Consider the following 69392-nt stretch of genomic DNA (forward strand, 5'->3'; position numbering starts at 1 on the left):
AGGAGAGACTGGAAGGGCTGACTCATTAGGGGGAGAGCAAGTGGGTGTACGGAGTAAGGTGTACATAAACTTATATGTGACAGTCTGACTTGATTTGTAAACGTTCACTTGAAGCTCAATAAAAGTTAATAAAAAAAAAAAAAAAAAATGGCCTCTGAGCACCGTTTTTGCTGTGTCCCAAAGGTTCTGATAGGAAGTGTTTTCATTTTCATTGTATTCTATGAATTTCTTTATTTCATCCTTAACGTCTTCTATAATCCAGTTTTTTTTTGAGCAGGGTATTGTTCAGTTTCCAAGTGTTTGATTTCTTTTCCCTGCTTCTTCTGTTATTGATTTCCACTTTTATGGCCTTATGGTAAGAGAAGATGCTTTGTAATATTTCAATGTTTTAGATTCTGCTAAGGCTTGCTTTATGACCTAATATGTGGTCTATTCTAGAGAATGTTCCATATGCACTAGAAAAGAAAGTACACTTGGCTGCTGTTGGGTGAAGTGTTCTGTATATGTCTATGAGGTTAAGTTGGTTCATTGTGGCATTTAGATCTTCCGTGTCTTTACAGAGCTTCTTTCTGGATGTCCTGTCCTTCACTGAAAGTGGTGTATTGAAGTCTCCTACTATTATTGTGGAGCTGTCTCACTTTTCAATGCTGATAGTTTGTTTTATGTATCTTGCAGCCCTGTCATTGGGTGCATAAATATTTAATGTGGTTATATCTTCTTGGTGTATTGTCCCTTTAATCATTATATAGTGCCCTTCCTTATCCTTTCTGATGGATTTAACCTTAAAGTCTATTTTGTCAGAAATTAATATTGCCACTCCTGCTCTTTTTGGATTGTTGTTTGCTTGATATATTTTTTCCATCCTTTGAGTTTTAGTTTGTTTGTTTCTCTAAGTCTAAGGTGTGTCTCTTGTAGGCAGCATATAGACGGATCTTGTTTTTTAATCCATTCTGCCACTCTCTATCTCTTTATTTGTGCATTTAGTCCATTTACGTTCAGGGTAATTATGGATAGGCATGAATTTAGTGCTATCATTTGGATGTCTTTTTTGTGTGTTGTTGACAGTTTCTTTTTCCCACTTAATTTTATGTGCTGAGTAGATTATATATTGTCCTTTCCTCATATTTGTTTTTGTTGATTTTGTTATTGCTGAGTCTCTATTTTTTCTTGTATTTTATTTTGATGAGTAGGATTGTTTGTCTCCTTTGTGGTAACCTTATTATCTACCCCTGTTTTTCTAAATTTAAACCTAACTTTTATTTCTTTGTATCGCCGTATGTTCCTCTCCATATGGAAGGTGTATGATTACATTTCTTAGTCCCTCTTTTTCTAATGTTGTTTTCTTTTATACAATAACATTGCTCTTACCCTGTTTTGAGCTTTTTTTAAAAAATAATCTTGCTTTGTTTTTTGGATTTCCCTGTCTGGGTTGAATTCTGGTTGCTCTGGCCAGTGTTCTAGTCTTGGGTTGATACCTGATATTATTGATTTTCTAACCAAAGAACTCCCTTTAGTATTCCTTGTAGTTTTGGTTTGGTTTTTACGAATTCCCTAAACTTGTGTTTATCTGGAAATGTCTTAATTTCACCTTCATATTTAAGAGACAGTTTTGCTGGATATATGATTCTTGGCAGGCAATTTTTTTCCTTCAGTTTTTAAAATATGTCATCCCATTGCCTTCTTGCCTACATGGTTTCTGCTGAGTAGTCCGAGCTTATTCTTACTGACTCTCCTTTGTAGGTGACTTTTCTTTTATCCCTCGCTGCTCTTATAATTCTCTCTTTATCTTTGATTTTGGCAAGTTTGATTATAATCTGTTTTGGTGACTTTCTTTTAAGATCTACCTTATGTGGAGTTCGATGAGCATCTTGGATAGGTATCTTCTCACCTTTCACGATATCAGGGAAGTTTTCTGCCAACAAATCTTCAATAATTCTTCCTGTATTTTCTGTTATCATCCCCTGTTTTGGTACTCCAATCACTCGTAGGTTATTTCTCTTGATAGAGTCCCACATGATTCTTAAGGTTTCTTCATTTTTTTAAATTCTTTTATCTGATTTTTCTTCAAATATATTAGTGGCGAGTGATTCATCTTTGAGTTCAGAAATTCTAGCTTCTATTTGCTCATTTCTGCTCCTCTTTTTATTGAGTTGTCTATTTCTGTAATTTTATTGATAATCTTCTGAATTTCTGATTGCTGCCTGTCTATGGATTTTTCCAGCTCATTAAACTTTTCATTATGTTCCTGAATAATCTTTCTAACTTCTTCAATTGCTTTATCTGTGTTTTCCTGGGCTTGTTCTGCGTGTTGTCACATTTCCTTCCTCATGTCTTGAAGGGTCCTGTATATTAAACTTTTGTATTCTGTCTCTGGTAATTCCAGGAATGCACTTTCATCTAGAAGATCCCCGGATTCTTTGTTTTGAGAGCCTGTTGAGGTGATCATCATCTGTTTCTTTATGTGACTTGATATTGACTGTGGCCTCTGAGCCATCTATAAGTTATTGTATTATTTTATGCCTGTTTAATGTGTTGTAGCTTCTTGCTTTGTTTCGTTTTGGTATAACCCTATGGGTTGCTTGAGTGAGCTAGCTTGATTATTTTCACCTTTTGAGCTCTGACATCTGGTCCCCAGATGGCTAGAGCTGTTATCAGGTATATCAGTCTAGGAGTCCATTCAGTTTTGTTGTATGAATTCAGCTCAGGTTTCCGGGTAGCTGATCATCAAGTATGTGTTACAGGCTCTGTACTACAGACTTAGAGGGGCAGGGGTGATTGGCATATATATCGGTATCTGATTGCAGCAGGGGGTCACGCTCTGAACAAGGTAGGTGGCTGAGAACCGACTCCCGAGTGTCTCTGAGGAAAGCATGTCCCTGTTCCCTAGAGTGTGCAGGTGGGTGGGTTCTGCAGACGGACCATGGGCACCCAAAGTTTTTGATTGTAAGGTCTGGGAGGTACCAGTTATCTTTGGACCCCTGTCGCGGGTGGCTGGGTGACCTGAGTGACCTGAGTGGAGCTACCAGTCCTTAGGTCCCTGATATGGGTAGGTGGGGACCTTGTTTAATAGGCAAAGCAATGTCAAACATCAAACACCCACCTCTTAAACGCACAGCTGAAATGGTCAGAGTCTGCCAACAAGGGCCTATTCTCCCGAAATAGTCCCACACACGTCCATGCAGAAGGGAAAGGTGCTCAAAGTCCACGGACGGTTTATGCCTGGAGAGGAGCTGCTTCTGTCCTGAGGTCCCCGGGTTAGTGGAACTAGCAAATTATCTTTTCTCCCAAATGCAAATTTTTTCCTTCCCCAAGGCTGGGAGGATGGCTCTAGGTGCTGAACAGTGCCTATCTCAGGCCCAGGGAGTTCAGCCTCTGAAGCTGGCTTGGGGGTGGGGGGGCATGGTAAAATATACCCAAGTACTTAGCTTTTGCCAAGAGCACTGTTCTCCTCAGGTTCCGGAGGTGTGAGTGGGCTGTAAGGCTGGCTGCTTCTTCCTGAGGAAACGGTGGCCAAATGCTAGTACCAGCCCGCCGCTGCTGCCGCTCCAGGAATGGTGCCTGAGGGCTCCCGGCGATTCAGGTTCGATAACCGCTCTCCACTTCTGAATGGTCTCTTCCTCCCCCTGCCCCTCAGTTCGTTTTCTAAGCTTGCCTTTAAAGCTCAGGGCTCCCAGCTTGTCACAAACATACTGGTTTCACTTGTTTTTTCAGGTCTTTGTTGTAAAGAGGGCTCCCCAGAAGTGTCTGTCTATTCCGCCATTTTGGCTCTGCCTCTCGAGTTTTTTTTTGACTCATAGAGACCCCACCGGGCAGAGGAGAACTGACCCACAGAGTTTCCAAGAGGCAGCTGGTGAATTCAAACTGCTGACCTTTTGGTCAACAGCTGAGCTCTTAACCACTGCGCCCCCAGAGCTCTGAAACTATTGACAGATACTGCCAAATTGCCCTTAAAAAGGCCTGCCTATGTCAACCTTTGACAAAAGTGTGTAAGTGAAAAAAATTTGTATGAGTATGCTCGTATATCCTTGTGAACACTGAGTTTGTCAAACCTTGTTTTGTTTTGTTTTTTATTGTTGAGCTAATCTTGTACTTTATGGTTTACTTTGATATTTGGTTTCAATTTACTTTTCCATAATTACTACTGAAATTTAGTTTTTTCATCTGTTTACAAGGCACTTGTATTTTTTCTGTTTATTGTCTGTTCATCTCTTGTGCTTTTCTTTTGTTTTTATTGCTTTGTAAGAGCTTTTTGTATTTTGTCTATTTTATCAAACATTTCTTCCCAGACCGTAATCTGTCTTTTAATTCTAACTTTTGCCATAAAAGAGTTTTGTCAGCTTTGTATCATGTTTTGAGGATTTTAAATGCTGACTGCTAAAGAAACAGACAGGGAATACAAAGCCTAAGAAAGTCTTACCATTTTGGGTCCAGTATCCTTTGCTGCCTCACAAATGTGCTTCAAATTCCAGCTTTTGCACTGTCTAGCTGTCTGATTGTGGGCAAATCTCTCAACCTTGCTGGGCTTCAGTTTTCGTTTGTAAAGATGGAATAATAAAACCTGCCTTATAGGAACTTGGGGGGAAGTGTACTCCTAGTCTGAGGACGTCCCCTCCCCTTTCCCTGCAGTAGATTTGTAAGCCAAATCAGAGCAACTTTTTTTTTTTTTAATTGTATTTATAACGACCTTCTAACTAAACGAGAGGTGACTGCGTGGTGGAGGTGGAAATTAAGATTTATTGAGTACTTACGTGCCAAGTAAGGTGCAATAGCCAAAAACCGAATCAATTACATAGCCGTGGAGTCAATTCCAACTCATAGCTACCCTGTAAAACAGGATAGAACTGTCCCCACAGGATTTCCAAGGCTGTAAATATTTACGGACGCAGACTGCCCGATCTTCCTACTGCGGAGCAGCTGGTGGGTTCCAACCGCTGACCCTTCGGTTAGCAGCCGAGCGCTTAACCACTGCGCAACAAGGCTCATTGGACCGTGTCAACTCCAAACTCGCGCAAACTTTCGGGAATGTGCTCTGTCCCAACTTCACGGGGAGTAACTAAGCTCAAGGAACCCAGTTCCCACGTCTCTAAGCCTAAGCGCCTCACACCGCGCCGCCTCAGCACGCCTCTGCCCGGAAGCCCTCCGGGCCCATCTACTCCCGGGACCCGCCTCCCGCCTGCCGCCGAAGCCGGTTAGATGCGATGTTAGCACCGCGGGTCGAGAGCGCCGCGGAACGAAAGAGCCCAGCCGATATCCCCAGCTCTCTAAATTAAAAACCAGCCTCTCTCCTGCCCGCTTTCTCGCGGTGCGTTTCGGGAGTTGTAGTCAGACGCGCTTCGGCCTGCTTCGGGATGGACAAGAACAAGACTCCAATTCCCAGTATGTCCCGCGGCTGGGGAGTGCAGCGCCTATTCTCCTCCCCACTTTTCCACGCCTTCCTTTCTCTTCTAAATCCTCCGCTCTGGGTTCCTGCCTGTGAAGTCCTTCGTCCCTCTTGCCAGTCTTTTTCTCGCATTTTTTTCACCATTCTTTCTCTTATTCCTGGGAGCCAATGCGAGACACCAGTTCCCATTAAGCGACTGCTCGAGACTCGGGGTGCGCGAGGGGTATCGATCCAGAGTGGTGAGGGGCACCCAGGAGGGCGGGGGTGGCGGAGAAATGAGAGAGAAATTGAGAGGAGAGGAGTGGGAGGAAAGTAGGGGAGAAGTTAGGAGCTAGGACTATGTGGGATCACGGTGAATGGGGGGAAACGGTGGCAGGGAGACGTAATTTATTGCTGTTTCCTAGCACAAGTGGGGCTAAGAAATTGCAGATGGGAAGAACTGACAGATTTGGAGCTCACAGCCTGATCTGACCAGGGAGGATGGAAGGGAGGGAGGGGACTGGGTTCAAACTGGCTACTTAGCCACTGCTCAGCTAAAAGTGAGACAAGCCATTGAAATACAAAATGATTTTTGCAAACATGGGACAATTAACAGAAGTAGGGTGTGAGGAGGCAGGCAAGTAGGGGAGCTTGGTCAGATTTGGGAGAAACAGGAGGAGATAAGTGAGATGGAAAAGGAAACCACAGAAAAGATGGGTTATCGTGGAGGAGGCTGAATCTGATCTCGAATCAGAATGAGAAAGGTGAGGGGTGGTACTGGCATGGTTGGTGGGAGTGCTCTTCTACCAATGCATCCCTCAGGTGATGGAGAGCACCCCTTCAAGGGGCGGACTGAACCGAGTACACCTACAATGCCGGAACCTGCAGGAATTCTTAGGGGGCTTGAGCCCTGGGGTATTGGACCGATTGTATGGGCATCCTGCCACCTGTCTGGCTGTCTTCAGGTGAGGACCCCCTTGAAGGCAGGGACCATGTGGTGGGGGGAAAATGCAATGAAGGCCTCCAGACTTGAATAAGTTATCATGGGTAGAGGCTTAGCAGCCCTGGAGAACTTGGAGATTACTCAGAAGGGTGGTAGGCCAAAATAGATGGAGTTTGTGGGGCAGCAGGACTGGTAAAGGTGTGAGGGCTAAGATGGGACATTTGAGAGGCCCTTGATGGCATAGTGCTTAAAAGCTACAGCTGCTAACCAAAAAGTCGGCAGTTCGAATCCACTAGGTGCTCCTTGGAAACCCTATGGGGCAGTTCTATTCTGTCCTGTTGGGTTGCTGTGAGTTAGAATTTATTTGACAGCAATGGGTTTTTTTTTTTTTTTTTTTTTGGTTTTGATGGCATAGGTGCAGCTATAAGGCAGCTTCTGACATTAACATTTGACATCTACTCCTCTGTAGGGAGCTCCCATCTTTGGCTAAGAACTGGGTGATGCGGATGCTTTTTCTGGAACAGCCTTTACCACAAGCTGCTGTAGCCCTGTGGGTGAAGAAGGAATTCAGCAAGTGAGTCTCTACTGCTTTCTCACCAGATACAAATTTCCCAGCAGGTGTATTTCCCAAACTGCTGTTTCTTCGAACACTCTCGGGAAGTATTAATGGTATTAATGGGTATGCCACAAAGCTTGTAATTAAGTTTGGGAACTCTGCATGCTATATTTCCCTCTCGGAGAGCCGCGATATGTACTGAGATGCTCTGATAAGCCTTAGAGTAAAGAAATTTAAGACACTGATTTCACTCTGGAACAGTGTTCTAAGGATCTCTGGTTCAGAAAAGGCAGAAATCAAAGCTTTTATGGGCCTACTTCTTTTTGTTCTCCAGACACCCAAGTCACCTCTTTGCTTCTGTTTCAGGGCTCAGGAGGAAAGTACAGGGCTGCTGAGCGGCCTCCGTATCTGGCACACCCAGCTGCTCCCTGGAGGTCTCCAGGGCCTCATCCTCAACCCCATCTTCCGTCAGAACCTCCGCATTGCCCTTCTGGGTGGGTATGTCACCTCCATCTCTTCCTCAGCTAGGACAGGGGAAATGATAAACTTCTTGGGGGCTAACTCCCAAGGGGCCTCCCTGTAACCTTGTGGGTGCACCTTTGGGAGCCCCTTTATAAATAAATCAGTTGGACCAGATGTAGCTGGGTGGGGTAGGAAATGTCCCCCACTCATGTTCCATGGGGATAAGGGGGGAAAGGGGGCGGGGGTAGGTGGGGAGCACAGGGCAGGTTCCTTACTCTTGGCCCATTTTGGCCATAGAGGAAAGGCCTGGTCTGATGACACAAGTCAGCTAGGACCAGACAAGCATGCCCGGGACGTTCCCTCCCTGGACAAGTATGCTGAGGAGCGATGGGAGGTGAGGACTTGGGACTGTGTGTGTCTCTGTTCATGCTGCTACTTACCTGTGGCCCTTAGAGGCATCACTCTCTCTGTTCTCGTCCATTTCTTAGGTAGTCCTGCACTTCATGGTGGGCTCCCCCAGTGCAGCTGTCAGCCAGGACTTGGCACAGCTCCTCAGCCAGGCTGGGCTCATGAAGAGGTACAACAGCTCCTGCTTTGCTGTCTCCTTGGGTCCCTGCTAAACTGGGTGTCTCGGGAGGATCAGGATTGGAGGGGTTGGCTGAAAAAAGGAGAGCTGGGTGGAGTAAGGCCAAAGATACCAAAAACAAACCAAAAAAAGTGAGAGGGCAAGTGGGGATGGTGGCCCTTCTCTGTGTATCTCCACCATCGTCCCTGTCTGTGTCCCTAGTGCTGAACCTGGAGAGCCACCCTGCATTACTTCCGCTGGCTTCCAGTTTCTGCTGCTGGATACCCCTGCCCAGCTCTGGTACTTTATGCTGCAGTATCTGCAGACAGCCCAGGTGAGGCCAGGGGCTGCTTGCCAGCCTGCTCTGCTCTTCCCAAGACAACTCCCAATGAGAGACCCCCACCTATAGGCTCTGTTTCCTGATTTTCTCTTTTCTCCTTCTCCTCCCTTTTCTCCCTCCTATCCTTCCTCTTTTTCTCTGCCCCTTCCTCCCTAGAGCCGGGGCATGGACCTAGTGGAGATTCTCTCCTTCCTCTTCCAGCTTAGCTTCTCTACTCTCGGCAAGGTAAGCAGGGGGCTGGAGCTGGGGGCTTGGGTGGGTGGACTGAGGGGGTAGGTTGATGGGAAGGGGAATTCAGGTTATGGAGCAGTAGAGTAAGGAGGTAAGATTGGACAAAGAATGACCAGAGATGGGAAAGGAGGCATGAGCATATGGGATTGGGGGAGAGAGGAGGGGATGTGTTTTGGACCCCAGGTGGCCACCTCTCTTCTCTAGGATTACTCTGTGGAAGGTATGAGTGATTCTCTGTTGAACTTCCTGCAACATCTTCGTGAGTTTGGACTCGTTTTCCAGAGGAAGGTACAAGCACCCAGATGCATGGATCCTAGGGAAGAGCCAGGGTGGAGGCAGTAGCAGGAAGCAGTTGCCAGGACTGCATGTTTGGTCCCTAGGGGAGAGAAGTTGGGGGCCGAGGTTCTGTGCAGGGGGAGGGACCTGAGTTTTAGGCAGGGAGGTGTCAGGCAGTGACCTGAGGGCCCTCTGTCCTTCCCTTCTGTCCTTCCAGAGGAAATCTCGGCGTTACTACCCCACACGCCTGGCCATCAATCTCTCATCAGGTGTCTCTGGGGCTGGGGGCACTGCGCATCAGCCTGGCTTCATCATAGTGGAAACTAATTACCGACTATATGCCTACACGGGTGAGGACAGACAGAGGGCTGGGAGGGGAGGGTGGGCGAAGAGAGGGGCAGAGAGCAGGAGGGAGTGCTGGTTTATGTTCAGATCTCCCAGGCACCTGCATGTTTACACAGTTCCCTGACGTTCCTTATCACATTTGTAGGAGGGGCTTGAGAGGGTCCGGGTGTGGGTGTCTTCATCCTCTCTTCTTACCCCTGGCCAGAGTCGGAACTGCAGATCGCTCTCATTGCCCTCTTCTCTGAGATGCTTTATCGCTTCCCCAACATGGTGGTGGCGCAGGTGACCCGGGAGAGTGTGCAGCAGGCTATCGCCAGTGGCATCACAGCCCAGCAGGTATCCTCACATGGGAAGATGGGCTGCACTTGGGCCGTGGGGTACAAGGTAGTCACGTTACAGAAGGCTAGTACCAGGCCTGTTACAGTAGGTGGAGTTGGGGGTGTGTTTGTGTTTGAGCACCAGGCACAGGAGAAGTCAGTGCTCTAGGTGTCGGAACAGACAGACCTTTAAAAGGAAAAAACGTGGAAGGAGGGAAAACCCTGGATTTGTGTCTCAGCACCACCACTTCCTAGCTGTGTAAACTGGTCCTGTTTGCTTCACTTCTGTAAGCCTCAGTTTCCTCTTCTGGAAAATGGGAATAATGACATTTTCTACATCACAGCGTTGCTGGGAGGATTCAATGAGAGGTAAAGCATTTAGCCCAGAGCCTACCATTCAGTAAATGCTAAAAAAAAATTAGCTGCTGCGACTTTTAAAAAAAGGAAAGCAAAACCAGGCTCTGGAAAGGGCAAAAGCCCTGGAGAAGGAGTAGCAGACATGACCAGTAGGAGCAGCAATTTGGAACAGCTGGACAGGGATGGTGACAGGCACAAGTGTTGAGGGATGTGGTTATGTGTTTTTAAACAGAGTAAGTTGATACTCCAGTGACATTAGGTGATAGCTCAGATGGCTTTCCTGCTCTCTTACTCTATCCCTGATTTTATTGTCTGTTTTCCTAGATCATCCATTTCTTAAGGACAAGGGCCCACCCAGTGATGCTCAAACAGGTATAAAACTAGGTACCAAGATGCTGGAGGCTAGCACCCCCAGGCACCTGGTGATGAGAGGATGGAAATGAGAGGAGCATCCAAGTCCGGGGAATGAATGGGGGGCTAGGGTTGTCTGGACAGTCTCCCTGAATCCTTACAGCCACTCTTCACCCCTGCAGACCCCTGTGCTGCCCCCCACCATCACAGACCAGATTCGGCTGTGGGAGCTGGAAAGGGACAGACTCCGGTTCACTGAGGGTGAGTGGGCTCTGGGGCAGAGTCTTGCTAATTGGCCCTAGGAAGGACAGCTCAGCCTTGATGAGCTGAAAGCTTGTCTGTTTTTGTTTACTGCCGGGACTGGGAGAGACAAGTTGGCAAAACACTTATTTTAGGGTGGACAGGTAGCAGTAAATAAAGTGGGAAAAATCAGTGCAAGTTGGATTTAGCTAGGAGAGGGAAAGTGGAATGGATAATTTCTTTGGTTTTGGTAAACGTTAATGAGGTTTTTTTGTGTTTTTTTTTTTTTTTTTTTGGTATTATATTGCCTTCCAGGACATGGCTAGATCACACTAGTGTTAACATGAGCCCCCAAGCAGATTGGTTTTGCAATTTTGTTGGAGGGAGGGCAAGCTCGGATCACTGCCCTGAGGCCCCCTCTCATGGGCTAGTACCCCCAAGCCTGAAGATCTTCTTTCTCTCTCTCCCCCACTGCTGTCCGCGGACCCCAGGTGTCCTGTATAACCAGTTCCTGTCCCAGGTGGACTTTGAGCTGTTGCTGGCCCACGCGCGGGAGCTGGGCGTGCTAGTGTTCGAGAACTCGGCCAAGCGGCTCATGGTGGTCACGCCGGCCGGGCACAGCGACGTCAAGCGCTTCTGGAAGCGACAGAAGCACAGCTCCTGAGTGTGCGGGCACCGGGGCGGGGGCGGGGCCAGTCAGCCGCGTCGAGGCGGCCTCAGAACTCAGGTGTTTTTTTATTTACATGTCGGGATTTTCTTGTTTAATAAAGCTGTGGAAGTGAACCCAATGGCCCGGACGCCTCTCCGCGTACTGCCTAACGCGGCGGCCCGCTCTTCGCTCTGGAAGCCGCCGGGGAGGGGGAAGGATAGGGCTGGGATTAGCTGCTGCGCATGCGTTCGGGCGGACCCCGCCTCCCGACAGTGCGCGTGCGGCGGGTCAAGTTCCGGGCTCGGGCTCACGGTGCCGCCGACGCGGGGCGCCCTGGGATAGCGGCGGGACCGGCAGGTGAGCGCGCGCGGAGCGGCCTCGGGGAGTAGGGGCACGACGAGGGCCCGGCAGGGCGGGAAGGCCGGGCTGCGCGGTGACTGGGGCAGTGTGGGCCGCGCCTGGGTGTGCGAAGGTCGCCGTGACCCCGGTGGAGCTCCTCTCTGGTTCCCGGTGTGTCAGAGGTCACCCTCATGTCGCAGATGCATATGTCGAGGGCCAGAGACCCCAACCCTGCACCAGAAGATGCCTGGTCGCGTTGACTCTAGGGTGCTGTTCCTGTCGGCACCGTGCGGTCTAGTCCTCGCCGAGGAAGGGTTGTGAGGGAGGGGACGATGCTTATAATAACAGACCAGGGCTAGCAGGAAGAAGAGAATAGGAATGGGAGGTGTAACTTTAGAAAACGGTGTGGCCCTCTACACCCCCGTATTGTAATGCACTTTCTGTAACAGATCTAGGCCCGTTCTGGGCATTCCTGATGTTTCATTTGCCTCTGGCCTCTTTTCGACCGCCACTTTGGGGGCTGAGGCCATCACGGGGCCTCCCCAGGCCTCGGCCTCTTTCCACCCAGTCAGAGCCCCATGGATCCCCCATCTCCCGGAGGAACCGTGAAGCAAAACAGAAGCGCCTACAGGAAAGGCAGGCTGCACTGGAGGCTGGAATAAGTGGGAAGAACAAGGTTAGAAGGCAGACAGCTTGAGTCTCTGAGGAGACTTGGAGGGAGCTGGAGGAGCACGTGGGGCTGGGATCCAGATGGCTGGGTATACTAGGAATATACCCGCACCTTCTGATCCCTGTCGCCCTACCTCCAGCCACCTGCAGAATCCAGTAAGGCCTGGACTCCTAAGGAGATAGTCCTATATGAAGTTCCTACAGAACCCGGTGAAAAGAAAGGTAACCCAGGAACTCGATGGCTTTTTCTGTCACATTTTTGTTGCCCATTTGGTCTGCCGAAATGCAGTATGGGAACAAAGTTCGGTGTTTAGCGGAAATATTCTTTGCTTTCACAGATGTCTCCAGGCCCCTGCCTCCTGCATACAGCCCCCAATATGTTGAGGCTGCCTGGTACCCCTGGTGGGTGCGAGAGGGCTTTTTCAAACCAGAATATAAGGTCAGTACCTGACAGGGAAGGGACCAATGGCCCGTATAGTCAGAAGCTCACAGCCAGTCACATTGCAGAGCCTGCTCCAAAAAAATGTGGGAGAGCGTGTTTTCGGTCCCTGGCATCTCCAAACCTTTCTTTTGGCTGGTCCCTCTTTTCCCTGTTACTTGCAGGACAGTTTGCTGCAGTACCTTCTGCCATGGAGGCACCAAAACCAAAAAAACCAGCTGCAGCCGAGTCTGTTCCGACTCATAGCAGCCCTATAGGACAGAGTAGAACTGCCCCATAGAGTTTCCGAGGAGCACCTGGTGGATTTGAACTGCTGACCTTTTGGTTAGCAGCCATAGCACTTGACCCCTACACCACCAGGGTTTCCTGTGGAGACACCAGAGGGCGCAATTCCCTCAAGTAACCTCTAATCATCTCTTGCCCTTTGACTTCTTTTTCCTAGGCTCAGCTGCCCCAAGCCACAGGGGAGACCTTTTCCATGTGTATCCCACCCCCCAATGTCACTGGCTCTCTGCACATTGGCCACGCACTCACGGTAGCCATACAGGATGCCCTGGTGCGCTGGTGAGAGGGGAATGGGGCTGCTTGAGTTCTTGGAGGGGAAATAGCAAGGTGAGGGGTGGGGCGTGAGGTAGCATGTAAGCCCAGGGCTCATGTGAGGGTATTTCACTGCAGGCACCGGATGCGTGGGGATCAGGTGCTCTGGGTCCCTGGTTCGGATCATGCAGGAATAGCTACACAAGTATGCCATTTGTCAACTTTTCCTTTTCTTGGTGAAAAAGATTTTTTTTTTTCTCAAAGCTACATTATTCTTAGCTTATTTGCTCCTTATCCTATATAGGCTGTGGTGGAGAAACAGCTATGGAAGGAACAGGGCCTGAGGAGGCATGAGCTGAGCCGGGAAGCCTTCCTGAGGGAGGTGTGGAAGTGGAAGGAGGAGTGAGTATGAGGGGCAGGGATAGAGGGGCCGAGATACCAGAGATTTGGGCCCTGGATTCCCAGTCCATTCTTTCCTGACTTATAGCTCGTGGCTCTTCCCACCCCAGCGCTAATTTCTGTTAGGTAATTTCTAGGGCATCTGAGCATTTCGTAGGCTTTTTGATGTTTAATGTATTTATGTGGTATTATATATATGTGTGTATGTACACAGGTCCCTGGGTGGTGCAAAGGATTTGCACTTGACTACTAACCAGAAACCAAAGAAATCTAAACCCCTTGCTGTAGAGTCCTTTCCCACTCATAGAGATCCTATAGGACAGAGTAGAACTACCCCATAGTGTTTCTAAGGAGTAGCTGGTGGATTTGAATTGCTGACCTTTTGGTTAGCAGCTGAGCTCTTAACCACTGTGCCACCAGGGCTCCATATATATGTATGTATGTATTTATAGAACAGAGTTCAACTTGCCGCACATGGGGTTGCCATGAATTAGAATCAATTTCACGGTAACTAAAAAGAAAATGTAGTTTTGTGGCTATATTGGGTAAAATACTGTAATACTAAATCAAGTCCTGCTTTTCTTTTTTCTTTCAACATAGCTACTAGGAAATTTAATATTATGTATAGGGTCTCTATGAGTCAGAATTGACTGTGGCAGTGGGTTTGTTTTTTTTTTTTTTTTTTAAATGTGGCTTGAATCATATCTCTTACTAGATATCGTTGGTCTAGCCTCCCCTGTGAAGCTATGACATTTTGAGGGCAAAGACTGTGTCTAATTCTCAGCAAATAGTTTTAAGCCTCTACTGTGTTCTGGATGGAGTCCCTGGGTGGTGCAAACAGTTAAAGTGGTCGGCTGCTACCTGAAAGATCAGAGGTTCAAGTCCATCCAGAGGTGCCTTGGAAGAAAGGCCTGGCGATCTACTTCCAAAAAATCAGCCATTGAAAACCCTATGGAACAGTTCTACTTTGACACATAGGGCCCCCGTGAGTTGGAAACAACAGCAACTGGTGACTGGGGGTGTGTGTGTATATGTTGTTTTCTTTTTTTTGTAACTTATCCTATTGCTTAGAGTTTATCACCTCCCTCACTCACACATTTTCACTTTCCATCTGTTGAAATCACCTTCATTTTTCCAGTTCTGTTTTCAAATGCCATCTTCTCTATGAAGCTTTCTTACATTTACCACAATTGGCTGCCCCTTCTCCTGTTGCTGTAGAACATTATGCTGCTTTTAATGTCATGTTGTTGTTAGTTACCATGGCATCGATTTTCACTCATAGCAACCCCAAGGGATCAGAGTAGAACTGCCCCATAAGGTTTTCTGGCTGTGATCTTTATAGGAGCAAATCGTCAGATCTTTCACCTACGGAGCTGCTGGGTAGGTTCAAACTGCCAATCTTTTGATTAGCAGCCGGCCCCATATGGGGTTGTGTGTCTGTCTCCATTTTCCCCCAGCACCGCTGGGGCTTTGCTGGACCTGGTCCATAAGAGGCGCTCAGACTGTGCTTGCTGACGACAGTTGTCTGTGGGCACAGGAAAGGTGGGGAGATCTGTGAGCAGCTCCGCGTGCTGGGGGCCTCCTTGGACTGGGATCGAGAGTGCTTCACCATGGACGCTGTGAGTGTTGATGCCTTGGTTCCTGGGCGGTGGTGGGGCGGGGTGTTTAGAGATCTGTGCAGAGAAACGGGCTGTTGTGTGCATTGGGGGTGTTGTATGCCGTTGAGTCAATTCTGACTCATAGCTACCCTGTATGACAGAATAGAATGGCCCATAGGGTTTTCTAGGCTGTAATCTTTATGGGAGCAGATTGCCAGGTCTTTTTTCCCACAGAGCCGCTAGTGGGTTTGAACTGCTGACCTTTTGGTTAGCAGCTAAGTGTTTAACCATTGTGCCACTAGGTCCCCTTGCACTGGGGGCAGGGGGTGAGAATGCTTGGTTCCTCAGTGGGGTCATAGGCTGAAAAGGGGCTTTCGGGTGTGGACACTCAGGTCATTCTAGGGCTCCTCAGTGGCTGTGACTGAAGCTTTTGTGCGACTCTACAAGGCGGGGCTGTTGTACCGGAACCGGCAGCTTGTCAACTGGTCATGTGCTTTACGATCAGCCATCTCGGATATTGAGGTGAGGCAGAGAAAGAGAAGCAGGTTTGGAGGGCTCTGAGATAAGGTAGGAAAGTCGGTAAGAACTCAGACTCTGGAGCCAGACTGCCTGGGTCCAAATCTCATCCTGCCACCTAAGAGATGTGTGACATTTGGTAGATTATTTAGTGTCGTTAGGCCTCAGCTTCCTCAATCTGTAAATTAGGAATGATGGAAGTGCTTGCATCATGGGGTGTTGTGTGGATTAAATAAGGGCTCGTGTAAACTGTGAGCACAGTATCTGGCCATGGTTTAAATGCTCTGTTACTGTAACTATCACTGTAGAAGAAATAGGTGACGGGAGGTTGGCGGTCCTGCATCTTTTCATGGGCTGCAGGGAGGCCAGGGTGGAAGGCATGGGTGGCAGTGGGAGGCGTGGGTGTGAGCCTTGCAGAAAGGCTGCTCTCAGACACTGCTACCTCTCCCCTTCAAGGTGGAGAGCCGGGCCCTGCCGGGCCACACACAGCTTCAACTGCCTGGCTGCCCTGTCCCGGTTTCTTTCGGCCTCCTTGTTTTCATTGCTTTTCCTGTGGATGGAGAGCCTGGTAAGTGCAGTCCACAGAAGGGCTATCTATTTCCCCTGTTTTCCTGAGCCCGTGTCAGGCTGATGGGAAATCTGGTGGGAGGGGCACAAGGCACCTTTGTAGTGTGTGCATTACTTTGGGCACATTTCTTGAGTTTTATGGGGGATGTGAGAAACGTGCAAGTGGCTGTTTTCTGGGAGGTTTGTCTAGTTCTCCGGGAGTCTGCTGCCCAGGAAAGAAACAAAAGATCAGTTCTGAATGTTCTGCAGAGTTCAGAGGTGAGAAAGATAGCTGAGGTGGGTTAGTCAGAGGATGTTTTTCATTTGAAGGGCTGGCACTAGCCCTGCAGAGTGCGCAGGATTTGTGATTAGAAGGCTGAGAACCCCCCACTGCCCTCTGGGCACCAAGCAAGGACTTTGTTGTTGTTGTTGGGTGCTGTCGAGTTGATTCCGACTCTTAGTGACTCTGTAAGACAGAGTAGAACTGCCCCATAGGGTTTCCAAGGCTGTAATCTGTATGGAAACAGACTGCCGTATCTTTCTCCTGCAGAGCACCTGGTGGGTTCAAACTGCCGACCTTCTGGTTGCAGCTGAGCGTTTAACCATTGTGCCATCAGGGCTCCTAAGCAAGGACTGTAGTTGCTTTTATTAATCTGCTTCCTCTGTTTCTCCCACTCAAGTCATTGAGAAATTCTTAGCACCAGGCACCCTCTCAAGTCTCTTGTCATTTGCTAACAAGAAAACCCCAGGCTTCTATAGGCCCTGGCCCTCATTTGCTCTAGTTGGTCCTGGGGCCTGTTCAACCTTGACTGCTTTCTGCCCCTTCCTGTTTCTGGTTCTGCTGGCAGAAGCTGTGTCAGGACTGAGCAGTGGGGTGGTGACCAGGTGTAATTGAGCGAATGTTTGTCTTCAGATGCTGAGGTCGTGGTAGGAACCACAAGGCCAGAGACGTTGCCTGGAGATGTGGCTGTGGCCATCCACCCTGATGACTCCCGATACACAGTAATGAACAGGGCACCCCTGCTACCCTGGCCTGCTTTCCCCACACCTTTCTCTTCCCTTCCTTTTAATATGGCGCCTTCTCTCCTGTTTCCACTCCTTTTCGTAAGACATATTCTCTCGTCTCAGGTCTTCAGTGGCTCAGATTCTACTGCCTTCTCTCCCTGTTACACTTTTTCTCTGGCTGGGGGGTAGAAAAACTGGCCCACGGGCCAGATCCGGTGCATCACCTGTGTTTGTATGAGCCACACTCACTTATTTATAGCTGCCACATCAAGCTCTGCTACAGTGGCAGAGTGGCGTAGTTGTGACAGAGACTAAATTTGCTCCTTGCTCCATAAAACCTGAAGTACTTACTCTCTGGCCCTTTAAGAACAAGGTTGCTGACTCCTGCTGTAGTTTTTTGCCTTCTGGTTTTTCATGCTCTTTATGCCCAGGAAGTCTCATGCCCCAGACCAGGCCTTCCCACCGCATGCTTCTGCTCGCCTTGATCCTTCTCCCTTCCCTTTAGCATCTACATGGGCGGCAACTTCGTCACCCCTTGACTGGGCACCTTCTCCCTCTCATCACAGACTCTGCTGTCCAGCCACACGTGGGCACAGGTGAGTGAAGATGGGGATCGGGGGGAGGACAGGGAAAGGAGGAGGAGGAAAGCAGGGTGTCCGAGGGGAAAGGAAGAGGAGAGTTGGTGAGGAGAATACTCATCCAGGGTAGTCTGAATGGGGAGTGGGGAACGAATGGGAGGTACAGAGAAGAGGGGTGGGGAGGCACGAGTGATGGTGATACATCTGGAAGAGGAAATGTCAAGGGCAAGGTTAAGGGCTCACTGGCGTTCACTCCCCCAGGGGCAGTGAAGGTGACTCCGGCCCATAGCCCTGCTGATGCTGAGATGGGAGCCCGGCATGGCTTGAGCCCCCAGAGTGTCATTGCGGAGGATGGGACCATGACCTTGCTCTGCGGGGACTGGCTGCAGGTGGCCCCAGCTTCAGTGTTCTCTGCCCCTTCCCACTGTCTTATTTTCTAGAGGCCTCTAATCTTCACTTTTGCTGCTTTTTCTCCAGGGTCTTCACCGGTTTGTGGCCCGGGAGAAAATTATGTGTGTGCTGAGGGAGCGGGGGCTGTTCCGGGGCCTTCAAAGCCACCCCATGGTGCTGCGCATCTGCAGGTAGCCCCGTTTTAACCCCTTTGCTTAGAGCCACCCCTGAAAGGGAACGAATGAGGCTGCAGAGTGGTACTGGGATGGCTCTGGACACTTGTACCCGAATACAAGCTCCGGGTCAGTTTTACTCACTGCTGCCCCCTCGGTACCGGGGCCTGGCACACACTAGGCCCTGAGTCCCTGGGAGAAGGGCTCAGGGCTGCAGGTGTGGTGCGCTCACCCTTGCTCCTTTTCAGCCGATCCGGGGATGTGGTAGAATGCCTGCTGAAGAGCCAGTGGTTTGTCCGCTGCCGGGAAATGGGGGACCAGGCCGCCAAGGTGAGACTGCAATGCTGGGAAGGACCTGGGGATCTGGGGCCGGGGAGCTCCCTGAGAATTGGAATGAAGGAATGAGGAGGCGGAAGGATCTCCTACCTGAAGTTCTCTCTAGTTGTGGTCATTGGGAGGAGACCTGTGTGGATGGAGGTTGGCTTGTATCCTTACTCAAGCCTGGGAAATTTGCAGGGGGTTTGGGAGGTCCTTTCTAGCTTTAAGTGCACCATGGACCCCCAACTTCTTCTGCCCTGGGGGACTGCAAGTGCAGGAAGGGAAGCACCGTCTAAAGACCCCTTTTCCTCCAGGCTGTGGAGTCCGGGGCCCTGGGACTCCATCCACCCTACCACCAGAAGAACTGGCAGCACTGGTTTTCCCACATTGGGTAAGGGTGAGGGGTGCTTTCGTGGAAATAGGGATGGGGACACACTGGTTGTGCTGAGAAATGACGGTGTCCTCTTGGCAGGGACTGGTGTATCTCCCGGCAGCTGTGGTGGGGCCATCAGATCCCAGCCTACCTGGTGGTAGAGGAGCAGACAGAGGTTTGTAGGAGGGAGTCACAGAGGGGTCTGTGAGAGGAAAGAGCCTTAGGCTAGGAATCAGGACTTCCAACGCCGGTCCCAGCTCCTTACCTGTCACTGTGCTTCACATCTTAGGTCTTAGTTCTGACAAAAGTTCTCCACATCCGCCTGTGTCTTCATAGTAACCCCCAGAGGGCACCAGCTAGCCTGAGACCCCATGAAAGAGCATGAAGACTGAGTGCTGTTTTATACCCATCAGCTGCCATTGTTCTTCACACTCCCTTCACCCCTTCTTTTGCAGAACGTTGGGGAAGACTGTTGGGTAGTCGGGAGGTCAGAGGCTGAGGCCAGACAGGCAGCTGCAGAACTGACAGGGAGGCCAGGGGAAGAGCTAACCCTGGAGAGGGGTGAGTGCCTGGGCTGTGGGAGTGGGTCTGGGACTTTGAAGGGAGCAGATATGAAATGGAGAAGGTAGGGTTGAGAAAGGTGGGAAATGGGGCACAGGGCCAGACCCCTGGTCTTTGGGGATGGGGTTAGGGTTGGGCTGGAAGTGTGGGCAGCTGCACTTTGAGGTCCTGGAAACCAGGGTTCTAGTTGTCCTCATTCCCTATTCTGTTTCCCAGACCCTGACGTCCTGGACACATGGTTCTCTTCAGCTCTTTTCCCCTTTTCTGCTCTGGGCTGGCCGCAAGAGGTGAGGTGGGTCGAGAGGGAGAGAGAGTCCGTGAAGGTGGGGTGATGAAGAAAGAGGACACCTGGGTGTCTGGAAAGTCTTGAGAAGAGCTAGAGACCCAGGGATGGGGCCTCTTACTGCCTGTCTCTTCACTAGACTCCTGACCTCGCTCGTTTCTACCCCCTGTCACTTTTGGAGACGGGCAGTGACCTCCTGCTGTTCTGGGTGGGCCGCATGGTCATGTTGGGGACCCAGCTGACAGGGCAGCTCCCCTTCAGCAAGGTAACAGCCTTCCAGTGCCCTATCGCAACTTTCCCCAAACCTTGTCCTCCCTGCTTTAACCCCCAGTGCAGTGTTTTCTGTGTTCCTGGTTCCTCTTTCCTGATTCATTTCCTACCCTAATCCCCAAAGTACAGAGACCAGAGATCCCAAAGGACCCCCTCCATGCCCTCAGGTGCTTCTTCACTCCATGGTTCGGGATCGACAGGGCCGGAAGATGAGCAAGTCCCTGGGGAATGTCCTGGACCCACGGGACATCATCAGTGGGGCGGAGCTGCAGGTCTGGATGCCACCCAGCTTAAGGGATCGAAGAGGGCAGTCTGAAGGGGGGGTAACTGGGAGTGACGGAGGTATGGGGAACAGCGAGTATTGCCTTTGGGGGCAAGGCCTCCGCGCAAGGCCTGTGAACCACTCATCCCTCCCCAGGTGCTGCAGGAGAAGCTGAAGGATGGGAACCTGGACCCTGCAGAGCTGGCGATCGCAGCTGCAGCACAGGTGAGGGGCAGCATCTGCCCCACTGCCAGCCTCTAGCTCACAGCCACCAATTTCTTCCTCAGCCCAGGCTTCTGGCCCTGCAGCCACATAGGTATCTGCCATCCCCTTCTCTGGTTGCAGAGAAAGGACTTCCCTCACGGGATCCCCGAGTGTGGGACAGACGCCTTGAGATTTACACTGTGCTCCCATGGAGCCCTGGGTGAGCCGGGCTAACACTGGGCAGGAGAGGCAATGGGGTGTGGAGAAGGCGGGGTGGGCAGGCGGGGAGCTTCCTGTGCTGCTGTGGCCAATGCACAGACTCCCTTGTTTCCCTCCCCTCCCAGGGGGTGACCTGAACCTGTCTGTCACTGAGGTCCTGAGCTCCCGACATTTTTGCAACAAGATCTGGAATGCCTTGCGCTTTATCCTCAATGTCCTGGGGGAGAAATTCACACCCCAGCCTGCAGAGGAGGTAAGGGAGAAAGAAGAGGTGCCTCCAAGTGGGTGTCAAATGTCTAAAGAAGGCAGTTCTGAAGGAAACATGGGCTGACGGAAAGGAGAGGAGCAGGAAGGGAGCCATCCCTGTCCTGAACCCTCTTCTGCCCACAGCTCTCTCCCTCATCCCCTGTGGATGCCTGGATCCTGAGCCGCCTCGCCCTCACCGCCCGGGAGTGTGAGCGGGGCTTCCGCACCTGCGAGCTCTCGCTTGTCACCCACACGCTGCATCACTTCTGGCTCCACAACCTATGTGACACCTACCTGGTGAGTGAGACAGGGACAAGGCTTGGCATTTCCACACTTGCAGACCTGCTTCTCATTCTCCTTGAATTCAGGTTCCATGGCAGGGAGCTCTGAAGTTAATTTTCCATTTTCCCCTCAGAAAATGAAAGTAGATGAGACAGGAAGTCTCTGTTCCCCTCTTTCCTGGGCCTTGTTTCTGTGGGGCAGCCTGGGCAGAGTTTTGCCTGTCACTTGGGAGAAAGAGGGGACACTTCTGGAAATTAGGCTCAGAGGCAGACAGGGATTCGTGTCCGCCCCTGTGATTGCTGAGTGTGGGCCCTGGACAGGCTGGGGCTGGGAGAGGCCTGGGAAGAAGAATGGAGCAGTCTTCAGGACAGGGCTACTCAGACTTGCTTTCTGTCTCAGAAGCACCTGGAGGGGGCTTTTGACGCACAGATTCCAGGCCCGAGAGCTTCTCGTTCGGCAGGTTGGGGGTGAGGGTGACGAGAGCTTGCATTTCTGATAAGTCGATGCTGATGCTGCTGGCCCGGGACCACACTGAGAACCACTGCCCTAGATCACTATCTGTCAGCCTTGAAAAAACCTGTGTTCTCTTTTGATAAGCAAAATACTCAGTGCTTTTCTTTCTAAACTACACGTCTTTCTAGAAGTTGTGTTTCCCACCTACCTCTGAAAATAATTTTCCTAGACTTCCCCCTTTTCTCACACTCCAGAGTATGTCCTGGGCTCTTAGTGGTGTGTGATGCTGAGTGCCTCTGCCCCTCCTCTTTCCCAGGAACTGCACTTTACCCACAGCATCCCCACAGGTAGGGAGGACAGAGCTGGCTCCAGGCCATCCTCTGACCCTCTGGCTTCCTCCCCAGGAGGCAGTGAAGCCAGTGGTGGCACGTTCCCCCTGCCCCTCGGGGCCACCTCAGATCCTGTTCTCCTGTGCTGACGTTGGCCTCCGCCTCCTTGCCCCGCTGATGCCCTTCCTGGCCGAGGAGCTCTGGCAGCGGCTGCCCACCAGGCCGGGCTGCGCCTCCGCTCCCAGCATCTGTGTTGCCCCTTACCCCAGTGCCTGCAGCTTGGTGAGCTACACACGGATATGGTTTGTTGGGGATGGGCTGGGAGAGTAGTCTGTTAAAAGGGTTTGCTGACACTGCCTGGTGGTTTAGGGGTTAGGATTTGGTGTTCTCATAGAAGGCTTCGCTGCCATGGTGTCATTTACAATGGTGGTTCATAGTTTACTGTCATGTCTTTGGGAAGGTGCAGGGGTGCTGTTATTACTTTGGAATTTTGGGGGTAGTATCATGTAGCAGTCAAGAGCAGGGCTTCTGTTGGACTGACACTAGTTGTGTGACTGCCTCAGTTTTCCCCATTTTTAAACTGGGGGTAGTAATAGTACGTGTCATGGCTGGGACGAGGGTTAGGTGAGTTAGTAACCACAACAAAAAAAACCCAGACCCATTCCTGTCGAGTCACTTCCAACTCACAGCCAACTCGATGTGGTTTTAAGCTTTAATAACTTAGGAAGGAAGAATAAATGCTATAAACTCACTTAAAAAAAAAAAATTTTTTTTAATTTAAATGTTTAAATTTCTTTTTACGCTTATTTGGTTTTGTGAATTTTGAGTAATACATTTTTAATTTAAATTTATTTTTAGTTGTCTGCCATCTTCAATCAGATTGACAACTACTGATTATCTAAAACCTTTGTAGGTGTCTGTCCATTTTTTAACACGTTTCATTCCTTGAGGTGGTGAATTTTGTTTGGTGGAGAGGACAGATCTCGTTGCCCTAAGGAGATGGAGTGGGTGGGTGGAGGGTGGAGTCCGTTTGTCAGCTCTGGTCCCTGTCCCCAGGAACACTGGCACCAGCCTGAGCTAGAGCGGTGCTTCTCCCGGGTCCAGGAGGCTGCGCAGGCGCTTCGGGCTCTCCGAGCCACATACCAGCTTACCAAGGCCCGGCCCCGAGGTGAGGCGAGTGCTGGGCACTGGGTCCCTGTGGGAAGAAGGGGCTGGCTGGGAAGAGGGAATAGCCTGATGGGACAGACCCCAGAGTTGGGAAGCCCATGGTGGGAAGGAAGAAGGATGTACACTTGACTGGAGTCCCCCTCTTCCCAGTGCTGCTGCAGAGCTCGGAGCAGAGCAAGCAGGGCCTCTTTGAGGCCTTCCTGGAGCCCCTGGGCACCCTGGGCCACTGTGGGGCCGTGGGCCTCCTACCCCCAGGCATGGCAGCTCCCTCCGGCTGGGCCCAGGCTCCACTCAGTGATGGCATTCAGATTTTCATGGAGCTGCAGGTGACCAGAGAAGATTGGAGGGGAGGGAGGGAGGGATTGAGAAGAAATCTGGGGAGGTGGGCTCTGTAAAGGTGGGGAGGGGACCTTAGAATAGGGAGGAAGGAGGCATTGGGTAGTCTGCAGAGTCTGACCCTTCTCTCCCTGGTCTTCCTCAGGGATTGGTGGACCCCCAGACCCATCTACCACTGCTGGCAGCCCGAAGACACAAGTTGCAGAAGCAGCTTGAGAACCTCCTAACTCGGACCCCATCCCAGGGGGAGGCAGAGACGCAGAGGCAGCAAAGGGTGAGGCCAGGAAAGGCTACCCAGGAAGCCCATGGGGCTCCTGAGGGAATGTGGGCTGGGAGGAGGCAGGCCTTGCCCCTAGGTCCTTACCATCTTCTCTCCTTGGCCAGCTTTCTTCCCTCCAAGTGGAGTTGTCGAAACTAGACAAGGCAGCCTCTCACCTGCAGCAGCTGATGGAGGAGTCTCAGCTCCGGGAGTGCTGAGCTGTAGCTCTCACTGTCCCTGTCAGTGTTCTCCCTCCCAGACCTGCCTCTGGGAACAGATTTGTCAGCTGTGGAGGGCTGGGACCTTAGAGACTGCTTGGCTCTCCTTCACGTTGTGAACAAGGAAACAGGCTGGCTTTGTTGGTGACTGTGTGCGCCCTGGAGAGGCTCACGTGCCTGCCTAGCCCCTTGATGTGCAGCATGAAGTTTAGGAATGAGGAGATCCAGATAAACTTTAAAATCCAAAACACGCCTGCTTGTGTTCCTTTGTCCTCTTCCCCTAGTGATGATATTTTTACTTCATTTGTTCTCTGAGAGCTTTGTTGAGGAAAAGAGGGGAATGCCTCCTAGCTTCAGGCTCTGGGGTTGCTATGGGAGTGTCGGTGCTGGGATATGCCTGCCTCTCTGGAGGAAAGGGGAGCTTCCTAGTAATAGGGTGGGGCAGGGACACAGTGATCCCAGTTCTGCCTGCTTCTTGGACTTAGCCACAATGCACTGACTTCTAATAGGCCCTTCCTCTTTCAATTCATGCCAAATGGAAGCTTCCTTGCTTCTTGGCCCTAATCTCCAGGGGTGCTGAGAGGAGCAGGGACTTCCCTTGGGCCTGGGGGTCTGCAGGGTGTGCTAGGGTTGAGTGCCCCCCCCAACCTTCTGTGTACCTGAGACCAAGTGCCAGAGACACACTGCCCGAACCCAGACTGAGTTACGCACTCAGATATACAGACACCCACCTTACCCTCCCCAGACACTCTGTCTCATCTCAGTGGAATTCAGAGACCTGACCTTTTCACTCCCAAGTCACATTTTGTCCAGCAGCTCTGAGCAGCTACTGGTTATGGAGGCCTATCATGGGCTGGGTCCTCCGTGTGGTGTCAGGTGTACAGTACCATTTAATCCTTCCAAGAACCTGATGGGTGCGTGTTAGCTGTTTTGGAGATGCAGTGTATTCAGAAAATGAGAGTCGTTCGTCCAGGGTTTCAGCTGGGATTCAACCCAACAAATTAGGTGCAAGCTCTTCCTGGCTGCTATAACAAACCTAGTGTAAGAATGGCTTAGATAAGATGGACTTTTCTCTTGATGGGTGTAAGCAGTGCAGGGCTCCACAATAATGGGGCACACCCCTTTTAATCTTATTTTTCTGCCATTCCGATAAACTTCCCTACTCTGGATCCAAGACCTGCTCCAGCTCCTGCTGTCATGTCCACACTCACACCTAGATGGAAGAAGGAGAGAATGGTGTGTGAAGTTTCCCTTTTCTTCCTCTCAATTTGATGAATATTTTTTGAGCACCTATGTGCTGGACCCTGTTCTGGACACTTGGATTCATCAGAGAATGAAATAAAGATTTCTCCCCTTGTACTTTCGTTCATAGCAGGGAGGGTCAGAAATAAACAACATACATAAATAATATGTTTGAAGGTCATAAGTGCTTTGCGGGAGGAGGAAAGAGTAAGGTAAGGAGAATCTGCAGTGTGTGTTGGGGCACAGGTAATAGTATTAAGCAGGTGGTCATGGTAGAACTCATTGTAGAGGTGAAATTTAAGCAAAGACTTGCAGGAGGTGCAGAAATTACCCAAGTGGATATCTGGGAGAAGAGTGTTCCAGGGAGAGGGAAGAGCTAGAGCAAGATTAAAGAGGGTGCATTCTGGAATATTAAAAGAGTTGCAAGGAGACCAGTATGGTGGGCAGAGAGTGAAGAGAATAGTGGGAGGTGAAGTCGTGGAGGTTAGAGGGCAGGGTGGCGGGCGGAGAAGGTTCAAGGCGGACGATCTAGGGCTGTGCTGTCCAAACTGGTAGCCACTTGGCTATCTAATTAAATAAAATTACAAGTTCAGTTCCTTACATTGGCCACATTTCAAGTGGCTTGTGGCTACCATTTTGGTTAGTGCAGGTTATAAAACATGTCTATCGTCATAGACAATTCTTTAGGCAAGCTCTGGTCTAGGACGTTGTAGGTCATTGTAAGGATTATTGTTTTTTCTCTCGGAAATGGAAGCTCCTTTGCTTTCAATGGATTGCCAAGAAGTTGGACACTTCTTTCTACTTGTCTCTCATTGGGCAGGACCTAATCACATGGGTATAGCTACAAGAGAAGCTAGGAAATAATAGACTTCAGTTGGGTAGCCATATGTTCAGCTAAAATTTACGACTATCCAAAAGGAGAAGAATGGCTATTAGGGGTATAACTAGCTGTCTCTGCCACCCTCGAGTCTGGTGAACCCCAAAACATTCTTTTCACTGGACTGCCCTGCCCTGCCCTGCCTTGAGCCTTGGAAGGGTTAGCTGTCTGCTCCTCCAGCCTCTTGGGGATTCAGACATCCAGCCCCAAAACTCGTTCAGGGGCCTACACACCTGACCAAAGGGTGTCATCTGCCCACTGGTTCTCGGTAGAGGCAAGCCATAAAATACTGGTCTCCTTGAGTCCCGGCTGCCTTTCCTCCGGGCTAACTATACCAGGATAATTGTATTTTGGGTGTTTCTGGTTTCAGTCTCCCTATCCTCCGCTTGTCTTTGGGGATGCTCTGTAGTGAACCCTTGTCTTCTCCACCTTCCTCCAAAGGAGCCACTTTCTAATTTCATATGGTGGTGATGGAGGGTGGTATGTGGAGAATAGAAAGCAATCATATCCATATGCCCAAATGGTTAAGTCTGGGCTGGCTGCATGCTTGTATTTCAAGAAAGCTGTGAGTAGTCAAGACAATCTTGAGGAGGAGAGTCAGTTAAGTACCTACTTGGTTCAGAGGAAAGCAGGAAAGGAGAACCCTGAGCCCCCGTGGAGACTAGAAATTACACCTTGGGACCAGGTTTCCATCCTGATAACAAAACCTACCATCCATGCCCACTTGAATATGCCAGGCACTGTGGTATGTGCCCTGGGTGTCTTAGCCATGTAATCCTCCTATGAAGCAAGAGCCATTATTGCCCTTATTTTGTAGGTAGGAAACTGAGGTTCTGAGACAAGAAAAGTTTGCTCAGGTTCAAGCCAGGGCCTATGTGACTGACTACTTGTTCACAAGGTTGCCCAGTACAGGCACTGCTGACACCCCCTTTCCCCACCACTGCAGCCCAGCTGGCTGTCCTCTCACAAGGAGTTATTGAGTTGAACCCCCCATCTCTCACCTGAGCTGCCTCCCACCCCATGTCCCACCCGGATGGACCTGCGTGGATCCCTAGGTCAGGAAACCGTGTCCCAGGGTCTTCTATCCACATCCTTGCCCAGGGTTCCTGAGTCCCCAACCCCAATGCTCAAGCAAAGGGAGATGAAACGAAAATCCTGTTTAAGCCTCAATGTCTTCATCTGTAAAATAGGATGATGATACCTATTACACTACATTTGTCCCTGGGTGGTGCAAAAGGTTAACACGCTTGGCTGCTTACCAAAAGGTTGATGGTTTGAGTCCATCCAGAGGCACCTTGGAAGAAAGCCCTGGCAAAAAAACTTCCCAAAAAATCGGTCATTGAAACCTATGGAGCACAGTTCTATTCTGACCATGTGGGGCCACCGCAAGTCAGAGTTCATGGCAAATGAAAACAACAACAAAAACACTCCACTACATTCACAACTGCTGCAAGCATTGGAATGGGAAAGCATCATGCCTGTCATAAAGTAGGAATTCAATCGATATTTCTTTTCTATTCCCATGTGTTCTGAAGACCTCAGCTTGAAGTGTGTATGTGCGTCCAGTGTGTGTGTTGCCCCATATAGTTAATTCCCAGATTCCTTCTGGGCCTCTGACACTGGTGTTGAAGGAAAGAGTGTCCATCACAAGCCCCTCTGCGCAACAGCCCTGAGAAGACAGTCAGACTTGGGGTCCAGCTCCCTGTCCTGCCGTCCCCACGTTCACGGACACGGACACGGAGTTGACTCTCTGAATTCAGCATGTTTACTGCCCCTCTGCAGGGGAGGGCCTGCTGGAAGACAGGGCTAGACACCCCCTGTTAGGAGACAGGGTCAGACAGGGCCAAATGCCCTGGCTAAGAGGGCACAGGGCTAACTGCTGTCAGGCTTTGCAGGTGACACGCTGTGGGGATCCTGCATGATGGAGGGTGATGTTGGTCCCTGGAGGGAGACGGAGGAGGAGGCAGAGCTGGGGAAGAAAAAGGGTTAAAGAGAGAAGTGTAAGATCGCTCCTTATGCACACCCCTGAGACAGCCAGACCCCCAGTGAGTGGCCCAAACAGACTCACAGAAACAAGCTCGCACAGTCCCATTCTTTCCCCACCCAAAGAACTACCTTCTCGAGCAATCCCAGGAAGCTAGAGTCATAGGAGGAATTTCCTGGAAAAGACTCCTTCAGCCTCAGTTGCAAAGTCATACCTGACCCTAGGGACCCAAAAGTACGGCTTAGGACCCAGCAACCTGGGGTGAAGGCAATCCTCCTGCCCCACACTCCCTTGAGAATCCCTCCTCCCGTCCATCCTGAATCCTCGGAGGCTGAGGTCTGGGAGGCCTCCGTCTCTTTCAGCGACCAAGGAGTCCCACTCCTCTTCTCAGGCCTGTTCTTGCCATGAGACCCAGGTGTCCAGCCCTGAAGCCCTCACCTGTTCCCTGTGAGCTGCCCAGGAGGGTCAGGAGGAAGAAGAGAGGCAGCGTAGCCCCCATCATGGCCACCTAACTTCTGGGATGACCGAAGAGATATCTGAAGCCCCAGCTGGCTGTTTCTAAGAGGCCTGCCCTCCTACACCCCATGCAGTCCTTAGTGCAGAGTTTGCGGGGAGACGTGAGGGGGAAGCTGGGTAACTGGATTTTCCAGTTCTCCCAGTATGGCTTCAAGGAGCCAGGAGAGGGTCATTCACTGGGCTCTTGGGAAAAGTAGAGGGTGGGCTTCTTCTTCCTCAATCCTGCACCCTACCTCCTCCCCCATGTCTGGAGGCTCAAGGTGCCTGGGTTCTACAGAGAGGAAAGTTGAGAGGAAGCCAGGATCTGGACGTGTCCCTCCTGCAGGTGTCTGGGCACCACCCAGGCCTGGGCCTCTCGTTGGCCTTTAGGGATTAAATATTAACTGTAATTAATTTCCATTATCCATGCCACCGAAGGGCTCAGGAATGTGAGTCCAAAAGGGAGTGGTTGATTAGCCAAGTTCCTTCCCAAACCCAAGTGTCTTTCTCCCCCAGCCACCATGGCTTCGTAGGTGAGAAATCTGGATAATGCGGAATTTTAACCTTTGAATGTTTTGCTTCAGTTGCTCTAACACATCCTAGATACTCAGGTGGAGGCATGAGTTTCCATCAAACACTCCTTCCACACCCCGCTTTGGACACACGCAAAAGAGACACCTGCATACTCTCAACCAACACCCTTACACAGAAGCACTAAGAATGGTAAACAGAGGACAGATTTGTAGAGTTTTAGAATGCAAAGCGAGTTGGAGGCCCATCTACTTTACTATCTCTCTTTAAATACTAGAAAAATGAGGCCTAGAGAGGATAAGTAACTTGCTAAGATCACATACCAAGTCAGTAGCAGAGAGATTAGAACCCATCTTTCATTATGGCACACACACAGGGACATGTTCGACGGACTGACACACCAGTCACATAAATCCAGCAGGAATGAAGAGACACTCGTACACTCAAGGGCACAAGTCCTAGGTCTTCCTATCTGCCTCTCTACGTCCATCTCCACACCCCACCCCCCAGAAAGCCAGTGGGACCAAACACAAAGGGATGGGGCAGAGAGAGTGGAGTCTAGGAGAGGAGCCAAAAGCAAGACCAGGGAAATGGAGAGATACAGACACAGTCCACACCGTCAGGTAAAGTGAGACACCCAGAAGCTCCCAGACTCCCACTGCAGAAGAGGAAGACCACAATGGGAGTAATAAAGGGACAAAAAGAGAAGCAGACATGGGAGGTACGAGCAGGAGGTTCAAGCTGGGAACACAGAGATGCATTGTGGCCTCTCCCTTGGGATGGAAATCCTGGTGTTGATGGAGGCCCTGACACACCTGGCCTCAGCCTTTAAAGACCCAGGGAGATGGGCTGGCCGAGGCACTGTGACCAGCACCATGGACATGGAGCTGGTTCTACTGCTGCTGGGCCTGCAGGCCTTGGCTAGTCATGGTAAGCGTTGGAGTCTGAACTTGGGGTCTTGGGGTGAGGATGTGGGCCCTGGACCACAGAGTAAGCCAACGCTTCTAATCTGTAATTTATCTTCTTTTTCCAACAGCTCAGGTGACCTTACCGGGAGTCTCTGAGGGTCTCCCCACTTCCTTTGTGGGTGTCCCCACTATCTCTGGGGGTCTCCCCACTGTCTCTGCAGGTGTCTCCACTGTCTCTGGGGACATTTCTGGGGGTCTCTCCACTGACTCTGAGGGTGTCCCCCGCATCTCCACAAATCTCCCAACAGTGAGTCTCCCAACAGTCCCTGGGAGCTTTTTAACAGTTTCTTCAACCTCTGGGGTCTTTCCCAGTAGTCCTCAGACTTTAGCTCCAACTATTTCTGGGAGCACTTCAGGAAGCATCTCAACAACATCAGGTGATATTTCTGTTGCTCAAACCATCTCTAAAGAGCCCTTTGCTTGACCCATAGCTTGGAGTGGGGACGCTTCCTGGTGCTTTGCTAAGCGTGAGTCTGGTAGTTTCCTGGATCATCACCGGAAGCAGCTCCCCTTGCGTTTGTGGTTATACAAGTTCCCTTCTTTCTGCCTTTTCAATGTATCGGCTTTTTTTTTCCTTGAGGTTAATGCCTTTTGCATCCTGTCAAGGATATTTCTTGTCTACTTCAAGATCATAAAAAAAACTCTTCTTTGTATTTTCTAAAAGCTTTATAATTTTAGCTTTCAAATTTAAGTTCATGATCTATCTCCAATTAATTCCGTATATGGTGTGAGGTAGGGTTCAAGTGCCTTTTTTTCTTTTTTTTTTTCCTTACAAATATTCAGCTGCTTCAGAACTATTTATTTAAAAGGTCCTCCCCCTTTCTATGCCATTAAATTGTGAGAAATCAAGGACCATTTATGTGTGGGTCTATTTCTGGACTCTATTCTGTTCCCCCATTTGTCTTTTCTGACTCCAATGTCATAGTGCTCAATGACTGCAGCCAGGGACAGATTAACCAGTAAGTATGGTATGTACTGGTTTATAGTTAGCAAGGTATGCACGGGCTTAATTGTGCTTACTTACTAATCTGTAGTGCACAATTTCACCTGGGTTTTCCCCACATCAAATTAAGCCCGTGCATACCTTGCTTATTGGTAATCTGTTCCCGAGTCAGCAGCTTTCTAGCAAGTCTTGAAATCTAGTAGTGTAAGTCTTCCAACTTTCTTTGAGTTTGCCATGGCTATTCTCAGTCCTTTGATTCTCATAGAATCAGTTTCTACCAAAAATCTGCTGGGAGTTTGACTGAGATTGCATTGGATGTGATTTCTGCTTTTGGTGTCACCTGGGTCTCTTCCAGCCACTATTCCCCTCTGCCCTCCTAGGATATATCTCCTCCACAGCATCCCCTGGAATTGTTTCAACTGTGCCTGGGACTTTTACACCCAATGTTGCTGCCTCAGGAGGGTCCACTCCCATGACTACTGGAGCAGCCACTACATCCCCTGGGCTTGGCGTCTCAACCAGTAAGGCACTCTTGTTTGCACTGGGTCACTTACCAGTCAAATGATGGTCAGACCCATTCTCTCTTATGTCCCACACCTTCTGGAAAGGAGTGCAGGGACTGTCGTTAGTGCCTATCTCCAACTGTGTTTTGAGTATGTCTGAGGATGGCTGTGTATCTTAGAGGGGTCTCAACCAAATCAGCTGCCATTGAGTCAACCCTGACTCATGGCAACCTTATGTGTGTCACAGTAGGAAAGTGCTCCACAGGGTTTTCAATGGCTGATTTTTCGGAAGCAGATAGCCAGGTCTTTCTTCTAAGAGGGCTCTGGGTGGATTTGAACCTCCAACCTTTCAGTTAGCAGCTGAATACATTAACCATTTGTACCACTCAGAGACTCCAGTGCCCTGTTAAGCCTCTGGTCAGACCAACAGACAGATGTCTGCTATCCGACTGCTTCCTCCAAGAGGTTTTCATCTTTCTTCCTCAGAGCCCAATCTGTCTTTCCAGGGCAAGAACCACCCCTCCACAGAGCCTGCCCTCCTTCTCTCCCTGTCTCCCTCCTCCCCTCCTCTCCCCTTCCCTCCCCTTCATTCCTAGCAGGGGAGGCATGGAGAACCTCCCCCCAGGTAGTCCTAGGGCAGGAAATGAGGGGAGGGAAGGCAAGACAACAGGCTGCTCCCCTTAGTGGCCAGAATCAGGGTGTGGTGGTGAAGAGGACTAAGGCTCGGAAAAAGAGAGGCCCACCTAGTGACCCTGACAGTTCAGAGACATCAGAGAGCAACAGGGACATGGACAACAGAGCTTGAGATGTGGAGGGTTCAGAAAGGTGGAGCCAGTGAATGTCTGAGGGTCTGGGTTGTCCAGGAAGGGGAGATTCTGCCCTTGACTCAGGCTTGGTGGAAGCCCTTTAAAATCCCTTCTGTTGAGATCCTGCTGCCAAGAGGATAGCGAGAACTCCACCAAGATATGATGTCAGAGTCACAGAGAGAGAGCTGTGCAGCCACAGAGGGCAGTGGGGGGTGGGCAACTGAGGTCCTACCCACCTCGGTCACTGTCCTCTCTGCGCCTCAGGCTAGAAGCCTCAGGAGAAGGGCTCTGTGCCTGACTGGGCCATCGTGTTCACACTCCCTGCTTGGCAGGACTTGTCAGCCTCCTCTATATCATCAAGAAGGTGAGTGATGCTGCGGTCCCAGTGAGTGGATCCCCAAGGCCAGTGGGGCTGAGGACCTGTCACCCCAGCCCTCTGAGAGGACCAGGGGCTTTGGGGAGACAGCAGCTTGCCACACTTAGGGAAGGGGGAGGGAGGAAAGGAAGTGGGTCACCGGAAGGAAACCCCGAACAAAGAGGAATGAGGGTTTGGGGCCACAGAAAGAAAGGCCTGTGTGCGCTGGAGGCTAACCAGCTCATGGAGGCAACAAATTCTGTTCTAGGGGTTGAAAAGCCAGCTCTGTGGAGCCACATTAACCTGGATTTTGAATCCTGGCTCTGCCACTTATAGCTACGTGACCTCGTGAAATTTACTTAACCTCTCTGTGCTTAGGAGTCCTCATTAATAACAACAACAACAATAATAGCTAATATTTAAATAGTATTTATTATGTGCCAGGTGCTATACATACTTCATCAATGACCCTACGAGGCAGGTAATAAATATTATTAACCCTCATTGTACAAATGAGGTAATTGAGTCCTGGATAAAATGGGAATGATAGTATCCATCTCAAAGGGCTGTTGAGAGGAACAAATGAGCTTATGCATGTAAAGCACTTAATGGTGCTTGGCACATAGTAAGTGCTCAACAAATTATCATTATTATTATTACTCAAAAAGGAGAGCAGAGAGCCTGGATTGTAGAGGGAACCTAGTCCATGGGAAGAGCTGAGGGCTGGGCGGCAGATGCCGGGGTCATTACATTAACTCACCCCATTCATCCCTTATCTAACAGGCTTGCCAGTTCCGGAAGGAGATGAGTGTGGGGTGTGGCTGTGGCTCCTTGGCCCCTTACTGCGGCCACCAAGAGGCCACCTGCCAGCTCTACTCCTTCAAATGACGGGGCAGGATCACGGTAGCCAGGATCCCTCCCCTGTTTGCCTTCCTTCTTCCTCTCCCGAATAGTCTCATTCCAAGACTCACCCTTCCTATTCACCCCAGCTGGGGCCACGGCCTAGCGCTACCGGCTCTCCAGGTCTGTTCCACCAACAGTGTGAGGGGAGATCCACCATGCAGTCATCGAGTGGGAGGCTGCAATGCCGGTTCCAGTCCTGCCGCCAGCTGTGTGGTCTGGGGGAAGGCACCTGACCTCTCTGACTGCAGTTTTCTCATCTGTGCAAGGAAGGACCAGGGCTAAATATTCTCCAGAGGCTTTCCGGCCTTAACGAAGTCTGGGTCTGGGCAGTTGGAACCTCCGTCTCTCACTCATTACTGTGTCCCTGCCCCACAAATGCCAGAGAAGCTCCTTAGCTGAAGACATTTTGCTCCAGCCCACAGGGCAAAAAAAAAGAAAGGGGGAAATGGAAGACTCTTCACATCTCCCTCCATAGGGAGTCCCCTCCCACTGACTCCTGTCCCCCCAAGACCCACCCCCCATTCTCTCCCTTCTGGATAGGTGATGAATCCAGCTCTGCAATGCTCCCTTAGATCACTTTGGGTGGGTGGCGGACACAATTCTTGCTAAATAAAATGGCTCCTCCTTTGCTCATCTCCAGCCTACTTGTACCTGGCCAAGGAGTGGCTCTATTGCCAGGCAGGCATGGGCCAAGTCCAGTCTCTGCCGCTTACCATGGGCAAGTCACTTCCCTGATCCAAGGCTTGTGTGTTCTCATCGGTAAAATGAGGACGGCATTGCCAATCTCATAGGGTCACAGCGAGGCGAGGCACTTAGTACAACCTCAGTACACAGAAATGCTCCAAAATTGGTAGTTAGTAAGTTGTTTTGTGACTGGTCACATGCCTGGCTCTGCTCCCCCCCACCCCCAGCTCAGGCACAACAACCTCTACTTACTTGAAGGTTATCAGCTTGGGCCTCCACCCACCCCCAGGTTCCTTGACAAAAGGAAGGGGTTTGCAGCCTGGGCCCTCTGGAGGGAGTTGAGGTTAAAAGAGAAGGGAGGCAGATGCCCATTCACAAATACCGATTACCCCTTATTCTAAAGCAGGATTTTTCAACCTCGGCACCATTGGTCTGGTTAATGCTTTGTTGGAGAGGGCTGTCCTGCACATTGTAGTACGTTTAGCAGTATCCCTGATCTCTATCCACTAGATGCCAGTAGCACCTCCCCCCGCAACCCAAGATGTGACAATCAAAAATGTCTTCAGACATTGTCAGATGTTCCCTGGGTGGTAAAATCTCCTACCTGTTGAGAACCATTGCTCTAAAGGCCTGGGCCCTTGAGGAAAGGGGGGGACAGGGGACTAGTAGAGTCCTTGAGGAAGCAGGGGAGGGGACTAATAGAAGAGGGGCTCTCAGTCACTCCTGAGACAAGGTGGAGTTGCAGGGGAGGGTCTGCCCCCGCCTCCGTTTCCCCATCTTTCAGGATGCATTGCCTGGGAGGCTGGGTGTCTAGTTCTGAGTACTCAGTCTTTGGCCTGGCTGTATGAAGCCTCCTTAATTAATCACCCATTACTTACGTTAATGAGCAGTTCACTTCTCTTCCCACCCGTTCCAGCCCTGCCTAAGTTTTGGGCACAAGTCACATCATGTAATGAGAGCAATCCATGTGTTCAGTCCTACCTGGAGCCCCAACTGGCCCGAGGTCCTGCTCCACCCCCTCTGCCTGCCCCCACTTCACCCAGAAAGCTATTAGCCACCCTTGGTTTTCTGTGTGAAGCCCTAGTGGTGGAGTGGTTAAGCATTTGACTGCTAACCCAAAAGGTCAGCAGTTCGAATCTACTTTGGAAACCCTATGGGCCAGTTCTACTCTGTCCTATAGGGTCACTATGAGTTGGAATCGACTGGATGGCAAGGGCTTTTTTCTTGATACAAAAGGAGCGTTGGTAGTGCAATGGTTAAGTGCTTGACTGCTAACTGAAAAGTCGGCCGTTGGAACCCAGTAGCAGTGCTCTGCTTCCATAAGATTACAGCCTAGGAAGCCCTATAGGGCAGTTCTACTCTGTCATATTGGGTAACTATGAGTCGGAATCAACTTCATGGCACCCAGCAACAGCCACCTGGTACAAAACGCATCTATGATCCAAGCACCTTGGTGCCCGATATAAGAAGTGGGGTTGATCCTCTGGGAGCCCTTTATAATTTGAACAGTCATTCTAAGAACTAACCCCCACCAAATTCAGGTCAGCTCAAGATAATTAAGCTTCTTGTCCTTAGAAAGACTCTGAGAGGAGTCTCTGTAACTTTTCACAGCCCCTAAGCTAGGTATATGGAGCCCTGGCTGCGTAGTGGTTAAGAGCTCGGCTGCTAACCAAAAGGTTGACAGTTTGAATCCACGGACTGCTCCTTGGAAACCCTGCAGGGCACTTCTGCTGTGTCCTGTATGGTCAGAATTGACTCAATGGCAACAAGTTTTGTTTGGTTTTTGGTTTGGCTTTCAGTGCATTCAAGCAAGTAAACACTTATTGATTGCCTACTGTGCGCCCTGTCTCCAGTTCTGGGGAGAGGGCAGTGGTCAAGGCAAGGACCTTGCCCACAGGATGCTTTCTTTCCAGCTGGGGGACCTACAGTGAACATGTAAGTAAGGGGTAAAGAGGGCTGGTGATTTAGGCACCTGGGACCACAGCTGTCTCTCCCCTTAGAAACTCAGGCAGTCTGTCCTCCCTAACTCCAGCCTCAGGTGCTGCCACCTGGAAGCCCTGGGAATGAACCTGGACAGTCACTGAGCTGATGCTTGCTTTGAGCAGGGAATCAGGAGGAAGGGAAGAGGGAGGTGCCAGGCAGATGCTAGAAATGAGATATCTGCATTTCTGAACAGGGGTGGAGGGTAGATGGTGGTAGTGAGGCAAAAAGCTGCTAGGCCGAGGTAGGAGGTGAGGGAGAGGTAGGAAGTAATGACAGGCCTCTGTGTGTCTCCAAATATCTCTGCCAAAGGTCTTGGCCTCAGTCCCTCTGGATGGCATGGGCCTGTCTGCATCTCTGGGGAGGTGTGTGATGTCAGTCCCCAGGTTCTCTCTGTCCATGTCTGTCGCTGCCCCCATCTGTCTCCACATCTCTTATCATCTGGACATCTCTGAACCCCTGTGTCCTCAGCAGTGGCCATATGACGGCTTTCTCCATCTTTGCTCTTTCACCTCATACTCATGGACAGCTCCACCCAGGACAAGAAGAATGACCATGTGTGAGTAAGGGGTGTGGAGAACTCAGCTGACGCAAGAGAGGTGGGAGGGCAAACTCGAAGCCAGAGAGGGATTAGGAGAACTAGAATCTCCTCCCAGAACCCAGGCATCCAATTGTCCTTCACCCCACCCCACCCCCCATGCAGAGATCAGTCGTGCTAAAATCAGGCCATTGCTCTCCATCCTTCTACAGCCCTGATGACCACCCTACCCAGCCCCTCTCCCTCTGCTGGTGTGTCAGCAGTCTATCCCCTCCCAGTTCTTCCTTGCCCCGAGATCCCAGCCCTATGACAGGCACCCAGGTACCTGGCTGCATGATGCAGCGACTGTGGTCTCCTGTTATCGGGCCACCCTGTGGGGTGGGGCAGCTCCATTTGTTTAAGGTTTAGTCCTGAGGGGCCCCAGCCCCCATGACGTCAAGCCTGGCCCCATATAAGGTGAGAGGACGCCAGGTCCCGGGCCCCAAGCAGCCATCCAGTTCCACCATGGCTCAGCTGGCCCACTGCCTCCGCTCCAGTTCTGCCCTCCAGGGCTGCCTCCTCTTCCTGCTGGCTTCATGGGAGGCAGGTAAGAACACCCTCAGAGGCAGAGAGGTCACCATTACACAACGGAATAGAAGAGAAAAAGGGATTGTTTCTTGGCATTTGTAGGGTTTAAGCCGCAGAAATGAATAGCAGACGAATGTGGGAGTGAGCACAGGGCTGCTACATACCGTTTTCTAGGTTGTTCACTGCTCAGGCTTGCTGGCTGAGGGGCAAGTAGGAGATGAAACCCAGCCTGTGCTTCGCCCCCTGAGACTTGGCCCACAAGGATGCTGTCCACTCCCGCGGAGGGAGGCTTTTTCTAGTTAACATGAAGATGGTATGGGTTCCAGCTGCCCTGGGTGGGCAGGGGTGGGGCCCTGACATTCTCTGGGCACTTGCTTTGTGTAAGGCCCTCAGAGATGTTCACATATTTCGTTTCATTTCATCCTCTCAACACACCCTGAGGTGGTTAATGATATTCCCATTTTAGATTTGAGGAAAGTGAGGCTCAGAGAGGTAAAGAGGCTTGCTCAAAGTCATGCAGTTAGAGGGTGGCAAGCAGGGGTACCACCACTTCACACACCTGCTGCCCTCAGGGATGGAGTAGGTTTCTCTCCTGAGAGCCCTTCTCTCTGTCTGCCCTGCTCTATGCAGGCTTGGTTTCTAGTCCTGGCTCCGATCCATCGAACTTGTCTGGGCCACCATGCTACCTGTAAAAGGGGAAGGATGTGGCCTGGCCAATAATAATAGCTGAGGCTTAGGGAGCACTTACTGTGTGCCAGGCACTGTTCTAGGCATTTGCCCGCATATACTTATTTAATCCTCAAGACAACTTTATAAGGCCTGTGTGATTTTGTCCCCATCTTACAGTTGGGGAAACACCCCAGGGCTTTGAGGGGAAAATGAGTACGGAAAAGTTTTTGAGCTAAGTGGACACTATGAGATAAGGTAGGCTGCTGAATTTGTTTACTTAATTAAGAAACAGTTTTGTGACTGAACCCAGGACACAGAGAAGCCGAGGACCTGGGCAGTTTGGAGGGGACTCAGAGGAGAGTCTTCACAAGGTAGACACACAACAACGGATTCAGAAGGACTCTTTCCATACTAGGTGGCTGGGGTTGATGATCCTAAGCCCTGGTCTGTCAACCTTCGAAGGTCACAAGTACACCCGTTTTTTTATTTAAGGTGCATAATGCAAGGTTGTGGGCAAGGCTTCTAGAGAGTTCCCATCAGTCTTAAAATAGTCATGTGTTCATCCATTCAACAAATATTTATGAAGTGCCTTTATAGGCCAGCCATAGTTCTGGGCTAGAGACACAGCAATAAACAAAACAAATAAAAATCCTTGCTGTGGTAGAAATTAAACTATTTATTGTACATTAGAAAATGAGGAGTGTTGTAGTAACAAAACAAAAAATCAAAACCAAACCCGTTGCTGTCGAGTTGATTCCGAATCAGCGACCCTATAGGACAGAGTAGAACTGCCCTATAGAGTTTCCAGGGAGCGCCTGGTGGATTTGAACTGCCGAGCTTTTGGTTAGCAGCCATAGCTCTTAACCACTTCACCACCAGGGTTAAAACAGAGCAGGGGAAAACGGCCCAGGAATGCAGTGGTCTGTTGTTTTGAAGAGGGTGGTCAAGGTAGGCCTCAGAGGCAGGAAGAGTAGGAGAGATACTTGGGGCTGCAGAAGGCGGAAGAGTGGGGCTCAGGCTACTGTTACTACCAGAAGTACAGGGCAAGATATGAGATTGTTTGAAAGACTACACTTCAGATTCCACAAACATTTTAGAGTCTTCTTATGCTTACACCTTGTGCAGGAGCTTCCCCTCTGTACTTCCCTTCATCCTCACACTAAGCTGGTGCAGTTGATATCATTGTTGCTTACAGTTGAGGACATGGAGGTTCCATGCTTTTAAGTGACCCGACCATGAATGCAAAGCTGGTAAGGGGCAGAACCTAGACTCTGACCCCGTCTTCTGATTCCTGGAGGCAAGTGGTATTTGCCACTCTGTGCTGCTGCCTTTATTATTCACTCAGTAAGTGTTTCTTCATCCCTTACCATGTGGGCAGACAATCTGGGTGTAGTGAAAAGCCTGACTTTGCCAGTAATTTTACCTCTCTGAGCCTCTAGTAAGAGCATAACTCTTCCCTCATAGGTTTGTCATGGAGATTAAATAACAAATAGATGAACAGCGTCCTGCAGGAATCTCATAAATGCCAGTGTCCTTCTTTCTCAGGGACCAAGCTAAGTTACAGAGGCCGAGTAGTGTGGTAGTCTTAACCAGTAAGAATCTAGACCCAGGAACCTGGTAGCCTGGATTCAGATTCTGACTAAATCTCTCACTTGCTGGGTATCCTTGGGGAAATTGCTTAACCACTCTGAATCTTGGTTCCTTACTTAGGAAGAATACTAATTTCCACCTCAGATTGTAAAAAGCAAATATATTAGTACATGTCCTCACTCATAGGACCTGCCTGCCTAGTTGTGAGTGCTTGAGAAAGGTTGGGCATTGCTATTGCTGTGGGACTATGTGCTGGGGGAAAGTCACATGTCCTCCCTGAAACTCAAGTCTCTCAGCTGTAAAATAGGACATTGAACTGACAGTCTCTACAGTGCTTTCTGGGTTCCTTGAGGATCAGTCACTACAGAAGAAATTCCAGATAGAGGATGTCTATAAGGCCTGGCCCAGAGAAGGTACCCAATAAGCCATAGCTATTTTTTTATTATTGGTATTAGAGTTCCTTGGGTGGTATAAATGGTTAATGTGCTTGGCATCTTACTGAAAAGTTAGAGGTTCCAGTCTACCCAGAGGCTCCTTAGAAGTAAGGCCTGGCAATCTGCTTCTGAAAAATCAGCCACCGAACACCCTGTGGAGCACATTTCTACTCTGATACACATGAGGTCGCCATGAGTTAGAATCGACTTGATGGCAACCGTTTTTTCATTATTGGTATTACTGTCAAGGGAATTGAGGGTGGAATTGGCAAAGCAGAGTAAGGGCCTGATAATTCAGCCTTCCTATTTCCCTCCTACCTCAATTCCCTTCAGGGACTTGAGCTTTTCTATTACTCTCACTCTCTTCTAGTCCCATTCATATTTCTTTCAAAGACTGAGTTCCCAGCCCTCGACTCTTCCCAGTTGGCAAAGAGGTGGGTGGACTATGGTTTCCTGTGATTGGGAATGGGTCCAGGTCCTGGTCACTGCCTTGAGCTAACAGAGATTGGAAATCTCAGTTATGTAATGACACTATCTCTCTCACTTTTTGACTACCTCCTGACTCTCAATCTCCTGGCCAGATTCCAGAGACCTGTCCTCTGTTCCCATCTGGTTGTTTTCTCACAGGATTAAGGCCCATATCTGTCCATTGATAGGGTGTTTTCCTTCACACCCTGCCCTTAAATACAGTCAGTCCTTCCCAGAATCTAGCCGCCTCTTTCATGCCTGTCAGGACCCCCAAGCAGACAGCTTTTCCTTTCAACAAGTCTAGCGTACTATATCCTCAGCTGCCTTAAAGGTGTGTGAAGAAGGACGATCCAGTAGAGGAACTCCAAGGGCTGAGTCATCTCCTTCACTCCCCTGTATCCAGACCAAATTTCACCACCCAAATAGAAGTTTCCCATCTCCCTCCTCCATCCATCCTCTATTCCCCTTGTATCCTTCTCTCACCACCTGTGTCTATTGTTAATCCCTATGAGAAATCCTGTCAGAGGCTTGACTTCAGTCTCTCACACTCTTAAATTTGGGATGGAGCTAGGATGTTACGGAAAGATGAAGATTCTGATATTTATTCCCTTTCCTCTCAGCCCTGCTTTGGAAAGGGGACTCTGTTTCATATGTGTATAAATCCTAAAGGAGCATCTGCTGAGCAAAATGCCAGTCAGTACTTGCTCTCAAAGCCTTACAGTTTGATAGGCATGATGGGGAGTAGGGGCTGACAGGCACACAACTACAATGTCAAGTTGAAGGTAGTAGGAAAAAGTAATGAACGAAGGATTTTTTGAGCACTGAGATGGAGCTAGATCTTATCAGCTTGAAGGGATCAGGAAAGATGCCATGAGGCCATCAGGATCTGAGGCTGAGAACTAAGAGGTAGAGATGGGGAAGAGGGAAGAGATATCTTGCAGAAGGCACAGTCTGAGCAAAAAGTCCAGAGGCTGGAAAGTTCCAAGTGAGAGTGGGGATTAGATACTGCAGTATTATAACAGTCTGAAGAGACCAACTGGGAAGAATAAAGGGGCTGGGGAGTAAGGGACCGCTAGATATAGAGGTAAGCAGGGAGGCATGGAAGAACATGGTGAAAGTTACTTACTTGCCTCTCTCTCTCTACAGGTGCTACCACATTACAGGAACTTCGGAAAACTGGTGAATCCCCAACATCTGATCCTTTATTCTTATTGACTTCCAGTCTTGTTTATAGTCCTACCCCTGACCATACTGCTCCTGATTCTGGACACAGCCCTCCAGGCCTCCCCAAATCTACAGAAACCCATAAACCAAAACACCACTGCAACACCACACACCATTCCCGACCTATTCACAAACCTATAGAAAACCCCAAAATTGCAGATCACAAAAGCTCTACAACTCATCACGAAGTTCCTCCCACTTCTGAACAAAACCCCAGGAATCAGGGAAAAGACCGGAATCGACGCTCTATTGAGTCTTCAGACTCCAGGAACAATCATAATAGATCTTCTGGTGAAAAATATCCAACCCCAACACCCAGGAGGAAAACAACTTGTAGCAAGTCCACCATAACAAAACCAAGAATTACAAGAAACTCAGCAAAAACTTCAGAAAAAACCATCACTACTTTGAATAATAAAAACACCACCTCACACAATACTACAGTTCCTTTAACCAAGTCGGTCAGTTCAGAGACAAACAAAAAACCCACAGCTTCCTCAGGAAACACAAAAGAAACTCAAGATAAAACAACAGTACTCCCAGGAAAGACTACAACAACCACAGGGACATCATACAATGCTACAAAAACAAAAGGAGACTCAAAAACAGCTGAAGATCACACCATAGGTGCTAACAGAACTAAAATCGCCCCAGACACCACCAGATCTCCAGTAGAAAAGACCATGTTGACTCATGCGAAGATCACAACAGCCATAGCAAAGACCAAAGAGCAACCAGACAAGACCATTACAGCCAGTAAGAACAATAGAACCCCAGAAAAGACCACAGAATATCCACAACAGACCATATCCGCCCCTGAGAAGAATGCAAGAACCCCAGTGAAGACCACTGAACAGCCAAAAAAGGACACATCACCTCCTGATAAGACCACAAGAGCCCCAGTGAAGACCCCAGAACTGACCACATTGGCTCCAGAACAGCCAGAAAAGACCATATCGGCTCCAGTGAAGACCACAAGAGCCCCAGTAAAGACCACAGGGCGGCTAGAAAAGATCACAGGAGTCCATGTGAAGGCCACTAAACAGTCAGACAAGATCATATCAGCCCCTAAGAAGACCACAAGGTGCCTATCAAAACCCACCAAATGGCCAGAAAAGACCACAGTGGCCACCAAGACTGCAAGATATCCAGTTAAGGTCTCAGGAGACAAATCTATTGCTACTACCTCTCCTCATCTAAATAAAACTGAGGTTACCCACCAGGTGCCCACTGGTTCTTTTACATTCACCACATCCACCATGAAATTGAGCTCCATCGTGTCAGAAGCCCCAGGCAATGAGAGCCATTCATACGAGAGTAAAGATGACTCAAAGGGAGAGATGGGGGAGAATGATTCATTCCCTGCTTGGGCCGTAGTCATCGTGGTTCTGTTGGCTGTGATTCTTCTGGCACTCCTCATCCTGATCTTCTTGGTAAGGGACAGGGATGCATCAGGAAAATGAACCAGTGGGATAGGGAGTTGAGATGTTATGGGTCAGAACTAGAATGAATAATGAGTGTAGGAAAAGAAGCATGATGGGGTGATGCTAGTGGGGGATTACTGTTAGTTGTTGTCAAGTCAGCTTTGATCCATGGTGACCTTATGTATAACAGAACAAACTGTTGCCCAGTCCTGTGCCATCTTCATGTTCATTGGTATGTTTGAGTCCATTGTTGTGGCCATTGTGTAGTGCCTTCCAACCTAGGGGGCACATCTTCTAGCGCTATATCCAACAATATTCTATTGTGATCCAGAAGGTTTTCATTGGCTGAGCTTTGGAAGTATATCACCAGGCCTTTCTTCCTAGTCTGTCTTAGTTTGGAAGCTCTGCTGAAACCTGTCCACCATGGATGACCCTGCTGGTATTTGAAATACCAGTGGCATAGCTGCTAGCATCATAGCAACACACAAGCTACAACAGTATGACAAACTGACAGACAAGTGGTGGAATGGGGGGTAGTGATGCTGAAAACTATGGAGAAAGACAATAGATGCTTGGGATAAGAAAAACGGAATTGGGGAAAAGGATGGGGCTGAGAAAAAAAGGGGTAGAGGAGGGAAAATTGGAGGATTAGAGTTAGAGTTTGGGGTATGTGATAAGAGGACAAGAATAAGAACAGGACAGATAAGGAAATTAGAGATGGAGTCTGGGACTCAGTGTGTTTGATCTGGGGTTGGAATAAGGATCAAGGTCTGGATGGAATCTTGGGAAAGGACGGAGCTACAGACCAATGATCAGGGAGAATAGAATCAAAGGGCCTAACACATGGGTGTTGAAGAAAGCAAATGGCATGACAGGTGGTACTCTTTTCTTCTTTCTCTTCAATCACAGGTCTCCTATTTTACTCGAACACGCCATGCACTGACCCAGAATACTGAGGACAAAGACCCAGAGGATACCGGAAGCCCTAATTCCTACCCAGTCTACCTGATGGAGCAGCAGGCTCTGGGCAAGGGCCAGATCCCTTTCTCACAATGATCTTTGGGAAGTCATCCACCTCCAGCTCTTCCATGCCCTACCCCTCTCCTAGATGTGGAATTAAATTTATGATTCCTATTTCCTGGACTCCAGGAAGGGCCAAGTGTACTGACAGTTAACAGCATTAACCCTCCATATGCTGTGTTCTTATTGAAACTGGTTGGGGACTGAAGTGACAAGCAAGAAGGATGTGAAGTAGAGAGATAGAGGAGAAGGACAGAATGATACAAGCAAATGTTCTCTAGAGAAGATGATGATCTGAGAATGAAAATGTGTTGATGGACATGTGGGGTAGGAACCAATACAAGACAGTGAGTCCTGGAGGGAGCATGGTTAAGTTCAGGAGCCTTAGAGGGCAATGCCCTGATCTGATTTGGGAATGGGGGTGGTGGGAAGTGGGTAGACTGAGGACTGAGCGCCCTGAGCTTCAAGACTGATCTATATTATTTCCATCCACTATTACTTAGAGTTTGCGTGTAAATAGTCTTGTCTCTGAGTTCCCAGGGACTCCATCCTTCTTCTTTTTAATGAAAAATTAAGGTCCAAGAAGAAAGGAGGCTCTATTTCCTTCTCCGTCCTCTTCATTCCCTGAAGGAGAGAAAATTCCAGAAAAGATAGATGTCTCCCACTCAGATGATTCCTCCTTCTCCCTCCCTATTCCCTTAGCTTTTCTAAATGTCTACAGTGGGGATCCTGTTGATTTGGCTTGCTGCGTTGTGGGTGGGCACTCAGGGAGGAGACTTTGGTTTTGCCCGCAGTCTTATCCACTGATCCCTGACCCAGACCTTTCCTAATGATATTCCCTACTCAATATTTATTTTCCCATCTCTTCCACCAAAAGTCACTTCTCACTTTCTTCTGTAGGATTCAGCTACCTTCTCCTCTACTGCCCCTATATTTATCCTTCCTCCCCACACTTCTACCCCAAATTCTAGACATTTCTTCTGTGTGCTTCCTGAATTTTCTCTCCAACTTATTATAGCCCTTCCATCTATCGGGCAGATAGAGGAAAGAGAAGTTGACAGAGGACAGCTTCCTTCTATCTATTGGTCTTGTTATAATAAAACGTAAACTATTTATAAATTAAGGATATAATTATTATTGGACTATCAAGTGGGAAAAAGTCCTGACTGGTGTTCTTGGCTTCTGACTGTGTAAGAGTAGAACTACTCTAGAGTTTTCAATTGCCGTTTTTCAGAAATAGATCACCAGGCCTTTCTTCCAAGGTGCATCTGGGTGGATTTGTAATCTTTGTGGGTGGAGGAAGATGGTAGGCTGAATTTCTCTTATTCCTAAAATGGCTCACCTTCTGGTTTTAGGTAAGAGCTGGCCCCGTTTCATGTTGGGCTTATTTTCATGGTGACAAAATGAGGAGAGAATATGCCGATTAGTAAACAAATATGAGTTTAAACACCCATTATACCCTCTGTTGAGGATATAAAGAAGTATAAGGCATAGTTCCCGCCTAAGATGCAAACAAAGGAAAATTAAAATTAAATAATCCAGCAGTTGTCACAAGGCACTACTATACAGAATAAAACAACATCCTAATTAATTAAACCCAAAATCAAAAGGTTAAACATTCGGCTCCTGACATGGAGTTGTCATGAGTCAGAATCAATTTGATGGCAACTGGTTTTAACTGGTACCATGTAGCATATTTATGTTAGGACACCAGCCAGGCCTGTGTCAGTCCCAGTTTCCCTCCCAACAGAAGCATGGCCCATGGTCTAGGTAGTGTCAGTGCTCACCCTTACCAGAGAAGGGTGGCATTATCACTGACAAGAAAGGCACTCCAGTTTGCTGCAGACCTTCCAACCTTAGCTCCTTCCGGAATCAAATACCAGGGCACGGGTCACCGATTTGTGGGACGCTGAAAGCCTATCCTGGACAGAAATCCTGACCCAGACATGGGTAATGCCACTGAATTACTTGGACTGGCTGGCAGCCAGGATCCAGCTCTGTACTGGATGGTCTCTAAGGCTGGCGGGCCTCTCTTAATCTCCCCCCAGAGACAAGCTCTGCTAAGGGCAGGATTGAAGGTGGAGGCTAAAAGCCTGGGTCCCAGAGAAGGCGCCTAGGTGCCAGAGGGGCCCCAGACTTAGACAGTGGCGTCACTAATGGGTGCAGGGGTGCAGACCGCATGGGGTGACACTGTCAGAGGGGGTGGCACCAAAATAACTGTCTATAAAATTTTTGTGCAGTGTGAGCTGTGGGCACTGGTGGCCGTGGGCGCTGGCGCCATGGCACAGCTGAGCCAGGTGTTGGTGTAAGAGGAGGCAGCCGACAGGCACGGGGCCAGGGGTTGCCCAGCAGGCTGCCCACCTGCTGGGCTGAGGCCTTAGCACCCGTGGTGCAGGAGCACCTAGAGGCGGCAGCCCCTGGGGGCTGGGCCAGATTCTGTAGGGTCTGGTACACAAGGAGGTCCTTGGGGGGGTTGACACCATGAGTTACCACACTGGGTGATATCAACCTTAGTGATGCCACTGGACTTAGGTCCCTGGAGAGTCTTGATGCAGAGGGACCCCTGGATTCTGGAAAGGGCTGGGAGCCCTAGAGAAAAGGAGGAGGATGCCTGGTTTCTGGTCATCTGGTTGGATGGTGACTCAGACGTGGCAGTTTCCAGGACAGGGTGTCACTTGCCCTCAGAAGGATGCCATGACCCGGCTCTCAGCCCCTAACCATTGAAATCCTCCAGCACGGGCCCTAATTAAAGCAAAAACATAACCACTCTGTGGCTTCAGTCCTAAACATCCAATTGGACCGACACCCTGCCTGCTGAGGCACGACGTGGAGTGGTGGGGGTCAAAGGGTGTGTGAGGGGAGGAAGGGAGGTTCTTCACCTGGCAAACGTGAACTATGGGCCCTGGAGGCGATAGCCATGTCTCGCTTCCTAATTTTCTTCCTTCTCTCGCTCCCATCACTCTTTCCCATCTCTCTCTCCAGCTAATGATCGCATTGAAATCAAGGGGGCGGGGGGGCGGAATCCTTTACTAAGTTCCGGAGCTGGCCCCTCGCTAGGGAAAATTAATTGGCTCCTTCTTCGGGCCCCTAGGGAGGCCACCTCCGGAGGAGCTCGCCCAAGGTCCTGAGGGCGGGGTGAGCGCCCGGCGCAGAGCAGAGGGACAAGCCTGGGGCAGGCCGGGCTCACCCTGAGTTGGGGGCGCCGAAGGCTGCTGTCCCTAGGGGACAGGGTGCTGGAGTAGCGAGGTTCCCAGAGCCTGCAGCCTGGCCTCCTTCCCTCGAGGCTCCACTTGGCTGGCGGCTAACTGAATCGGGCTTCTCAGGGAGCAGCGGCCGGCCGGGCCCCACCCGCCCCTGCGGCTCCTACCCGGTCCGCGCCTGCCGCCGAGCGGCCCCAGCTGCGGTCTGGCCACACTATGGTGGTATGGCTCGCTGTCGCGTCTCCTCCCAGCCTCGAATTCTCTGGGCTCGATTTCCTTGCCCAGAGTCAACATTCCTTTGTCCTGGTGCCCAGAAGGTGTCTGCGCTTCTTTTCATTCCCTACGGATAATAAAACAGTAAGGAGTGTTTGTGTCTTGCCAGCCCTTGCATCCCGCCCATCCTTTAATCCTCCAATCACCCTGTGAGTCCTTTCTTCTTAGGCCTGTTCCACAGATGAGAAGACCCAGCCTCAGAGAAGAGCCTTGTTCAAATGCATACACTCACAGGGGATACCAAAAAAAAAAAAAAAAACCTATTGCCGTCGAGTCGATTCCGACTCATAGCGACACTATAGGACAGAGTAGAACTGCCCCATAGAGTTTCCAAGCAGCACCTAGCAGATTTGAACTGCCGACCTTTTTTAGGTTAGCAGCCGTAGCACTTAACCACTACACCACCAGGGTTTCCTCACAGGGGATAGAACTGTTGATTTTCTCCAAACCTCAATTTTACTATGTTCCCTAGCAGAGCCAAGTTCTAGGTTCTCTCCCACGGTATGACCTGGGTGATGGGGGGTTAGGCGGACCACCTAAGGAACACAGTGTGAATGAGGGTTGTGCAAGAATAAGGCCAGCCCCTTCTTCCAGAATCTGGTTTCTCCTTTCAGCCCCTTAGACTTCCAGAGCCCCGTTCTTCTGGCCCAGCGCTCAGTGCCCAGGGCCAAAATCTTTTCTGCCATCCTTCTGTTGCCTTCTGAGACCTATTAACTGACCTCAGAGTCTCAGGTTCTCCATCCTCCCCTCCGGATGCCCAGTCTTCTTGTGCAGCTTACTGTGCCAGCACTTACTGTCCAGCTGCCCAGTGATTTGGGGACTGGTCACCTTCATTTCCCACTCCTTTGCCTCCTACAAAGACCTCTGTCCCAGAAATGAGGTACCTGCTAGAAAGCAGGTTTTTGCTCATCTCTGGCCCGGAGGGTGGGTCCCCTATCCTCTGACAGGTTTGATCCCTTGTTCTCGTCCCTCCCTGTTCCTTCTTTCCTGAATGCTGTGCTGAAGCTGGCTCTCTTCCCACTCCAGGCCCTGGTCTTCCAAGTTGAGAGGCAACTCTCCTCCCTCAGTCCTAAATTGTCAGAGCTTCAGAGACACCCCTCTCTGGAGAGGGAGGGCCCACAAGTTATGGCCTCCCTTGCCTAGTAAAAAGAAATAGCAACTATAAATGCCACAGTGATGGTAGGGAGCAAAGAAATTAAGGCAGGCAGATTGTGGAAGCAACCTGTAGAATCCAGGAGTTCAGCCGTCCCAGCCCCCAGGTTCCCCTACCCTTATTTTCTTCCTCCCAGAAGCCTGGCTCTGGCAAGTTTTAATCTTCCTGTAACTCACGTCGCATCGGGACACCAGGCATCAACTCCCCTTCTTCAGTCTCCATCTCTGCTCTAGGACCGAGGCATTCTAGCTAATGACTTCCCATGTGGATTATTTCAAGATGAGTAGAGCAAAGTTATTTCTTGCCTCCTGCATCCTGGTGCTGCTTCTCTTTGGAATCCTGGGACCTGGTAAGAAAATTATCCATCAATCAGAGGTAAGGATGTGGAGTCACAGAAAGTCAGAGGGAGACAGGGACCCCTATTCCAGGCACTCTGCTTGCATATTCTCATTCTCTTCCTGGAAGCAAAAGTGATGAATTTCTTTTTTGCCCAGTTCTTGGAAGTGGGTACTGACCTCAGCCTCACTGACCACGATTCTGACCCCCACCTTCACCCTGAAGAGCATCCACCTTTTACCCCTCCCTCTAACTACCAGCTATAAGTATGAACACAAATAGCTGCTCTGTTTTATTTCCCTTAGAATGCTGGAATTTACTAGCTGCTTGATAAATGTTTCTGTATCTAACTTGAAAATCCTAGTTTCAATATTATCTCCTTTCAATATTAGTTCAATATCCCTTCAATACTAAATAGTGAATAAACTGAAAATAAATAAATAAAACCTGTTGCCTTCAAATTGATTCCGACTCATAGCAACCCTATAGGACAGAGTAGAACGTCCCATAGGGTTTCCAAGGAGCAGCTGGTGGACTCGAAGTGCCCATCTTTCGGTTAGCAGCCTGAGCTCTTAATCACTGCACCACCAAATATTGAGTTAACTCAATACTGACTGTTAGTATTCATCTTGTTTAAATTGGAGCTAGGCTACAAGTCTAAAGTCAAAGCAAATAAAAATATTCCTTCTAGAAATGCTGCCTAAATTTAAATCCTTGGTCAGCTCTCATAATTCCCTCATAGAAACACATCTGGAGGAAGACCACCAAGATCCCAGGACTATGGAAGCTGTGAGTGAAACTAGCCTGAGGAGAGTGAAAGCTGGGCTCCTATGTTCCTAGCTGAGTCCTTGGGTGGCACAAACAGTTTCTGTGTGTCTACTAACCTAAAGATTTGCAGTATGAACCCACCCAGCAGTGCCGCAGAAGAAAGACCTGGAGATCAGCTTCCATAAAAATTACAGCCAAGAAAACCCTACGGAGCTCAGTTCTACTCTGTAGCACATGGGGTCACCATGAGTTGAAACTGACTCCATGGCAACTGGTTTGGTTTTTTGGTTTGCATTTCCTAGCTCCTTCAGCTGACCTCTCCTTGACCCCTTTGAAATGTTAAGTTTCCCTCCTTAATCTCTAAAACCCAAGTCAGACAACTTATAAAGCCCCTTCACTTCCACTGTAAGATTTATTGTTGTTGTTAAGTGCCGTTGAGTTGGTTCCGACTCATAGTGGCCCTATGTACAACAGAACGAAACACTGCCAGGTCCTGTGCCATACTCATGATGGTTGTCATTCTTGAGCCCATTTCTGCAGCCACTGTGTCAGTCCATCTCATTGAGTGTCTTCCTCTTTTTCTCTGACCCTCTACTGCACCAAGCATGATGTCCTTCTCAAGGGACTGGTCTGTCCTGATAACATTTCCAAAGTGCATGAGACTAGTCTCACTATCCTTGCTTTTAAGGAGTATTCTAGCTGTACTTCTTCCAAGACAGATTTATTCGTTCTTTTTGGCAGTCCATGGTATATTCAATATTCTTGGCCAACACCATAATTAAAGGCATCAATTCTTCAATCTTCCTTATTTATTATCCATCTTTGAAATGCGTATAAGGTGACTGAAAACACTGTAGCTTGGGTCAGGCACATCTTAGTCCTTAACATAACATTTTTTTTTTTTAACACTTTAAAGAGGTCTTTTGCAGCAGATTTGCCCAGTGCAACTCATTGTTTGATTTCTTGACTGCTGCTTCCATTGATGTTGATTGTAGATTCAAGTAAAATGAAGTCCTTGATAACTTCAATCTTTTCTCCATTTACTGTAGGATAGAATGCCATGGAAGTGGCTGGGGAGAGTAAGTGCAGGGTTCACAGAACAGACCTAGGTTGAATATACAGGAGAACTTTTTGTGGTGGGGGCTATCATGGGCAGACACTACTGTGAAGGCAGCGATGGTCTCAGAGGCTGTGGTGGAAGCTATAGATAGAGGTCTCAAAGTCTGTGGTGGTCTCAGCTGGCATTGTGGTGGCTATAGGGGACACAGAGCTTGAAGTTGTGTCAGAGGTTTCAGTGGACACTCTAATGGTCTCAGAGGCTGTGGTGGCAGACATGGTGATCCCAGAGGCCTTGGTGGAGGCTGTGATGCTCTCAGAGGCTGGTGTGTTCTTAGAGGATGTAGTGAGCACGGACGTTATTGTGGAGGATGTGGCAGTCTCAGAGACTATGGTGGTGGCCACGCTGGATTCAGAGCCTGGGGTATAGACAATCATGGGCCCAGATGCTGTGGTGGAGGGCTCAGAGGCTGTGGTGGATCCAACTGCCATAAGGTCCTTTACAACAGCACTTGTGTCCATCCTGTTGCCTTCCTCCTCCCTGCAGCCCTGTGGGCTCGTTCATTTTGAATGGCTTGACTTCAACTATTATTGCTACGGATGGCTTCCCGACTCATCTCTGGCCTGTCCTCGCCCCTGAAATCCAGTCCCATACTTCCAGTTTTTTTACAATAACATCTTCTCTTGGATGTCATGTCATATCGAGCATGGCATTCACTTCTTCATTCAGCAAACATTTTTTGAGCATCTACTGTGTGCTATGGGCTCAAGCATAACAACAATTGTGAGGACAGCACAGGACCAGGCAGTGTTTCGTTCTGTTGTCCATAGGGTTGCTATGAGTTGACTCGATCGCACCTAACAACACCAACAACAACTGTGCACTAGGCCTGGAGATAATCAGGGAACAAAGCAGTGACAGCCCCTGCCTTCATGAAGCTCACAGTCTACCAGGGAAGGCAGATATCACATGAAGAGTTACACAAAAATAGAAAAGAGTTACAAGTGTGCAAAAATGCCAGCGGTACACCTCATTTTCCCACCATCAGGTCTACAAGCACATCATCTGCACCCATTCTCTCCCTCCTCCCCACTTAACATGGAAGGAACATCCCCCACCTGAACTATAGTATCATCCCACCCCTCCTGCCTTCTCAGTGGGTTTCTCCTCCCCTCCCACATTTTTTTACTTCTTCCCCTCCAGGGTTCTTCCTATGAGCATTCAGACAAGCTCTGTAACTGTAGCCACAAGAATCACCCGGTGGAGAAAATTTAAAAATGTAAGTGACTGGGGGAAAATGCAAAACAAAATTTCAAATTCTCATGGAATCCAGACTATCTGGAGCCATGGAGGCTAGCTGAACCCATGAAACTATTGCTCTGAGATAATATTTAAACCTTAAATCAAAAATATCCCCTGAAGTCATCTTAAAATCAAATAATAGTCTGTCAGTTTGTCGTACTGTGAGGGCTTGTGTGTTGCTGTGATGCTGGAAGCTATGCTACCGGTATTCAGACACCAGCAGGGTTACCCATGGAGGACAGGTTTCAGCTGAGCTTCCAGACTAAGGCAGACTAGGAAGAAGGACCCGGCAATCTACTTCTGAAAAGCATTAGCCAGTGAAAACCTTATGAATAGCAGCAGAACACTGTCTGATAATAGTGCTGGAAGATGAGCCCTCCGGGTTGGAAGGCACTCAAAAGATGACTGGGGAAGAGCTGCCTCCTCAAAGTAGAGTCAGCCTTAATGACGTGGATGGAGTAAAGCTTCCGGGAGCTTCATTTGCTGATGTGGCACAACTCAAAATGAGAAGAAACAGCTACAAACATCCATTAATAATCAGAACCTGGAATGTACGAAGTATGAACCTAGGAAAATTGGAAATTGTCAAAAATGAAATGGAACACATAAACATCGATATCCTAGGCATTAGTGAACTGAAATGGACTGGTACTGGCCATTTTGAATTGGACAATCATATAGTCTACTATGCTGGGAATGACAACTCGAAGAGGAATGGTGTTGCATTCATCGTGAAAAAGAACGTTTCAAAATCTATCCTGAAGTACAACACTGTCAGTGATAGGATAATATCCATACGGCTACAAGCAAGACCAGTTAATACGACTGTTATTCAAATTTACGCACCAACCACTAGGGCCAAAGATGAAGAAAGAGAAGATTTTTATCAGCTGCTGCAGTCTGAAATTGATCGAACATGCAATCAAGATGCATTGATAATTACTGGTGATTGGCAAGCGAAAGTTGGAAACAAAGAAGAAGGATCAGTAGTTGGAAAATACAGCCTTGGTGATAGAAACAATGCAGGGGATCGAATGATAGAATTTTGCAAGACCAACGACCTCTTCATTGCAAATACCTTCTTTCACCAACATAAATGGCAACTGTACACATGGACCTCGCCAGAGGGAACACACAGAAATCAAATTGACACACTGGCTGCAACAGTGAGCTCAAGCATAACCACGATTGTAAGGATGGCTCAGGACCAGGCAGTGTTTCGTTCTGTTGTGTGTAGGGTTGCTATGAGTCGGAATCGACTCGACGGCACCTAACAACAACAACAACAACAGCATCATGCTCTTTTATAAACTATATGGGATCAAAGTGGCAACAGCAGCTTGAAAGATTAGGTAGGAACCTTAGGGGGCAGTGAGTCTATGTTAATGTGGGAGGAACAACTCAGAAAAGGAGGGTGAGAATGGTTGCACATCTCGGAGAATGTAATCAGTGCCACTGATTTGTATATGTAGAAATGGTTGAATTGGTGTGTGTTTTGCTGTGTATATTCTCAACAACAACAAAATTTTTTTAAAAAAGAAGAAAAACAAGTAAAATGAAAAAAATGCAGGTACCTGGGCCCTGCCCCTCAGGGTTCCTGACTCAGTTAAGTTTGGGGTAGGGGGTAGGACCTGAATTTTAACAAACTCCCCAGGCTTTCCTGGTGCCCTCCATCCACTGGACACACCTTGAAAAGCACCATTCTTCTAGCATCCATCTTAACAACTCCCCGCCCCCCACACATCTTCCCCTGCTGTGCCCTCTCTCAACTCACCTTCACATCCAAGCTTCTGGAAATAACTTCTCACAAGCACCATCTCCATTTCCTCATTTCTTACTCATTTTGTATGTGTGTTTTCTTTGTTTTACCAGAGTAATCCCTGCAAATCATTTTAAAATCCAGTAGTCCCAACCACAACAATCCAATAGTGCCCAACACCTAACCACAGCGTCACCAGGGCTCCAATAGTCCCATTAAAAATATGAATAAATAAACCCGCTGCTGTCGAGTCGATTCCGACTCACAGCGACCCTATAAGACAGAGTTTCCAAGGAATGCCTGATGGATTCCAACTTCTGACCTTTTGGTTAGCAGCCTTAGCTCTTAACCACTACACCACCAGGGTTTCCAATAGTCCCATAGGCTTATTAAAAAACACCCATCTGGACGCACCTACTCCTTTTCATGTCTGAGTCCTGCTCTCCGAGGCAACAACTTCCAACTATTAACAACTTTCCTGGTATCTGCCTTTACATATTTAAACATCATGCACATATTATAATGCTGTTCATAAACCAATAATCAAACCCATTGCCATCAAGTCAATTCTGACATTGCAACCCCATGGTGGCAGAGTAGAACTGAGCTCCAAAGGGTTTTCTTGGAAGTAATCTTTATAGATGCAGGTAGCCAGGCCTTTCTTCTGCAGCATTGTTAGGTGTGTTAAAACTGTCAACTTTTAAGTCGGTAGCCACACAGGAACTGTTTGCACCACCCAGGGACCTCACTTGGCATATTCTTAAGGAATATTTTTGAATGAATGAATGAGAAGTAGGCATGTGAAGAGTGCATATTACAGAGAAACTTAGACTAATCTCCCAGATTCTTCCCTAGTCCATTCCCGCTTCTACTGCTTGGTCTACTTTATACTAGAAAAAAAAAAGAGAGGGGGAAGAAATCATCCCAAGGACCTTTCTCCCTACCATTTCTTAGTGTCTCTCCACTGAGAGAACCTTAACTAACTATCTAAGTCATCAACCCTGAACTTGACCCTTAAAGAGGCCCTAAAATTCTGGCCTCATCCGAACTTGACATCCTGGTTGCTCACAGTTTGGGCATCAGAACCTGCAGAAAAGTCCCAAAACATGAAAGAGGATTTGCACTTGAGTGTCTTCTGCACAAGGTCTCTGTGTGGTGCAAATGGTTAGCCCTGGGCTAATAACTGAAAGGTTGGACGTTTGAACCCATCCAGAGATCTGCTTCCTTAAAAATTACAGCCAAGGCGGGGCCAAGATGGCGGACTAGGTGGACGCTACCGCGGATCCCTCTTGCAACAAAGACTCGGAAAAACAAGCGAATCGATCACATACATAACAATCTACCAACTCTGAACAACAAACACAGATTTAGAGACGGAGAATGAACAAATACGGGGAGACAGCGATTGTTTTCAGAGCCAGGAACCAGTGTACCAGTCAGCGGATTTTCTGGAAAAACTAGTTTTCCATTGATGCCTCGGAGACAGAAGTCCATATCAAACCACATAAAGAAGCAGACCATGACAGCTTCTCCAAGCCCCCAAACAAAAGAATCAAAATCTTTCCCAAATGAAGATACAATCCTGGAATTATCAGATACAGAATATAAAAAACTAATTTACAGAATGCTTCAAGACATCACAAATGAAATTAGGCAAACTGCAGAAAAAGCCAAGGAACACACTGATAAAACTGTTGAAGAACTCAAAAAGATTATTCAAGAACATAGTGGAAAAATTAATAAGTTGCAAGAATCCATAGAGAGACAACATGTAGAAATCCAAAAGATTAACAATAAAATTACAGAATTAGACAACGCAATAGGAAGTCAGAGGAGCAGACTCGAGCAATTAGAATGCAGACTGGGACATCTGGAGGACCAGGGAATCAACACCAACATAGCTGAAAAAAAACCAGATAAAAGAATTTAAAAAAATGAAGAAACCCTAAGAATCATGTGGGACTCTATCAAGAAGGATAACTTGAGAGTGATTGGAGTCCCAGAACAGGGAGGGGGGACAGAACACACAGAGAAAATAGTTGAAGAACTCCTGACACAAAACTTCCCTGACATCATGAAAGACGAAAGGATATCTATCCAAGATGCTCATCGAACCCCATTTAAGACTGATCCAAAAAGAAAAACACCAAGACATATTATCATCAAACCCACCAAAACCGAAGATAAAGAGAAAATTTTAAAAGCAGCCAGGGAGAAAAGAAAGGTTTCCTTCAAGGGAGAATCAATAAGAATAAGTTCAGACTACTCAGCAGAAACCATGCAGGCAAGAAGGGAATGGGACGACATATACAGAGCACTGAAGGAGAAAAACTGCCAACCAAGGATCATATATCCAGCAAAACTCTCTCTGAAATATGAAGGAGAAATTAAGATATTTACAGATAAACACAAGTTTAGAGAATTTGCAAAAACCAAACCAAAGCTACAAGAAATGCTAAAGGAGATTGTTTGGTCAGATGACCAATAATATCAGGTACCAGCACAATACAAGGTCACAAAACAGAACGTCCTGATATCAACTCAAAAAGGGAAAGCACAAAAACAAACTACTTAAGATTAATTCTAAAAAATAAATAAATAAATAAAGTAATACACATAACAGGGAATCATGGAAGTCAATAGGTAAAAGATCACAATAATCAAAAAGAGGGACTAAATATAGGAGGCATTGAACTGCCAGATGGAGAGTGATACAAGGCGATATAGAACGATACAAGTTAGGTTTTTACTTAGAAAAATAGGGGTAAATAATAAGGTAACCACAAAAAGGAATATCAACTCCATAACTCAAGAAAAAAGCCAAGAAAAACGTAACGACTCAACTAACATAAAGTTAAACATTATGAAAATGAGGATCTCACAATCTACTAAGAAAAACGTCTCAGCGCAAAAAAGTATGTGGAAAAATGAAATGGCCAACAACACACATGAAAAGGCATCAAAATGACAGCACTAAAAACTTATTTATCTATAATTACGCTGAATGTAAATGGACTAAATGCACCAATAAAGAGACAGAGAGTCACGGACTGGATAAAGAAACACGATCCATCTATATGCTGCCTACAAGAGACACACCTTAGACTTAGAGACACAAACAAACTAAAACTCAAAGGATGGAAAAAAATATATCAAGCAAACAATAAGCAAAAAAGAAGAGGAGTAGCAATATTAATTTCTGACAAAATAGACTTTAGACTTAAATCCACCACAAAGGATAAAGAAGGACACTATATAATGATAAAAGGGACAATTGATCAGGAAGACATAACCATATTAAATATTTATGCACCCAATGACAGGGCTGCAAGATACATAAATCAAATTTTAACAGAATTGAAAAGTGAGATAGACACCTCCACATTTATAGTAGGAGACTTCAACACACCACTTTCGGAGAAGGACAGGACATCCAGTAAGAAGCTCAATAGAGACACGGAAGACCTACTTACAACAATCAACCAACTTGACCTCATTGACTTACACAGATCTCTCCACCCAACTGCTGCAAAATATACTTTTTTTTCTAGTGCACATGGAACATTCTCTAGAATAGACCACGTATTAGGTCATAAAACAAATCTTTGCAGAGTCCAAAACATCGAAATATTACAAAGCATCTTCTCAGACCACAAGGCAATGAAACTAGAAATCAATAACAGAAAAACTAGGGAAAAGAAATCAAATACTTGGAAAATGAACAATACCCTCCTGAAAAAAGACTGGGTTATAGAAGACATCAAGGAGGGAATAAGGAAATTCATAGAATGCAACGAGAATGAAAATACTTCCTATCAAAACCTCTGGGACACAGCAAAAGCAGTGCTCAGAGGCCAATTTATATCGATAAATGCACACGTACAAAAAGAAGAAAGAGCCAAAATCAGAGAACTGTCCCTACAACTTGAACAAATAGAAAGTGAGCAACAAAAGAACCCATCAGGCACCAGAAGAAAACAAATAATAAAAATTAGAGCTGAACTAAATGAATTAGAGAACAGAAAAACAATTGGAAGAATTAACAAAGCCAAAAGCTGGTTCTTTGAAAAAATTAACAAAATTGATAAACCATTGGCTAGACTGACTAAAGAAATACAGGAAAGGAAACAAATAACCCGAATAAGAAACGAGAAGGACCACATCACAACAGAACCAAATGAAATTAAAAGAATCATTTCAGATTACTACGAAAAATTGTACTCTAACAAATTTGAAAACCTAGAAGAAATGGATAAATTCTTGGAAAAACACTGCCTACCTAAACTAACACATTCAGAAGTAGAACAACTAAATAGACCCATAACAAAAAAAGAGATTGAAACGGTAATCAAAAAACTCCCAACAAAAAAAAGTCCTGGCCCGGACGGCTTCACTGCAGAGTTCTACCAAACCTTCAGAGAAGAGTTAACACCACTACTACTGAAGGTATTTCAAAGCATAGAAAAAGACGGAATACTACCCAACTCATTCTATGAAGCTACCATCTCCCTGATACCAAAACCAGGTAAAGACATTACAAAGAAAGAAAATCATAGACCTATATCCCTCATGAACATAGATGCAAAAATCCTCAACAAAATTCTAGCCAATAGAATCCAACAACACATCAAAAAAAATAATTCACCCTGATCAAGTGGGATTTATACCAGGTATGCAAGGCTGGTTTAATATCAGAAAAACCTTTAATGTAATCCATCACATAAATAAAACAAAAGACAAAAACCACATGATCTTATCAATTGATGCAGAAAAGGCATTTGACAAAGTCCAACACCCATTTATGATAAAAACTCTTACCAAAATAGGAATTGAATGAAAATTCCTCAACATAATAAAGGGCATCTATGCAAAGCCAACAGCCAATATCACTCTAAATGGAGAGAACCTGAAAGCATTTCCCTTGAGAACGGGAACCAGACAAGGATGCCCTTTATCACCACTCTTATTCAACGTCGTACTTGAAGTCCTAGCCAGGGCAATTAGGCTAGACAAAGAAATAAAGGGTATCCGGATTGGCAAGGAGGAAGTAAAGCTATCACTATTTGCAGATGACATGATCGTATACACAGAAAACCCTAAGGAATCCTCCAGAAAACTACTGAAACTAATAGAAGAGTTTGGCAGAGTCTCAGGTTATAAAATAAACATACAAAAATCACTTGGATTCCTCTACATCAATAAAAAGAACACCGAAGAGGAAATCACCAAATCAATACCATTCACAGTAGCCCCCAAGAAGATAAAATACTTAGGAATAAATCTTACCAAGGATGTAAAAGACCTATACAAAGAAAACTACAAAGCTCTACTACAAGAAATTAAAAAGGACATACTTAAGTGGAAAAACATACCCTGCTCATGGATAGGAAGACTTAACATAGTAAAAATGTCTATTCTACCAAAAGCCATCTATACATACAATGCACTTCTGATCCAAATTCCAATGTCATATTTTAAGGGGATAGAGAAACAAATCACCAATTTCATATGGAAGGGAAAGAAGCCCCGGATAAGCAAAGCATTACTGAAAAAGAAGAAGAAAGTGGGAGGCCTCACTCTACCTGAATTCAGAACCTATTATATAGCCACAGTAGTCAAAACAGCCTGGTACAACAACAGGCACATAGACCAATGGAACAGAATTGAGAATCCAGATATAAATCCATCCATGTATGAGCAGCTGATATTTGACAAAGGCCCAGTGTCAGTTAATTGGGGAAAAGATAGTCTTTTTAACAAATGGTGCTGGCATAACTGGATATCCATTTGCAAAAAAATGAAACAGGACCCATACCTCACACCATGCACAGAAACTAACTCCAAGTGGATCAAAGACCTAAACATAAAGACTAAAACGATAAAGATCATGGAAGAAAAAATAGGGACAAGCCTAGGAGCCCTAATACAGGGCATACACAGAATACAAAACATTACCAAAAATGATGAAGAGAAACCAGATAACTGGGAGCTCCTAAAAATCAAACACCTATGCTCATCTAAAGACTTCACCAAAAGAGTAAAAAGACCACCTACAGACTGGGAAAGAATTTTCAGCTATGACATCTCAGACCAGCGCCTGATCTCTAAAATCTACATGATTCTGTCAAAACTCAACCACAAAAAGACAAACAACCCAATCAAGAAGTGGGCAAAGGATATGAACACACATTTCACTAAAGAAGATATTCAGGCAGCTAACAGATACATGAGAAAATGCTCCCGATCGTTAGCCATTAGAGAAATGCAAATTAAAACTACGATGAGATTCCATCTCACTCCAACAAGGCTGGCATTAATCCAAAAAACACAAAATAAGAAATGTTGGAGAGGCTGCGGAGAGATTGGAACTCTCATACACTGCTGGTGGGAATGTAAAATGGTACAACCACTTTGGAAATCCATCTGGCGTTATCTTAAACAGTTAGAAATAGAACTACCATGCAACCCAGAAATCCCACTCCTAGGAATATACCCTAGAGATACAAGAGCCTTCACACAAACAGATATATGCACACCCATGTTTATTGCAGCTCTGTTTACAATAGCAAAAAGCTGGAAGCAACCAAGGTGTCCATCAACGGATGAATGGATAAATAAATTGTGGTATATTCACACAATGGAATACTACGCATCGATAAAGAACAGTGACGAATCTCTGAAACATTTCATAACATGGAGGAATCTGGAAGGCATTATGCTGAGCGAAATGAGTCAGAGGCAAAAGGACAAATATTGTATAAGACCACTATTATAAGATAGTGAGAAATAGAAAAAACTGAGAAGAACACATACTTTTGTAGTTACGAAGAGGGGAGGGAAGAAGGGAGGGAGAGGGTTTTTTATTGATCAATCAGTAGATAAGAACTGCTTTGGGTGAAGGGAAAGACAACACTCAATACAAGGAAGGTCAGCCCAATTGGACTGGACTAAAAGCAAAGAGGTTTCTGGGATAAAATGAACGCTTCAAAGGTCAGCGGAGCAGGGGCGGGGGTCTGGGGAACATGGTTTGCGGGGACTTCTAAGTCAATTGGCAAAATAATTCTATTATGAAAACATTCTGCATCCCACTTTGAAATGTGGAGTCTGGGGTCTTAAATGCTAACAAGCGGCCAACTAAGATGCATCAATTGGTCTCAACCCACCTGGAGCAAAGGAAAATGAAAAACACCAAGGTCACACGACAACTAAGAGCCCAAGAGACAGAAAGGGCCACATGAACCAGAGACCTACATCATCCTGAGACCAGAAGAACTAGTTGGTGCCCGGCCACAATCGATGACTGCCTTGTCAGGGAGCACAACAGAGAACTCCTGAGGGAGCAGGAGATCAGTGGGATGCAGACCCCAAATTCTCATAAAAAGACCATACTTAATGGTCTGACTGCGACTAGAGGAATCCCAGTGGCAATGCTCCCCAGACCTTTTGTTGGCACAGGACAGGAACCATTCCCGAAGACAACTCATCAGACATGAAAGGGACTGGTCAGCGGTGGTGGGGGGGGGGGTGGGGGGGGAGATGCTGATGAAGAGGGAGCTAATTAAATCAGTTGGACACTTGAGAGTGTGTTGGCAACTCTTGACTGGAGGGGGGATGGGAAGATAGAGAGAGAGGGAAGATGGCAAAATTGACACGAAACGAGAGACTGAAAGGGCTGACTCAATAGGGGGAGAGCAAGTGGGAGAAGGGAGTAAGATGTATGTAAACTTACATGTGACAGACTGATTGGATTTGTAAATGTTCACCTGAAGCTTAATAAAAGTTAATTAAAAAACAAATTACAGCCAAGAAAGTCCCATGGGGCAGTTCTATTCTGTAACACATGGGGTTGCCATGAACGGACTCGATGGCAAAAGTTTGCTTTTTTGGGTCTCTGATTAAGCTGCCCTCCTATTTTGTTGTGTCTCCTTGTTACTTCCACCTGACTAAAGGAATCCTTCTGTGGGAATCATTCCAGATTACCTCGATGAGGTTTTTAAACACTATTCTTTCTCCCTTTTTTGAAACCCAACTATCCTTAGTGTTAAAACACAAAATTAGAGATGATCAGAGCTTCTGTTTGTGTCTCCTCCTTAACGTGGTTTAGATTTTAAGATTCACCTAGCCCAACATAGTGCCAAAAAAAAAAAAAAAAAAGGCATAGGACCCTGATCACAAAGTTCTTTAAGAAAGGAAGAAGTGCAAAACGAATTGGTCAGAGAATTTATGTATTTAGTACAGACACAGAGTTAAATAAGTAATCAGGCCCTTAACAGCCACATACTCAAGGGCAGGGTAGGGGAGGGGATGAAGACAAACATGCAACTGTAAACGCTATAACCTCTAAAATAAATATTTCCAAATAAAAGGTTAACTGCAATCTAGACATCCGTAGTTCTGCTGACTGGAGGAAACAAGAAAAACAGATATGCACAATGCTCCTAATTAAATATCAATAATGTAAAAGTTGGTGACTGCATAAAAATCGATGTGTTTCAGGAACAACTACAACCCCTGAGCCCACTTTAGCCTCTGAGCCCACCACATCCTCTACCACATTTTTTAGGGATACTATATCATCCAAGACATACTCAGAGAACACCACGGCCTCAAAGCTTCAGAGCCCATTGCAGTCACCAGAATGTTTTGTAAGACTATCACATCTGCCACCACAGGCTCTGACACCACGATTGCCTTTTCCAAGAATTCAGAAATCAATATGACCTCATCCCAGGCCTCTGAGACCAACACATCCTCTTCCATGACTTCTGAGACAACCACAGCCTCAGAGACCACTGCAGAGTCTGTGTCCGCAATGGACTCCATAATAGATCTGAGACCATCTTGCCGTATACCACAGCATCTGTACCCACCAAAGTCTCCACCACAGCCTCTGAGACCATCTTCCTCTCCAGTACAGCCTCTGCACCCATAACAGCCTCCAGCATAGTCTCTGAGATCACCACACCCTCCGTGACAATGCCTGTGCCCACCAGGGCCTCAACAGCACCCTCTGAGAACATCGCGTCCTCTGTGATAACATCTATGTCAACCACATTGCCCACAACATCCTCTCAGATCACCGCATGCTTTACTACAGCCGTCAACACTTCTGAGATCACCATGGTCTCTGTGAAAACTTCTGTGCCCACCGTGGCCTTCAATTCAGGCTTTGAATCTACTGTGGCCTTCACCACAGCCTCTGAAACCTCTAGGTCCTCACAAAAACTTCTGTGTCCACAACCACCTACACCACAGTCTCTGAAACCACTATAGTCTCCCCTGAAGGCTCTGTGACAACTGCAGGGCTTGTGCCCTCCATAGCCACAATGCCTGCCAATACCACCACTGCCTACACCTCAGTCTTTGAAACCACCCCGGCTTTCCAGACTATGTCTATGCCCATCCTATATACAACTACAGCCTCTGAGAACACCATACCCACCACAGCAACATTCGTGCCCACCACAGTCTTCACCATCCCAGGCTCTGAGACCAACAGATCCTCCATTACAGCCTCTGAGGCCACCATGACCTCCTCCACACCCTATGAGACCATCGTAGGCTCTGATATCACTGTAGTCTTGCGTGTAGCTTCTGAAACCATCAGGTCTTCTACAAGAGCACCTGTGTGCATTCAGGCTTCCGCCACAGCCTCGGAAAACACTATAGGCTCTGAAACCACCATGGCCACTGAAAACACCACAGCCACTGAGATAACCTTGCTCTCCATCACAGCATTGGTGCCCACCATGGTCTTTACCTCGTCCTCTGCAACCACCAAAAACTCTGAGACCACCCCAGGTGCTAAGACCAACAGATCCTCCATTACAGCCTCTGAGACCACCAAGACGTCTTCCACACCCTATGAGACCATTGAAGGCTCTGAAATCACTACAGTCTCTCCCATAGATTCTGAGACCATCAGATCCTCTATGACAGCACCTGTGTCCATCCTGGCTTCTACCACAGACTCGGAAGACCCTATAGGCTCTGAAACTACCATAGCCACTGAGGTGACTTTGCTCTCCCCTACAGCATTGGTGCCCAACAATGTCTTCACTTCATCCTCTGCAACCACCCAAATCTCTGAGACCACCCCAGGCTCTGAGACCAAAAGATCCTCCATTATAGCCTCTGAGACCACCGAGACCTCTTCCACACCCTATGAGACCATTGAAGTCTCTGAAATCACTACAGTCTCCCCCACAGATACTGAGATCATCAGGTTCTTTACAACAGCATCTGTGTCCACCCTGGCTTCCACCACAGCCTCAGAAAACACTATAGGCTCTGAAACCACCACAGACTCTGAGATCACCTTAGCTTCTACCACAGCCTCTGAGACCACTGAAGAATCAGTGTCCATAGTTGGGTCCACCACAGCCTCTGAGTCCTCCACCACAGCATCCATGCCCATGGTAATCTGTACCCCAGGCTCTGACTCCAGAATGGCCTCCACCATAGTCTCTGAGACTACCACATCCTCCACAATAAGGTCTGTGCTCACCACAGCCTCCACCACAGGATCTAAGAACACAATAGACTCTGAGAGCTCCATAGCCTCCACCGAAGTCTCTGAGATAACCATGTCTGCCACCACAGCCTTTGAGACCATTAAAGTGTCCAGTGAAACTTCTGAGACAACTTCAGAGTCTGTGTCCCCCATAGCCACTGCAATGCCTGCTGAGACCACCACAGCTTCCACCATAGGATCTGAAATCAGCATGGCCTCCAGTACATCCTCTGAGATCACGTCAGAACCTGCTAATACTAAGGTTTCCACCACAGGCTTTAAGACCATCATGCCATTCACAACAGCATCTTTCACCACTACAGCCTCCCCACAGACTCTGAGACTATCAAGTCCTCTGTACTTTCCACAGCCTCCACATCAGCCTCTGATCTCACTACAGATTTGTCCACTTTTTCTTTGCCCATTCCAAACAGTACCACAGATTCTGAGATCCTGTCTCATCCACAGTCTCTAAGAATATCACAGTATCCACTTCAGCATCTGTGCCCTCCATGTTCTCCTCTACAGCTTCTGAGGGTACAATGATGCTTCCACCTCACTTTCTCTACCCACCACAGTCTCTAGTGACACCACAGACTTCACTTGGGCCTCATCACCCATCTTGGCCTCTACCATAGCCTCTGGGGCTGTTGCAGTCTCCACCAGTGTCTCTGAACTCTTCACCACCTCTGACACCACCTTTTGTGTCCACTGAGACGACTGACATTTCTACCCAATCTATCATCAATCCAGTTGTATCAGGTACTAAGTAGTGCATACACAGTGACAACCACCACATTTTCTTTCATTTCTGTTATTTCTCCTCTAGACTTTTTTTTAGACTCTAGTCAGGCCACCACACCAATTAAACATAATTCTATTCCCCCTTCTTGAATCCTACCTATTTCTACTCTGACCTCTTATTCCTTTTAGTGTCTGCCACTTCCGTTTTAGACAGAAATACCTCTTTGCAAATATTACCCTTGACCACAAGTTAATACATTCTATCATATCTGCTTACAGCAAAACCACCTCAGATCTGTTGACAACCATCACAATTTTGTCATATGTTCTCACTACTGTGCCAAATACAGTTAGCCCTATTCAACTCACCACCTGTAACACCACCATGGTGTAGTATTCAGTATATTGATTCCTAGTCCAGGGGTTAGCAAACTACACCTTGTGGGCCAAGTCTGGCCTGTTATCTGTTTTTCGAAGTAAAGTTTTATTGGAACACAGCCATATCCATTCGTTTAATATTGTCTATTTTTTTTTTTTTTATAGCTGTTTTCCAGCTACTCTGCATAATTGTGATAGAGATTGTATGGCTGAAAAAGCCCTTTACAGAAAAAATCTGTCTCAACACTTGCTCTAGTCCAAGACCAAAAACAATTTTTTTTTTTTTTTTCAGACTCTGGCACTTGCTTTCAATACCTCTTCACTTGCCATCACTACTTGTGGTGGATCTGATCCTACCTCCTTTCTGATCACACTTCTAGTCTAGTGACTGGCACTATTCTTGTATCAGATTTTTACCACTTCAGATCTAAGCACAACCGTTGGTACCAAAGTCACCACCACAACTGCTGTATTAGAGTCTATCATCTTGACTCTGAGTCTACCCATTCCTATCCCTGTGACCAGCCCCCGCCTTTTGGTTCAGGTTCTTTCACACCTGTTCCAAGCATACTTACCACAATTGTGTTAGATATTACCACCTCTACTCCCAGCCATGGAGCCCTGGTGGCACAGTGGTTAAATGTTAGGCTGCTAGCCAAAAGGTGGGCAGTTCAAATCTACCAGCTGCTCCTTGGAAGCCTTATGGCGCAGCTCTACTCTGTCCTATAGGGTCGCTATGAGTCAAAATCGACTCCACAGAAATGAGTTTGGTTTGGGTACTCCCAGCCACGGCTACTAATGAACCCATAAGTAAATTCAATTCCGTCATCTCTTCCTGCAGTTCCTCTTTGGCACTCCAGAGACTACAATCATAAGAATCAGGTCTTTCCATTTTTTATCCCAGCCCACCCATTTCTCTTTGAATGACCACTTCTAAAAATGATAGATTTTCCAATTCTGCGTCAGTCATGCTCCCATTTCCTCAGTCTTCAGCTTCCACCATCACCAGAACCACCACTGGATATATTTTACCTTCTCTTTCCTAAGACACTCACCTCTGTTCTGGGGACTATGGTCACAGGTGAATCACCGAATTGCTTTCTACCATCTCTCCTGCCACCACAAAACCTCTCCTCAAACCACCACCACTATAAAAACAAAAGCAAAAACATGAGTTTAACTCCTGGTGACCCCATGTGTTACAGAGTAGAAACTCACCATAGTGTTTTCTTGGCTGTAATCATTACAGAAGCAGCTCTGGGTGGGTTTGAGTCATCAACCTTCCAGTTAGTAGTTGACTGCAAAGTCTAACCTTTGTCTGAAGAGTGGGCTTCGGGAATGGTTTTAGTTCTGGGTTAACAGAGCACCCGGGGGCCATGACTTCAGGGATTTCTCCAGTCTCAGTCAGAACATTAATCTGGTCTTTCTATGTGAATCTGAGTTCATTCTACACTTTTCTCCTGCTCTGTCAGGGACTCTCTGTTGTGTTCCCTATCAGGGTGGTCATTGGTGGTAGGTGGCACCAGCTACTTCTGGTCTCAGACTATCGGAGTCTCTGGATTATGTGGCCCTTTTGTCTCTTGGGCTAATATTTTCCTTGTGTCTTTGGTGTCTTTCATTCTTCTTTTCTCCAAATGGATTGGGACCAATTGGTGTATCTTAGACGGCCACTCGAAAGCTTTTAAGACCCAGATGCCACTCACCAAAGTGGGATGCAAAACATTTTCTTAATAAATTTTGTTATGCCCATTGACCTGGATGTACCCTGAAACCATGGTCTCCAGACCTCAGCCCCAGCTCCTCTATCCCTCAAACTGTTTGGTTGTGTTCAGGAAGCTTCTTAGCTTTTGCTTTGGTCCAGTTGTGCTGACTTCCCCTGTATTGTGTGTTGTTCTTCCCTTCCCTTAAGGTGATTCTTGTCTACTATCTAAGTTAGTGAATTCCCCCTCCTTCCGCCCCAACCCTCATAACCATCAAAGAATGTTTCCTTCCATGTGTAAACCTTTTCTTGAGTAGAAGATAGATTATTAATGGGAGTGGAATACATGGGAATCGTGCCGTTAGGATATACAGATTGAGAGAGAGAAAAAAGTTGGGCTGCTAGGGAAAAAAGAGTCACATACACCCTAGCCCAATCAATCTAACACTAGCAGGGACAAACCTGTAGCCTCACGAAGTCAAGTTTGTGGGCTTGCTGCAGCAAGGAAGCCTGCACACCAAAAGAAATAGGAGCATCTCCCCAAACAACAGAAAAAATAGAGTTATAGTATTTGAGGAAGTGTGGATTTTTGGTGAAAATCAAATGAAGCAGAGTTTTGATAGACTCAAGCAAAGTCGGATTGTGTGTAAAGGGGTTAACATCACCTCTCAGGGTTTCTCCAGTCTCTGTCAGGCCAGTAAGTCTGGTCTTTTTTTGTGAGTTAGAATTTTATTCCACATTTTTCTCCAGCTCTGTCTGGAACCCTCTGTTGTGACCCCTGTTCATTCCACAAATTTTGAAGACCACTTATAAGAATCAATTACGTAATTTACAATCACTTTACTTGAGTTTCTTAGTTCAGATTCTCTTAACCCTCCCTATGCAGAGAACAGAGACTCACCAGCCATGTGCAATCCACTAAATATTTAAGATAAAAATACAATAATAGTACTCAGCATTTTATTGATCGTTTACTAGGTTTGAGGCCCGGAGCCAAGAATACTTAGAATGCATTGTCTCTCTTTTAATCTGCAACCACTCTTGGGACATGTACTCTTATTACCCCATTTTACCTATGAGGAAGCTGGAGTCAGAGACTTAAATACCTAGCTGAAGATCCCAGGTGAGGCTGTGGCAGACCCGGGGCTCTAATCCAAGTCAGCCTGACATGAGAACCTGTGCTCTTAACCACAGTGTTTTGTTCTGATAGCTCGCCAGTCTTTTTTTTTTTTTCCTAATTGCACTTTAGATGAAGGTTTATAGGACAAACTAGTTTCTCGTTAAACGGTTAGTACACATATTGTTTTCATGACATTGGTTAACAACCCCATGACATATCAACACTCTCCCTGCTCAATCTTGGGTTCTCTATTGCCAGCTTTCCTGTCCACTCCTGTCTTCCAGACCTTGCCCCCGGGCTGGTGTGCCTCTTTAGTCTCGTTTTGTTTTATGGGCCTGTCCAATCTTTGGCTGAGTGGGGAACCTCAGAAGTGACTTCATTACTGAGCTGAAAGGGTGTCTGGGGGGCCATCCTCTCAGGGTTTCTCCAGTCTCTGTCAGGCCAGCAAGTCTGATCTTTCTTTTTGAGTTAGAATTTTGTTCTACATTTTTCTCCAGCTCTGTCAGGGACCCTCTATGTGATCCTTGTCAGTAGCTCCCCAATCTTTAGCTCTTTATGGGCTCTTGCTTATCTTTTTAAAAAAATCGAAGTATAACTTACAAGAAGTATACAAATCTTAAGTGTACTGCTTAATTTTCAGATACGGACACACACATAATCACTACCCAGTTCAAAATATAGAACATTTCTAACCTCCCTGCCCGTAGTTTCCTTTATGTTCCCTCCTAGTCTACACCTGTCCCATCAAAGGTGATTACTGTTCTGACTTCTATTTTATGGATTTTCATTTGTTTGTAGCTGTTCTACAGGCATGCAACTTTCTTGGTTGATTAACACAATGAAAACCAAAAAAGCCCAAATCAGTTGCCATTCAATTGAGTCCTGCTCATGACAATCCCATGCATGCAGAGCAGAAATGTGCTCC

General features: G+C 47.6%; 4 protein-coding genes across 7 annotated transcripts; 3 read left to right on the plus strand and 1 right to left on the minus strand.

The window, feature by feature from the left end:
* Nucleotides 1-5408: 5408 nt before the first annotated feature.
* Nucleotides 5409-11130, plus strand: GTF2H4 (general transcription factor IIH subunit 4). The gene is made up of 14 exons (XM_003422449.4): nucleotides 5409-5592; nucleotides 6182-6324; nucleotides 6772-6876; nucleotides 7225-7356; nucleotides 7618-7714; nucleotides 7809-7897; nucleotides 8108-8219; nucleotides 8382-8450; nucleotides 8661-8744; nucleotides 8950-9082; nucleotides 9283-9413; nucleotides 10076-10123; nucleotides 10285-10363; nucleotides 10834-11130. The coding sequence occupies exons 2-14, from the start codon at nucleotides 6185-6187 to the stop codon at nucleotides 11004-11006; spliced, it is 1392 nt and encodes a 463-aa protein (XP_003422497.1). The 5' UTR covers nucleotides 5409-5592; nucleotides 6182-6184; the 3' UTR covers nucleotides 11007-11130.
* A 121-nt stretch (nucleotides 11131-11251) lies between these two features.
* VARS2 (valyl-tRNA synthetase 2, mitochondrial) lies at nucleotides 11252-27458 on the plus strand. Of its 4 annotated transcripts, none has more exons than XM_003422469.4 (30): nucleotides 11279-11348; nucleotides 11780-12006; nucleotides 12140-12221; nucleotides 12338-12438; nucleotides 12881-13002; nucleotides 13114-13180; nucleotides 13280-13377; nucleotides 14912-14993; nucleotides 15375-15494; nucleotides 15945-16056; nucleotides 16948-17036; nucleotides 17545-17635; nucleotides 17879-18006; nucleotides 18095-18198; nucleotides 18429-18510; nucleotides 18813-18889; nucleotides 18971-19046; nucleotides 19327-19432; nucleotides 19649-19719; nucleotides 19855-19980; nucleotides 20153-20257; nucleotides 20404-20472; nucleotides 20593-20671; nucleotides 20796-20923; nucleotides 21061-21213; nucleotides 22056-22262; nucleotides 23037-23148; nucleotides 23298-23473; nucleotides 23629-23757; nucleotides 23868-27262. In XM_003422469.4, exons 2-30 carry the CDS (start codon nucleotides 11806-11808, stop codon nucleotides 23958-23960), a joined length of 3186 nt encoding a protein of 1061 aa, XP_003422517.2. In that variant the 5' UTR covers nucleotides 11279-11348; nucleotides 11780-11805; the 3' UTR covers nucleotides 23961-27262. The 4 variants fall into 4 exon arrangements, with proteins under 4 accessions (XP_023397424.2, XP_003422517.2, XP_010600068.2 ...); XM_010601766.3 differs by having other exon boundaries at nucleotides 11284-11348; nucleotides 11877-12006; nucleotides 23868-27456; XM_023541656.2 differs by lacking the exon at nucleotides 11780-12006 and having other exon boundaries at nucleotides 11252-11348; nucleotides 23868-27456.
* SFTA2 (surfactant associated 2) lies at nucleotides 27298-29801 on the minus strand. The gene is made up of 2 exons (XM_023541659.2): nucleotides 28502-29801; nucleotides 27298-28283 (listed from the first exon to the last, which is right to left on the minus strand). The coding sequence occupies exons 1-2, from the start codon at nucleotides 28563-28565 to the stop codon at nucleotides 28144-28146; spliced, it is 204 nt and encodes a 67-aa protein (XP_023397427.1). The 5' UTR covers nucleotides 28566-29801; the 3' UTR covers nucleotides 27298-28143.
* A 12353-nt stretch (nucleotides 29802-42154) lies between these two features.
* MUCL3 (mucin like 3) lies at nucleotides 42155-45226 on the plus strand. Its single transcript, XM_023541665.2, has 2 exons — nucleotides 42155-43154; nucleotides 44055-45226. Exons 1-2 carry the CDS (start codon nucleotides 42405-42407, stop codon nucleotides 44199-44201), a joined length of 897 nt encoding a protein of 298 aa, XP_023397433.2. The 5' UTR covers nucleotides 42155-42404; the 3' UTR covers nucleotides 44202-45226.
* The last annotated feature ends 24166 nt before the right edge of the window (nucleotides 45227-69392 follow it).

This window comes from Loxodonta africana, chromosome 1 (assembly GCF_030014295.1).
Source record: "Loxodonta africana isolate mLoxAfr1 chromosome 1, mLoxAfr1.hap2, whole genome shotgun sequence".
Lineage (NCBI taxonomy): Eukaryota > Metazoa > Chordata > Mammalia > Proboscidea > Elephantidae > Loxodonta > Loxodonta africana.

What these genes read in the sequence shown, in the direction of transcription:
- GTF2H4 (XM_003422449.4), top strand. Translation starts at nt 6,185, where the DNA reads ATGGAGAGCACCCCTTCAAGGGGCGGACTGAACCGAGTACACCTACAA. An exon ending in ATGCTGAGGAGCGATGGGAG is followed by an intron (nt 7,715 to 7,808) that starts GTGAGGACTTGG and finishes TCCATTTCTTAG; the next exon opens with GTAGTCCTGCACTTCATGGT. An exon ending in CAGACTCCGGTTCACTGAGG is followed by an intron (nt 10,364 to 10,833) that starts GTGAGTGGGCTC and finishes CGCGGACCCCAG; the next exon opens with GTGTCCTGTATAACCAGTTC.
- VARS2 (XM_003422469.4), top strand. Translation starts at nt 11,806, where the DNA reads ATGTTTCATTTGCCTCTGGCCTCTTTTCGACCGCCACTTTGGGGGCTG. An exon ending in CACTGGTTTTCCCACATTGG is followed by an intron (nt 18,890 to 18,970) that starts GTAAGGGTGAGG and finishes TCCTCTTGGCAG; the next exon opens with GGACTGGTGTATCTCCCGGC. An exon ending in ACCTATGTGACACCTACCTG is followed by an intron (nt 21,214 to 22,055) that starts GTGAGTGAGACA and finishes CTTCCTCCCCAG; the next exon opens with GAGGCAGTGAAGCCAGTGGT.
- SFTA2 (XM_023541659.2), bottom strand. Translation starts at nt 28,565, where the DNA reads ATGATGGGGGCTACGCTGCCTCTCTTCTTCCTCCTGACCCTCCTGGGC. An exon ending in GGGCAGCTCACAGGGAACAG is followed by an intron (nt 28,284 to 28,501) that starts GTGAGGGCTTCA and finishes TTGGGTCCCTAG; the next exon opens with GGTCAGGTATGACTTTGCAA.
- MUCL3 (XM_023541665.2), top strand. Translation starts at nt 42,405, where the DNA reads ATGTTGACTCATGCGAAGATCACAACAGCCATAGCAAAGACCAAAGAG. An exon ending in TCCTCATCCTGATCTTCTTG is followed by an intron (nt 43,155 to 44,054) that starts GTAAGGGACAGG and finishes CTTCAATCACAG; the next exon opens with GTCTCCTATTTTACTCGAAC.